Below are 63,757 nucleotides of genomic sequence, written 5' to 3' on the forward strand. Positions count from 1 at the left end.
ATTTACCATATCATATGGAGACAGAAACATAAACCTTTTACCTTATCATAAGTAGACATTATTGCAAATGATTAAATCCTTCCATTAGAAATAAAAAAAAACTATTTACAAATTGAACTTTAATTAAATGAGTTGACTCTTCACATGGGATGATTTCACTGAACAACAAAATAAAGGGAATATTGAATGATCCTCAATGATCCATCGCATCTCCCAAAAACGTTTTCAACATAAATCTGTTAAAATGATAGTCTAGAAACTAAAGCTTTGGTTGTCTTCCTCTCGGGCTTCCATGTCTTCTCCCTGGACCTCCTCAATGTCCACCTCTTGAACATCAGACTCTGAGGCCTCATCTTCACTGTCACTTTCCAACCTTGTTGAGGATGGCTCGTTGTCAGGCTCAAAAAACAAAAAAATTGCCCGGATGGCCACCAATTTTTCAACCCTTGTATTGGCCAGCCTGTTGCGTGCTTTGGTGTGTGTGTTCTCAAACAAGGACCCGTTGCGCTCTGAGGTGGCTGATGTTGGTGGAATTTGGAGGATGATGGAGGCAACAGGGGAAAGAGCCTCAGATCCACAAAGTCCCTTCCACCAGGTGGCTGATGAGATATGATGGCACGACTGCCATATTGCATCTCCATCCCAAAACCCTTGCTTGGAAGTGTACTTCGCCAGACTGCAAAGAACCTTGCCCTCGTCCAGGCCAAGGTGGCGAGACACAGTAGTGATGACACCATAGGCCTTGTTGATCTCTACACCAGACAGGATGCTCTTGCCAGCATACTTGGGGTCCAACATGTACGCTGCGGTGTGTATGGGCTTCAGGCAGAAGTCTTCACACTTTTGATGTATTTCAGAACTGCAGTTTCCTCTGCTTGGAGCAACAGTGAAGTGGGCAGGGCAGTACGGATTTCTTCTCTTACATCTGCAAGCAGAGTCTGAACATCAGACAGGATGGCATTGTCTCCCTCAATCCATGCAATGGCTACTACTATAGGTTTCAGGCTGCTAACCACTCTCCCAAAATACATCATCCAGGAGGATCCTCTTGATGGGGCTGTCCATAACAGCATACTGTGATATAGCCATTTCTTGGTCTCCTTCCCCTCCAGGAGACTGTCAAACATGATGACAACACCACTCTAACGGGTGTTGCTGGGCAGCTTCGGATGTGGTGCTCTTATTCTTCTCACTTTGCTTGGTGAGATAGCAGCACAGCAATCTACAACTTGATGACCCTTCACATACCTAACCATTTCACTGGCTCTCTTGTAGATTGTATCCATTGTTTTCAGTGCCATGATGTCCTTGAGCAGATTCAATGCATGAGCAGCACAGCCAATGGGTGTGATGTGAGGATAGGACTCCTCCACTTTAGACCAAATAGACTTCATGTTCACAGCATTGTCTGTCACCTGTGCAAATACCTTCTGTGGTCTAAGGTCATTGATGACTGCCTTCAGCTCATCTGCAATGTAGAGACCAGTATGTCTGTTGTCCCTTGTGTCTGTACTCTTGTAGAATATTGGTTGAGGGGGGAGATGTAGTTAATTATTCCTTGCCCACGAACTTTCGACCACCCATCAGAGATGATTGCGATTAGTCTGCTTTCTCTATGATTTGTTTAAACACTGCATCCAGCAAATGAGTAGATAAAGCATGGCTGGGTGGAGGGGTGTATGCTCGGCGAAGAACATTCAGAAACCTCTTCTAATACACATTGCCTGTGAGCATCAGAGGTGAACCAGTTGCATATACAGCTCGAGCAAGACATTCATCTTAATTTCTCTGACTACGTTCCTCCATTGAGTCAAAAAAACTTCTGATTCCAGGAGGACCATGAGCTGTTGCTATCGATAAGGTGTCTGATTCATAATTTTCACCTCGAATAGAACTAGAGGGACTTTTGTCAGAGGTTGTGAGGGCGGAGGGAACTTTATGCACTTGTTGCATTCTTCACATATGGTTTGGCACCATATTTGCAAATGTACACAGCTTTTCCTTCTACATTAGCTATAGTGAAATGTCTCCACACATCAGATAGTGCCCGTGGCATTTTCCTGTAAAGATTAGGGAGAAAATGAGTTTTAAAAATATATACAATTCCATGTACAGATAAGCAGTTAGATTAAACAACTCCTTTGTAAGATAAGTGTTTTAAAATGAAACATGTATGAAAATTAATTAACACTCCTAAGTTAGCAGGTTCAAGCAGGCTAAAACCCACATGGTAGCAAAAACTAACTAGCAGAAATTGTTAAGTTAGAAATGATTTAAACACACTTTGCTGTAGGCTACTATTTACTAGTTAAAACTTCTTATGGCTGCAGTCCCGGTAACGTGACCGATATGACAACAGCCAGTCCAAGTGCAGGGCGCCAAATTCAAAAACCAGAAATCTCATAATTAAAATTCCTCAGACATTCATGTGTCTTATATCATTTTAAAGGTAATCTTGTTGTTAATCCGACCAAAGTGTCCGATTTCAAATAGGCTTTTCAGCGAAAGCACTACAAACGATTGTTAGGTCACCACAAAACCACAATAAGTATAGCCATTTTCCCCAGCTAAATATAGTTTCACAAAAACCAGAATAGAGATAAAATGAATCACTAACCTTCGATTATTTTCATCAGATGACACTCATAGGACTTCATGTTACACAATACATGCATGTTTTGTTTGATTAAATTCATATTTATATCAAATAATCTGAGTTTATATTGAGGCGACAAGATTCACTAAATGCAAAAACATCAAGTGACTTTGCATAGCCCATCGTTTCAACAGAAATACTCATCATAAATATATATGATAATACAAGTTATACACATTGAATTATAGATATACCTCTCCTTAATGCAACCGCTAAATGTTTGTTTTGTTCGGAAAAATCCGTTATTTATGTCCAAATACCTTCTTTTGTTAGCGTGTCTGGTTTACATATCCAAAAGCTAATTCTGGTCAGCGTTATATCGGACAAAAACTTCAAAATGTGATACTACCGGTCGAAGAAACATTTCAAACTAAGTACTGAATCAATCATTAGGATATTTTTAACATATAGCTTCAATAAAGTTCCAACCGGAATATTCGTTCTTGTCTGCGTGAGCAATGGAACGTCAGTGGCTTACATGAAGAAAAAGCATGATCAGGAAATGGCTGCTTGATGGACACCTGACTGATTCTGCTCTCATTCTCTCCCACAACATCATAGAAGTCTCATTGAAATTTCTATTGATGGTTGACATCTAGTGGAACCCCTAGGCAGTGCAACATCATTAATAGCTCAAGTGGATTTCTTTAGGGACTCTGGTGAATACACACAGGCTCAGATTTCTGACTTCCTGTTTTGATTTCAACTCAGGATTTTGCCTGCCAATATGAGTTCTGTTAATCTCACAGACATAATTCAAACAGTTTTAGAAACTTTAGAGTGTTTTCTATCCAATACTACTAATAATATGCAAATATTAGGAACTATGACTGAGGAGCAGGCCGTTTGATATGGACACCTTTCATCCAAGCTACTCAATACTGCCCCTTCAGCCATAAGAAGTTAACAAAAAATAATGTATGTCATATAAAATATATTCACCCCACCCAGTATTGTAATCAAAACTTACTAGAAAGCATGTAGTCCTTGGCTCAGAGAGTGTAGTAGTGTGGACTCAATAGCATCTCAATAGTGTGCAAGAACTTGAGAATCAGCTGTACATGTGATGGAAGAATGCACTGTGCATGCAGAGGGTTGCAATTCCATTGAATTGGGGATAGTTTAACCAAAATATGCCACAAGACCTAGAATTGCCATGTGTGTCCCACAAAAAAGGTTCACTGTTATAACATAACTTTTTGATGAATTTAAGCAAAATTCCCGGGCTTACATTTTCCATGGGAAGTTATGTCAAAATTCTGGAAATGTACCGGAAAGTTTTCCGACCCTTTGCAACCCTAACCTTTATGTAACTAGGCAATTCAGAACAATTACTTATTTACAATTGGCATTGTTTACAATGCCGGACGATGCTGGACCAATTGTGTGCCGCCCTATGGGACTCCCAATCACGGCCAGTTGTGATACAGCCTGGAATCTAGCCAGGGTCTGTGGTGACGCCTCTAGCACTGAGATGCAGTGCCTTACACCGCTGCGCCACTCGGGAGCCCAGAGTGACCGGTTGGGTGATGGATAAAAGTATGTTTGATGAATGGAGGCCCTATGTTGCTGCTATCTACCCTTTACCAGAGATGAACAGGCATAATAACTAGTCTCAACTTAAGTATATCACACACAAAAGGCCACCAACGGGGTATACTACAAAGCAGGATCCATCAGCTTACTTTGATAACCAAACATATCTATAGATTTTTTGTTTCTTTAAAGGGGACGTTTTTATATGTGGCCATATTTACACTCTTTCTGTGCTTGTAGTCTGTGCATTCCTTGCCATACGCTACAATGCATTATGAAAATGTGTCTAAGCATGTTATAAAACACTCCAAACCAACTCATATTACATCAGAATCTCCTTCTGGATAATGCCTCTGTACTACATTTTTTAAAGAATGTTCCACTATCCCATAAATCAATATTTTTGTTGTAAAAAGCATAATTCAAACATGGTTGTATGGCACAGTGGGAAAATAAATAAATAATTGAGTGCAGAGACCTCAAGAATGAGATTATAGTGTAATATGAGTTGTTTTGGACTCAGCAAAATGTGACAAACAATTTTCTCTCAATAAAATGAACAAATGTTTGGGGGATCAACTACAAGCACATAAAGAGTAAAAAATAAGGCCACATGTAAAAATGGGTGAACTTCCCGTTTAAGCAAGCTAAACTCATATCTTTTGGGTTTTTGAGTCAAAAAGACAATGGCCATTTGAAGTTCATCTTTCAAAAAAATACAAAAGTGATTTCAGAATATTTTGGCAAGTTAGCTAGCCAACTCCTTGATCCTGCTTGATTGTATACCCCTCTGGGCTACCTCATTCCAAGTCGATCGTTCCCATGCGATCGGCTGATGAAGATGAAATCAAAAGGAAATAAGAAAACGGAGCAACATGAAACATACCATTATCTAACAATAGGGGTATTTATTTTTTATTAAATTACTGTTAATGTGCCGTGTCACTAGATGTTTGACACATGTACTCAATACGAACATAGCTATATTCAACTCACATGTTTTGAAGGTTACTTAGTTTCAAATTATAATGCGTAAGACATTTTTTTTTATTACACAGAAGTTGGTTCAACCCAGCAGCAGGTCAGAGTTCATAATTGCCGCAGTGTGTGCGGCTGTGCGCTGATGTTACTGGGATTTTAATTTGTTGAAAAGTGATTCATCGAATTTTTTTTTGAAAATAGAATGGCCTCTGGTAAGTTTAGTGTGAACTAAGTGTACGTGATTTGTTCAATATGTTTTTGTGTCACGTTTGTTGTAAAATGTTAAATGAAACCGCTGAGACGGATGGTCTCAGTTAGCGAGCTAACGTTAGTTTAGCAAGCTTTCAGGCGCGACCATAAGAATAAACACTAGCCATAGTTTGTTGGCGAGTTTATTACCTCTCTTATCATTATTATTATAACGTATGCCGCTTTCTGTAAACGTACTTTGTTATTTTGACTCACTCATATTTCTTATTGTTTCGTTTCTCTTGTAGTTGAGAATTGACCGCCATTTTTGTCGCGCAGCGTGGTCCTGTTAGTACCGTGCTAACTAGCAAGCTAACGTTGTTAGCTAGTCAACGAGAAACATGTATATTATTGGCTACGGTAGTTAGCCAGCTAGACAACGTTAGCTAGCTATCCAAGGCCTGCTATTTTCACCGTGTATTTATATACATTTCATATTGACTTGCACTGCATTCTTTATGATAACGTAATGTTCCCATCTAACGTTGTCACAGCTTACCATGCTAGCTAAGTTTACTTGATATCAATATAAACTAAAGTAATCCAGCAAGATAAGTTAACTACAGGTTTACGTCCGGGTTGATACGAAAATCTTTGCTAACATTCGTATTATGTGACTTGTTCAATGGCTAACTAACATAGCTCATTGGCTAGCTAGCTAACGTTAGTTGTAACAATTTCGTACCCAATCACCCATATCCTTCTCGTTCACAGATTCGGGCTACGGTCAGCCTGGCGCTCCAAGGTAACGTGACATCACAATGAATACGTTAGTTACTCAATGTTGCTTTCAAGTTGCCATGAAACGTATCTCTTTAGCTACCACTCTTTAGCGATTATACAACTTCTAAACTATCCAATTAGCCACACAATGCTTGATTCACTTCAAATGTCTAATGTATTGTTATGGTTTTGACGGGTTAACTAATTGATTGTAGGCATATCCACAGTTATCCTGGCTTCAGCGCACATCGGAAGTCTATTGGTTGGACTCCGGGAATTGTGAATCGTATTGGTGGGTTGTGACAGAAGGGGGGGGGCTACCAAAATATAGCTTGCTGAACAAAAAAACGGTTTCCTGTCAACAAAGGCATATGTATAATATCTAGGAACTCTACTTACCAGATGAACCCCACCATATTCCTGCTGTCTAGATAGTGGTAGGAAGTCTTGGGTGAAGTGTGTGGTCTAATGGCAGCCCGCTGTCTAAATCTACAGGAATATGGTGCTGTTCGGACAGTAGTTGGATTGACTTTTATTTGATAGCGAGGAACACATTTCACTTTACATCTGGTAAATGGAGTTCCTAGAGATTATACATATGCCATGGTTGACTGGGTATTTTTTGGAGGTGAAGCCGGCTATATTGTGGTAGGGTTATTTTCCATGGCCAGCCACCAGAATGATGCACAACTCCGGGAGTCCGACAAATAGACTCACAATGTGTCCCAAAGTTAAGTTATGGCCGAGTTTGTTGCGATTACGTTTAATCAATTTAACCATAAGTTGACATCTCTGACGTTGTGCTTTAGAAATAAACTTCCAAATCAGTTGTTGGGGCTGTTTACGTTACATTAAAGACATGTTGCGGTACTTTGGTGACTAAAAGCATTTTTTTTTTTACCTCCCACTTTGGGATGGATGCGTCAATGTGTAGTTCATACATGCATGATCTATGAGCAGAATAATTGTCTTACCTCAATTAGCCACGAATTCCCTAGTTTGAAAAACTGTTTTCTTGAAGTTGTGCTGCGCCATTTTCCTACATTTCCCCCCCAAGTGGGCCAGCCCCTTAGCAATTCTAGTTCTAGCCAATCAGCATCAGCCCTTGTCATTTGAGTGGCAGCTAGCAAGAGGCCTGCCCAGCGTTATCCAATGAGGTTGCCGGGCGGGCCCAACGGCTCAGTGGAGACAGCAGAAGGGGGGGAGCAATGTCGTGGTGCACATATGTGACGTAGTACGTACATTTTCGGTCATCACTTTTGACTCGTGAGTGCTACTTTCAGAACTACTGGCTAAAAAGTATACAAAAGTACCGGAGAATGTCTTTAAGATATCTAACTTTCCCTCTCCCTCCCACAGCTATGGAACGTATCCTCCTGCTCAGCAGAGCGGGCAGGTATGTGTGGCACCTCAATTTCTCACTGAGTATTGTTTGAAACTATTTTCTATGTTATTTCATCACAATTTAGTTCATTTGACAGTTCAATGCTTATTGCAGGCCTACGGTCAAGGAAATGGGAGTGGCTCGTATGGTGGACAGAGTCACGCTGGCTATGGACAGTCTGGTAGGTAAAACTTATATAGAGTCGTGGGAAATTATTTGAGTTCTAGAAGTTGCTGTTTTTAATACATAACATTTGTTTTTTGTTTTTCCAGCCGAGAGTTATGGCCAAACAACACAGGCGGCAAGTTATGGCCAGCCTTATGATGGCTTTGGGCAACAAGGCTCGGATTCCGCTGCTGGGTAAGGCCACTGGCACTACATTAAACTAGTATTGCTTGCAGTTACATACTTTGCCTTTCTAGTGGTCTAATATCCTTGCAAATGTTACCTTTTTGATAATTATTAAACTCGTTGTTGGTGTCTCAAGAGAATAATTGTTCTGAGAACTTCTCAAGGTATGGTGGCGCTGACAAGTCATCATACAGTCAGCCAAGTTCCTACGGTGGCGCCGCTGACGGCGGCTCTTATGGACAAGCTCAAGGCGGCTACAGAGGTCGAAGTGAAGGTTAGTTATTGTATCCGTTTATATATTACATGGCACTGATTTTTATTGATCAATTGTCCAGATGGCCTGCAAATCTCTGCATACCTTTTTTCCTGTTTATTTGAGATGGAGGATCAGTGATTCATAGCCATCTTTGGCCAAGACTGGACTGTTTAACTATGGCTGAATGCCTCTAATAATAATAATAATAATAAATAACTTTTCATTGCATAAGGATCTCGTACATATAAAACAAAGTGCCATATAAAACTGGAAATTAAAGAAAGAAATTAAAGAAAGACAACACCACAACTCAAAGGGCTTGTGTGCCTGTGTTTTGCCCCAGGTGAAGGCGGTCAGGGCAGGAGGTATGGTGGAGATGATGGGGGCTCAGACAGGGGCTCTTCTGACGGGTATAGAGGCCGAGGGCGTGGTGGGTACGAGCGTGGGGGATACGACAGGGGTGGAAGAGGCGGCCCTCCATCCGGTATGGGGTAAGTTCCAGAGCGTGACCACCCGCAAGGTACTTCTGCAACACCCATGCCAGGTAGATGTTCCTTCCAACGCAATGCATGATACCACCTCACCATTCTGATCCATCACCCCATACCTCATCCACATGGACTAATACCTCCTCACCCCCCACCCCACCCTGCTATTTTCACCTGGGATGTGCTTAGGGCTGGGCGATATGGCCTAAAAATCATATTAAAATTTTTTCCTAACTGGTCTAGTCACAATATTACTTCTTGATTTTTGAGAAGTTATCTAAATATGCTTTGTTGTGCAATTAAAGGGCAATGCACTGCATTTCAAACAGTCAGGAATAATCTAATGATTCCAGGGCTTGTAAAATTATACCTAGGCTTAATATAAGCCTTCCACAACCATTTTTATTTATTTTTCACCTTCATTTAACCAGGTAGGCCAGTTGAGAACAAGTTCTCACTTACAACTGCGACCTGGCCAAGATAAAGCAAAGCAGTGCGACAAAAACAACAGAGTTACACATGGGATAAGCAAACGTACAGTCAATAACACAGTAGAAAAATGTGTGTGCAAATGTACTAAGGTTAGGGAGGTAAGGCCATAGTGGCGAAATAATTACAATTTAGAATTAACACTGGAGTGATAGATGTGCAAGTAAAGATACTGGGGTGCAAAAGAAGAAAAAAAAATAACAATATCGGGATGGGGTAGTTGGGTGTGCTATTTACAGATGGGCTGTGTACAGGTACAGTGATCGGTAAGCTGCTCTGACAGCTGATGCTTAAAGTTAGTGAGGGAGATGTAAGTCTCTAGCTTCAGTGATTTTTGGCAATTCGTTCCAGTCATTGGCAGCAGAGAACTTGAAGGAAAGGCGGCCAAAGGAGGTCTTGGCTTAGGGGATGACCAGTGAAATATACCTGCTGGAGCGTGTGCTACGGGTGGGTGTTGCTATGGTGACCGGTGAGCTGAGATAAGGCGGGGCTTTACCTAGCAAAGACTTACAGATGACCTGGGGCCAGTGGGTTTGGCAACGAATATGTAGCGAGGACCAGCCAACGAGAGCATACAGGTCAAGGATCGGTAGGATAGTCAGTTTTACGAGGTTATGTTTGGCAGCATGAGTGAAGGAGCTTTACCTAGCAATGACTTATAGATGACCTGGACCCACTATAACCATAAGACCCACTAATTATTTTATCAAAATAGTTTAACCTGCTTTTTGCGCAATAAACACAGATCTGGCTTTAAAGGCTGTCTGAAAAATGTAACTTCTGTTACAAATTTAACAATAACCATGCACATCTACTAATAATGACTAACTTCTTGTAACAGGCATTATAGAAAATAAGCACAGGGTTCAATCTCAAGCACAAGTGCTAGTGAGTAGCCAACTGATCTTTATATTTCCAGTTTAGCCAACTTTGATCTATTTTCTTGCTAACAAGGCACAACAGTTGCACTGTTATGAATCGACACCGCCTGTCCATCTCCAACTGTTGGAACAACAGCCTGCCTGTAAACTTTGTTTAGATATTGAAGTCAAGTGGCCTACCTGAATAAGATGCTTATTTCTCAATTAGAACAAGTTGCCAATTCCTTTATACATTTATTTTTATGCTCATTGCACATTTATGAAACAGACCAGACAGCAACACATGTCTGTGGCTAAAATTATGCTAGCGGTACCGCAGTGCCATGCATGACAAACTGAGCATTTCTTTTCCACAACATGTTCATTCATACTCTCGTTTTAATAGGGTCTGTTCTACATTTTGGGAGTTGAGACATATAAAAAGATAACTTGTCTATTACAGTAAAATTAATGTAAGCTTTTCGGTGTCCATATGACCGGAGACGAGACAAAGAAAGACACAGAACGCTCAAAAACTAACACAAAATGTAAACCTTGAATCTTGCTATACAGGCATTTGGAACATCGCGTTAAAACTAAAGTCGATATCGCCCAGCCCTACATGTGCTATGTTTCACCTTGAGGGTTCACTCATACAATTTGAATTCTATTTATATGGTTTCAATGACCTGTGAGGCAATAACTTGTATTCCATCTCAATCATAAATATGCATGCAATATTCTAGCTGATTATGGCCTTGCTAGCAAATGGCAATAAATGAGAAGCTCAGAAGGCTTGTGGGACAGATGACATGGTGGGGTGTCTGCTACTGACACCTGTGGTGCAAAGAGTTAAGTGGACACTGTTCACCTGACCCCCTTTATGAATTACATAGGGTTTTTGAGGATTAAGTCACTTCACCATCCAAGGATCCTGTAGACCCCAGCTTTTTTACATCTTCATTAACAAGGCTGTTGAACATAGTCAGGACATTCGCTTGCCAGAAATCGGTTCACCTTGCAATCTCTACAGGGGTCAGTTCTGAAAACGTTTTGTATTTGACAAGCAAGTATAGATCTTGGCCAAGTAGCTTTCAGTGTAGAGGACCTTTTAGCCTAACCCAGTATTTTGTCAAGATTACTTTTATCTATGGCTATCATTTTAAATTGAGACATTATTTGTAACTGGTAGCTTTTAACAACCACTTTAGTAGTGGCATTGAATAACGCGTACAGTAGTTCTGCCGCAGTACTGTCACATTCTAAAAATTGCTGACAACCTAGATTTCATTTTACATGGTGCCTGACAAGTAATAGACAGAGGCAGGTTGGATTGCTTCAGCACATGTATATCAAATGTGGCGTCAATCTATCTGCTACGATGCCTGCTGGCTGTTATTATGAGTGCGATTTCCTAATGAAAACCATTCATTGGCTGTTTTTGTGCACAGTTAAGACTATAGTCTAGCTGGTCTCTAGGAGTGAGGATTGTTTTTGCCCCCCCCCCTTGTTGCTTTGAGAACCTCCCCATGAACGGTTTAAACAATGCCCCAGAGTGATCTGTTCTTGAAGTGACCTGATTTTCACAAGTTAAACCCAAGAAACATTGTAAGCTGCTGTACATCAACAGGTTTCATTTAAGTGTTGTATATTTGACATGGAGACATTTGTATTGTGTTAACTTTGGATCTACATTTTATACTACAGGTTTCAGTGAATGAAATAAAACTTGGACCTCAGCTAATGGAGCTCATATAAGCACTCAATGGAAGAACACTCGACTTGTCGAGTGCCGCAACTATTCAAACCATTTCGACCTATTAGTAACTTTTATCAAAAAATGTTAGCCAACTGAATGCTGTAACTAATCTGGTCTTGTAGCAATCTAAATTTACACATTAGCCATCAGAGGCTCTTCACTCATCAGAACCTACTTGTACATAGTGGGAGTTCTGCTTAGTTTTGTCCATTTGATCTTAAAACGTCCAAGAATAACACTTTCCCATGTGAGTGGGAAGACATTTCCACGATAGTCGCACACCATGGCAGGAGTGCATACTGATGGGGATGTAGGGGAGCTTTGAGCTCTGTTGGGACAAAGGAAACCCATCATATCTACAATTTTTCCTCTGCAGAGGTGGTGACCGTGGTGGCTACAAAAATTACGGTGGTAAGTGACGAGCATCAGAACTGTCTCGGTTGGGGAGGAAAAAGGTTGATTAGCAAAGATAAAAACGGGAGTGAGAAAGAAAGCAAAACAAACTGAATGACACCATTTTCTTGTCCAAACCTCAAGGGCCTCCACCTATTGTTCTTAGGGATGGGGTTTTCTCATAAATGCTCTTTAGGTCTTTTAGCACATGACACCTGAAGTTTATACCACATGACACCTGAAGTTTATACATAATGGTATTGTTGCATGAGGACAATGTTGAATGTAAATGACAGAAGATGAGGTGTGCTGTGGCGAAGAAGGAAACTGGCTAGAAACTGGATTTTTATTAATTTTTTTATTTCTTCTAAACTCAAACATTTCTGCCCATGTTGGAAGGTGTTGAGATATATATGATGCAACCGTCTCAACACTGCAGCAGAAAGCTGTAAACTGCCTTATTCGAAATGTTTTAAAGTAGCCTCATGCATACACTGTATTGGTAGAGAGTTGACATTCTTGTTTGTATGGATGTTGTGTACGAAGTGCATATTCTCATGGATTTCCCCACCTTTCCCATTTGTTGTGTTTCAGGTCCTCGAGACTACGGCTCAAGGGATGAACCAAGTGAGTTGCACATGCTTGTTTGCTTCTTGTTGCCCTGAAATTCTATCTAGGGTTTGACTCATCCTGCAATCATGCCAGACTAACACTGACCTCCAGTCTCTCACAAGCAAATGCCACAGAACAACAGGCTGGTTCAAGTGATGCATCTGCTGAGTAGTACCTCGATGTTTGTCCCCAGCTGGAGGTAGCGGTGGTAGCCAAGGTAGCGGCAGCGGTGGGGAACAGGACAACTCTGACAACAACACCATCTTTGTCCAGGGACTGGGAGAAGATGTCACAAGTGATGAAGTGGGGAACTACTTCAAACAGATTGGGATCATTAAGGTATGGGTGTAGGGATTGTTTCTGGATGGGGACTGCTTCTCCCTATTCACTTGCATGGGTACTAGTGGAGGGGGGGTAAATGTTTAGTTAAATATCGCAATATTATTTTGGACCGTATCAGACCTGCCAACCTGCAGACATTTTGAGTACCGTGCACACAATTTGAGGTCAAAATACGCTGGTACAAAAAACGCCCATAAAATGGGCTGCTATTGGCACATTGTGGTTTTTGACCCAGCCGTCTGAAGTTGGCTCCTTAGTTAAGGTGTCATTACGACAAAGGTAGTTAGACAGATTTTAGTCAACTAAGGTAGTAGACGTGAGCGCATTGACGAGAAGGAAACGTGCAGTAGTTCAGTGCACGTCGCTGCGTCAATGGAAACGGACATGGCAGAGAGCTGTTCTGCTAATACCGTCCTTTACATGAAGTTGTTACTAGATTAGTAGGCCTATGTTAATTAATCAGGTATTACATCTACATTTATCTAGAAATATTAGTAATTGAGAACGCTTTCATTTAAGGCAGAACACAAGACTTCATTCAGTGTTGGCTACATGGTTTAAGACCAGATTTCAGGAAATGGCAGTTACGGGTTTTTCAAAAATGCCCCAAGTTTCCTGAGGGGGAGCTAGTGAGCTACTGAATAGCAGCCAATTACCAAGTACCCATAAGTCTATAGCTTACAATTCCTACTGAGGCTGCCAACATCATTATTAGGCACATGAAAAAAGGTGCTTTTGCCTATCATTTGAGCAGTGTGGGTGTCGTATGTGCGCTACATCGCTGACCTGGAATTCATAAAAATTCGAGGTTGGCAGGTCTGCAGTGTTATGTTGATATTTTGACTCGTATCGATTCGTTAAACCAAAAGTTTGTAGAATTTTTTTTAATGTTGTTGCTAGGTAGCCGTAGCTTAGCGATAGTCGGCTGTACCTGCGCCAAAACTATTTTTCATCCTATAGCTTGTTCTCCATAAGTGAGCCAGCATGTTTTCTGCACTGTAAAACAAAATTTGTTTTATTCAAGAGCACATAAATAACATGTTCCATTCATACACAGCATACCTTTGTGGTCTTTACAAAGGAGCATAATTACATTCACATGTAAAGGGTACATTTTTGCTGTATAGAGCACATATTTCAAAAGTCTGAATAAGAATAGAATTTGGATAAAGCTCAGAATACAGAATGAGACCAGTACGGTATGTCAGGAACTCTGACCAGACACCTTCATACCTATGCTGTCAATGTTGCAAGATTGATGTAATTCTCTGTCAGCAAGTTCCCCGCATAGACCTAACCACATCTTTTGAGGTTGCATGTTCATTTTTCCAGCATTTTGTTACACATTTCCTTGCTGCTGCTAAAAGATAATTTATCAATTTAAGTGGAGAGGATTGGAGTGTATTCACAGGAACAATACCTAGGAGATGACATGGGTCTGGTTGAATAATACCTGTGATGTCCTGTATAACATGGGGAATTTCAAACCAAAAAGACTGGATTTTTGGACATTGCCAAAATATATGTGAAAGTACCCATTTGTCCACATTGCCTCCAACACGTAGCGGACATTCCTTTTTTCCTTTTTTAAAGTTTATCAGGGCTCATAAACATGTAGTACTTTGAATTGGAACTCCCTTGTTCGGTTACATGTGGCTTTATATAGTCTTTTCAATATTTCCCCCAACTCATCTGATATCTGCACCTGTATTTCCACCTGCCATAGATTACCTAAAGATAATATTAACATTTTAACGATATTGTGATCCAAATTTGAAACGGCTCCAATGTTTTCCCCTTGATAAAGTAATTAAATCATCTCGTCAATAGGAGTAATCGGCTCAGTCGTTTTGTTGTTGTAACCATCCTTTTTTAACAATACATTTCCTTACTCGCAATAAAATCAGTGTCATCGCAACACATATAGAATTGTGAGAATTGCAATACATAATGTATTGGCGCCTAAGTATCGTGATAATTTATTGTGATGTCCCTGGCAATTCCCAGTCATAATGGCTACCCAGATTTGTGTGTCACCGTGTTAATCTTTGTGTCCTGTTTTGATAGTTGAACAAGAAGACTGGCTTGCCCATGATCAACCTGTACTCTGACAAGGCTACTGGAAGACTGAAGGGAGAGGCCACTGTCTCATTTGATGATCCACCTTCTGCCAAAGCTGCCATTGAATGGTTTGACGGTAAGGGTGTACTCTCTCTTCCCGTGCACGCATGCTGTCTACAGTTCTTCTGTTCCATTCTAATCTATGTCCATTTTCTTCTAGGCAAAGAATTCCAAGGGAAACCCCTCAAAGTGTCTTTTGCCACCCGAAGAGCTGAGTTCACGCAGAGGGGTGGCGGTGCAGGAGGAGGAGGAGGGGGGAGAGGAGGAGGAGGAGGAGGTGGAGGTATGTTTCATTCACTTTTGGTTGACAAGCATTCTAATGTTGCTGCAACTGCCTGTGGGTGAGTTCGCCAACAAACACAAGATTATCTTTGTGCTAAAAATGCCCTTTAAATCCATTGAATCTGGTTTACGATATGAGTGCATCAGTCCGTAGGGACCCCAAATGTAACATGAATCGGGCAGTAAAACTCCAAGGGGTGATAGGTCTATTCCTGATTTTTGCGCATCTTCAGCATTTAAATGCTTGTAGAAATAGATTGCGCAATATTAGGCTTTATTAGTTGAGTGACAACCAGGGCCGTGCTCAGACCTTAGTTCAGGTTCCCCATCAGCAATAGTTTTTTGTTTGTTGTTGCTTTAAACGATAAGTGTCATCATAGTCATTTTTAGATATACACAGTAAAGTTGATAAATTCTATACAAGGACAGCAATCACTTTTGCGACCCGCGCAACATGGTTGACTCGGCCTGGAGGAGAAGAGAACCTCCCTGAAAAAAGCTGATTTTTAAATGTAAATATTGATACATAACTAACTCAAACACTTATTTGCAAAAATGACAAGATAATTAGTTGGTGACGGTGAGTGAAGATCATAAGTGGGGGGTCAAAAGGCATACATTACCACCACCCCATTATGAGGTGTGGTAGATGCCCAGTCTCCCGAAAGAAAAAGAATGTGCACCCTTTGGAATTACCTGAATTTCTGCATAAATTTGATCTGATCTTCATCTTATTCACAACAATAGACAAACGGTGTGCTTAACTTCTTATGGCTGCAGGGGCAGTATTGAGTAGCTTGGATGAAAGGTGCACAGGGGTGCCCAGAGTAAAAGGCCTGCTCCTCAGTCATAGTTGCTAATATTTGCATATTATTATTAGTATTGGATAGAAAACACTCAAGTTTCTAATAACAGAACTCATATGGCAGGTGGCAACCTGAGAAGTTCCACTTCCTGTTTGGATTTTTTCCTGAGGTGGCAGATTTTCAACCAAGCTCTCATTGAAATTACAGCGAGATATCGATGAGTTTTCACTTCCTACGGCTTCCACTAGATGTCAATAGAACTTTGATGACTCTAATGTGAAGGGGGGCTGAAGGAGACAGGAATTAGTCACCACTGCCACGAGCTGACCATGCTTTGACCACGCGCGTTCACGTGATAGGCAGCTCCGTTCCATCGCTCAACTGAAGTCAATCTAATTCTCCGGTTGGAACGTTGTTCAAGATGTATGTTAACAACATTCTAAAGATTGATTCAGTACATCGTTTGACATGTTTCTACTGACTTATGGAACTTTTGGACATTTCGTCACGTGATAGTGGACGCGCTTTGTGACTTTAGAATTGTTTACCAAACGCGCTAACCAAAGTAGCTAATTGGACATAAATAACAGACATTATCGAACAAATCAAGCATTTATTGTGGACCTGGGATTCCTAGGACTGCATTCTGATGAAGTTCATCAAAGGTAAGGAAACATTTTATCATGTATTTTCTGGTTTCTGTTGACTCCAACATGGCGGCTAATTTGGCTATTGTTCTGAGCGCCGTCTCAGATTATTGCATGATTTGCTTTTTCCGTAAAGTTTCTTTGAAATCTGACACAGCGGTTGCATTAAGGAGAGGTATATCTATAATTCCATGTGTATAACTTGTATTATCATCTACATTTATGATGAGTATTTCTGTTGAAACGATGTGGCTATGCAAAATCACTTGATGTTTTTGGAACTAGTGAATGTAACGCGCCAATGTAAACTCCGATTTAAAAAATATATAAATATGAACTTTATCAAACAAAACATGCATGTATTGTGTAACATGAAGTCCTATGAGTGGCATCTGAAGATCATCAAAGGTTAGTGATTCATTTTATCTCTTTCTGCTTTTTGTGACTGCTATATTTCGCTGGAAAAATGGCTGTGCTTATTGTGGTTTGGTGGTGACCTAACATAATTGTTTGTAGTGCTTTCGCTTAAAAGCATATTTGAAATTGGACACTTTGGTGAGATTAACAACAAGATTACCTTTTAAAATGATATAAGACATGTATGTTTGAGGAATTTTAATTATGAGATTTCTGTTAGAATTTGGCGCCCTGCACTTTCACTGGCTGTTGTCATATCGATCCCGTTAGCGGGATGCAGCCATAAGAAGTTAAAGCTAGTGAGGGAGATAAGGTTTTCCAGTTTCAGAGGTTTTTGTAGTTCGTTCCAGTCATTGGCAGCAGAGAACTGGAAGGAAAGACGACCAAAGGAGGAATTGGCTTTGGGGGTGACCAGTGAGATAAACCTGCTGGAGCTTGTGCTACGAGTGGGTGCTACTATGGTGACCAGTGAGCTGAGATAAGGCGGGGCTTTACCTAGCAGAGACTTGTAGATAACCTGTAGCCAGTGGGTTTGGTGACGAGTATGAAGCGAGGGCCAACCAACGAGAGCGTACAGGTTGCAATGGTGGGTAGTGTATGGGGCTTTGGTGACAAAACGGATGGCACTGTGATAGACTGCATCCAGTTTGTTGAGTAGAGTGTTGGAGGCTATTTTATAGATGACATCACTGAAGCCGAGGATCGGTAGGATGGTCAGTTTTACGAGGGTATGTTTGGCAGCATGAGTGAAGGATGCTTTGTTGCGATATAGGAAGCCGATTCTAGATTTAATTTTGGATTGGAGATGCTTAATGTGAGTCTGGAAGGAGAGTTTACAGTCTAACCAGACACCTAGGTATTTGTAGTTGTCCACGTATTCTAAGTCAGAGCCGTCCAGAGTAGTGATGCTGGACGGGCGAGCAGGTGCGGGCAGTGATCGGCTGAATAGCATGCCTTTTAGTTTTACTTGCATTAACTTTTCTGCGCTACGGATACCGAATACGGCTTCACTTTCCTAAACAACCGCTGAATTGCAGGGCGCCAAATTCAAAAATATTACTAAAAATATTTATAATCATGCAATCACAAGTGAAATATACCAAAACACAGCTTAGCTTGTTGTTAATCCACCTATCGTGTCAGATTTTGAAAATATATTTTACAGCGAAAGAAATCCAAGCTTTTGTGAGTGTAGCTTTCAATGCTATAACAGCTTAGCCTTATATTAGCTTGGTCCCGAAAGTAAGAAAAGCAATAAAATGAATCGCTTACCTTTGATAATCTTCGGGTGTTTCCACTCACGAGACTCCCAGTTACACAACAAATGTTATTTTTGTTCGAAAAACGCCATTTGGGTTGCGCATTATTTTGAGAAAACAAAAGTCGTGTTCCGTTCGTCAAATCCCCAAAAGTATCCGAAATGGTCATAGAAACATTTCAAATGTTTTTTATAATCAAACCTCAGGTTGTCTGTAACAAACATAATAGATAATATTTCAACCGGAGCATAACCTATTCATTAACTTCTACTTGGTACTCATCCCGGATCCGGGAGCACCCTCATCAGTAAAAAAGCTGACTAGCATAGCCTAGCATAGCGCCACAAGTAAATACTAGCATCTAAATATCATGAAATCACAAGTCCAAGACACCAGATGAAAGATACACATCTTGTGAATCCAGCCATCATTTCTGATTTTTAAAATGTTTTACAGGGAAGACACAATATGTATTTCTATTAGCTAACCACGATAGCAAAAGACTCAACTTTTTTTTCCCACCATTTTTTACTGCATAGGTAGCTATCACAAATTCGACCAAATAAAGATATAAATAGGCACTAACCAAGAAACAACTTCATCAGATGACAGTCTGATAACATATTTATTGTATAGCATATGTTTTGTTCGAAAAATTAGCATATTTCAGGTATAAATCATAGTTTTACATTGCAGCCACCATCACAAAATCTCACCAAAGCAGCTAGAATAACTACAGAGACCAACGTGAATTACCTAAATACTCATCATAAAACATTTATGAAAAATACACAGCGTACAGCAAATGAAAGACAAACATCTTGTGAATCCAGCCAATATTTCAGATTTTAAGTGTTTTACAGCGAAAACACAATATAGCATTATATTAGCTTACTACAATAGCCAACCACACAGCAGCATTGATTCATGCACGTTAGCGATAGCGAATAAACCAGCAAAATATATAATTGTTTTCACTAACCTTCTCAACTTCATCAGATGACAGTCCTATAACATCATATTACACAATACATATATGGTTTGTTCGAAAATGTGCATATTTAGCGGCACAAATCGTGGTTATACAATGAGAATAGTAGCCAAACTGCAAACAAAATGTCGGGAGAAATCTTGGGAGAGGCGCCTAATCTAATCAGTAACTAATCATAAACTTGACTAAAAAATACAGGTTGGACAGCAAATGAAAGATACATTAGTTCTTAATGCAACCGCTGTGTTAGATTTTTAAAATTAACGTTACTACGACATACAGCGTGCGTTAAAGCGAGACCGCACCGAAATTAATGCCGGAATATTAGTTTAACTTTTTCGACAGAAATTACGAATTAACATCATAAATAGTAATTACTATTTGATGAGCTTCCATCAGAATCTTGTACAAGTTGTCATTTGTCCAGAATAATCGTTGATCGGTTGTAGAAGGTCGTCTTCAACTGTGGAATTAGCATCAAACGTTAGCCATGTGGTGCAGACGTGTCCAACTCAGCATAACGCAGAACAAAGAAAATCCCGAAAATCGCAATATACTGATATAAACTGATATAACTCGGTTTAAAATAACTACATTATGATGTTTTTAACACGTATATCGAATAAAATCAGAGCCGGATATATCTAGCGCCTATAACAACAGCTTTTCAGGACGCAATCCTGAGGTCTGTCTCGCGTCATGACGAACGTAGAAAAGACTGTACCCCCGGTTCCAAGAGCTCTTATACGGCCTCAGATCTACCTAGACACCCCATTCCAATTCTCACTGCTTACTGACATCTAGGGGAAGGCGTATGCAGTGCATGTCGACCCATAGATTACATGCAAATTTATAAACTGACCCTGGAACAGAGCCCCCGATTTCAGATTTTTCAGTTCCTGACAGGAAGTTTGCTGCAAAATGAGTTCTGTTTTACTCACAGATATAATTCAAACGGTTTTAGAAACTAGAGAGTGTTTTCTATCCAATAGTAATAATAATATGCATATTGTACCAGCAAGAATTGAGTACGAGGCAGTTTAATTTGGGAACGAATTTTTACAACGTAGAAATGGCGCCCCCCTATTGAGAAAAGGTTTTAAGAGAAAATAGCTTATGGACGAATTATCTTAATGCAGAAGATTAGATGCACTTTTCCCATGAAGAAAAATAGTGACTTGCTTCAGCTCTTCAACATAATTATTTGGGCAGTGGATAGGATAGCCTGAACATGTGAAAGATGGTTTGGTGTCTCTAGCTTGAACTAGGTTTGGGCGATATACCCGGGTATTTTGAAATGCTCACTGACCAGTTAAAAGCTTTGATCACTTATCCCTCACTTGTTAAATCCAATTTAATCAGTGTTGATGGTGGGGGGAGGGTGGGATTTAAGCCATGAGACATGGATTATTTGTGCCATTCAAGGGTGATTGGTTAAGACAAAATATTAAGTGCCTTTGAACAGGGTATGGTAGTAGGTGCCGGGCGCACCAGTTGGTGCTCAAGTTTCCCGTGTGTATCAAGAATCGTCCACCACCCAAAGGATATCCAGCCATCTTGACATAGCTGTTGGAGTCAACAAGGGCCAGCATCCCTGTGGAATGCTTTTGCTACCTTGTAGAGTCCATGCCCTGACTGTGTAATAATGTTTGATATACTCAGTCTATATCTGTATGTATGCATGTAAACTCATTTTTTTTTTTTTTAAATCAAAGATGATTCGTAAAAATCCAAATAACTTCACAGATCTTCACTAAGCCCAAATAATAACTAGAAGTCAGCTTTTGCAAGCCACAATTACTTGTTTCTGTGAAATTACTCCTAAAGAAAGGTTTTTGTCCGTCTTAATTGACTTTGATGGGACTTTTTTCAGCATTCACTGTAAATGCAATAATGCAACTTGGCACAAATCAGCTACTTTCACAATCTTCCTCTACTGCTCTCCTATTCAAATCGAAACAAGAAAGTATACCGATCAAACAATACAGCTATTTTACTAACCACATCAACATTTCCTCAAATATTTTTTATAAACTGAAATGGACCACTTTCCCAAAAAGTTACAGCGTATGAAGTCTTCATTTACCTCGCTGCTATTCAAATCTGAACAAAACATCTGCTACCAAAACAGTTTTAGTAACCGCGTTACATTTGAAATTGACAACTGTCGCATGACTTTAGACTTAAACTTAGAGGGTATGATATATTGGTCTACTTTTCTACTATTCAAATCAATAATCAGAATAGAATGATCTACTACTAATCAAGTTACCGCTGTTAGCTGGTATTGAGTGACAAAAAGCAGCTAGCTAACATCAGCGAACAGCTCATGTCTCGTCATTGAGCAGGCCAAACCGAGCCATTGCCATAGATACGCATAGGCAGAGGAGCGCATGGGGTAGCACAGGAAAAATGATGAGGGTGATTGAATTTAGAAGAGAGTAATGAGCAAGGGGCTGGAACCCTATTATAATTATTATTTTTTATCTTTGGAGACCTACAGATTTCAAACTTGGCGGGATGGTGTAAAATGATGCACAAATACATTTGGTTGCCCTATGAGCCACCTTGGACTTCAAAAGGTTAGCCCCGCCTCATCGTTCAACCTAGTCTTGGAATTTGGCACATGGGTTCCTCTACTCAAAGAACAAATTTGCCGCATGGACCAATGTCACCGTGATGGATCATCCACCAAACAGTGTTGTACGATGAAGATCTGTAGTTATTTAGATTTTTATGAATTATCTTTGAAAGACAGGGTCCTGAAAAATGGACATTTCTTTTTTGCTGAGTTTAGTTAGTCTTTAGCACGCTACTCTTCTTACACTGTTTAAGCTACAAACGCTGTTCAAACTTTAAAACGTGTAGACAGGTCAGGATTGAGTTGCTTGTATACAACTTGGATATCTTATTTACTTTTGAACAATGAACTGATGTTCTTGGAACCCCTTTGTTGAAGCTAGGCCTTCAGAGGTCCTTTGTCCCTTGCACTTAAGTGGTGTTTGTCGCTCTTTAGGTTTTGGCGGCCGTGGTCGTGGACGTGGGTTTGGAGGAGGAGGAGGAGGAGGAGGAGGTGGTGGTGGTGGTGGACCCAACTTTGACATCAAGGGAGGGGACTGGCCATGTCCTAACAGGTATTTATTGCAATATTTTATTTGAAGCATGACAGATGCAGTTAAAACAATTTGATGGGTCATCCATTGCACATTGTATGTGTCACTGAATTCTGTTCTCATATGGAATGGCTACATCTTTGAATGTGATTGACAATTGTTCCCCTCTCCTTTTCAGTTCTTGTGGCAACATGAACTTTGCGCGTAGATACGAATGCAACAAGTGTGGCACACCGAAACCAGGGGACAGCGGAGGAGGTATGTAAGGATGGCTATGAGCTTGTTGTAGAGAACTGGTGTCAGGTACACTGTAGGGGAACTTGAGTCATTTAACCACATACTATAAACTATTACTGCTCTGTAGGAGAACTTGCTCTAATGGCTGGTTTGTGTTTGCAGATCGTGGTGGTGGAGGCCGAGGGTATGGTGGTGACAGGGGCGGCGGCGGCTACAGAGGCCGTGGGGGATTCCGTGGAGGTGACCGCGGTGGTTATGGCGGAGGTGGATATGGTGGTGACAGGGGCTACAAGATGGGAGGAAGGTAAATTGATCACAGCTTAATTTCCCTCCCATGCAGTTAGATGTTTGACCAGGAGAGGGCATACCTGAGACGTGAAAACTGTAGAATATTGAATAAGTGTTACTTTTTTTGTCTGATTTTTCTCTAATACTAAGATATTTCTATATTAAGCTAGCTTCATGGTACAGTATAATTTACTATGGATCTATTTCCCCTCTTCCCTCAGAGGTGACCATAGAGAAGACAGAAGAGACCGGCCATACTAAGGATTCACATGGACACCATTCCAGAATGCCCAGGGGTTGGGTTGGGTTAGGGGGAAGGGAGTGGGGGGGGGATTGATCTACACTTTAATTTGCATACCTTTCATTACCAATGCATCACATGTATTGCTTCTGATCTGTCTTGTCGAGAGGTCAGGGAAATATGTGCAACTACTGTGAAAGGACTTTTGTGCTGATAAGCAGGGTTGTAGGTGTAGAAGGGGGCAGGGTCAAATGTCATTTTTTTTGTTTTCATTTCCCTGATTCTACTAGGTCCAGGCATCGTGAGGTAGACTTCTAAGACTTCGTATCATTGTTTTGTCAAATTTAAATGAACAGTTTTATTTGGGTTTCTCTTTTTTCCAGATGATATTAAACTGTTCTGATCTTAGTGTCTTCATGTATGTTTTATTTCTAGTTAGTATTTATATAATTTGAGTGCTTCGGTAGTAATTGCTAAGTAGTCAAAACACAAGCAACATAATACTCCAGCACTAAGTAAGCTTGTGGTCAGCTTTCTAAATATCTTTAGGTCAATTAATTTGAGCAATATTGAGGTAGCCTATACAAAGTGCCAAGAGAAGGGACGTTTTGACATTCTAGCCTTTGAGCTGTGGGTGGTACTGTCCCTCCCCTATGTGAGCAAAATGACTAGGACAGGAGTGGCTCGTGTGCCGGTGTTGCCTTCACAACACTGAGATCACAAACATTGATATTGCCCTGGCTGTTGCACATTAGACAAGCAGTACTTGGAAATATCTTATTTGGATTTAAATATATGGTGATGTCTGTGGGGTTAGTCTAAGGATATTTCAAGTGTCATACCATGAGTTTGACTCTTTGGACCACAAAAAATTGTGGCATATTGGCACATGAGTACCAGCGCAGTTATAATCCAAGTCAAAGGTTTGCACGCTAGTGTCAACGGACTGGCGGGTCGAGACCTCTTGAGGCAGAGGTACGTTTTTGTATTTTAAGCTTTTTAGTTCTATGTTTACAACTTTATAACTAACCTATTTTTGTTACAATATATTTTAACACTGGCTGCATTTATACAGGCAGACCAATTCTGATCTTTTTCCCAGTAATTGTTCTTGACGAATCACTGATCTCTTTCAGAGTTGATCTGATTGGTCAAAAGGCCAATTAGTGAGGATAAAGTTAGTATATGCTGTTGTATACAGATGAATGAATAAAGCAATTTGACTCACTTAAATTGAGACAGATATCATATGCGCACAGCAACTGTCAATTTAGAGTCTGGTTGTTTTTAAGATGGATAGGTAGGCTAACTGAGTAAAATCCATTAGAATCTAATGCATTTTGTGCTCAGGGATGGATGAGTTTTGTGGATTATTATTTTGCCTATATGACTTGGGCAAATTCTAGCATGTGTTTGACCTTCCAGCAAGATTCCACAGCCAAATTCTGGCAGGTATAAATACCCAAATGAAAATGAGCATCCTATTCTACTGTGGTTACACTGACTGCCCACAACACCTTCATTACATGTTATTATGTTCAGTATTATAGCCTAACATTTGAAATGTTTTACCCAACTCAATTTGTTATACTGTTAGAGTATTTCCATACACACTGAACAAAAAATATAAATGCAACTATTTCAAAGATTTTACTGAGTTACACTTCATAAAGGAAATCAAATCAATTGAAGTCAATTAATTAGGCCCTAATCTATGGATATCACATGACTGGGAATACAGATATGTATTGGTTGGTCACAGATACCATGAAAAAATGACAAAGGTAGGGGTGTGGATCAGAAAACCAGTCAGTATCTGGTGTGACCACCTTTTACCTAATGCAGTGCAACACATCTCCGCATATAAAAAAGGAGGACCAAGGCACTCTTCATATAATTAATTAAAATGCCTTTATTAGTATGGCATGTTCAATAGAAACAAAGTTGTTTAAAAACCGACGCGTTTCGGCTGCATGGCCTTCGTCAGGGAGTACAGAAAAAGGAGAATACAATGTCCTCTTTTGAAAGGCTTTTCCAATTGGCCCTAATTAGAAGAGGGAGTGGTTACCAAATTGGACACACCTAGTAAGCAATAATATACACATGAAAAGGTGAAATACTGTAGCTATGTTATCATGAGCATACACCTCCAAGCTAGAAGCATCAGAACACCCAGAGAGGCAGTTCCAACCCTAACCATGACTGGGAGAAGTGTCCAGAACAAGAAAGCAATATATTCCACAGTACTCCAGACCACAGCAAAACATGAACAACAGTCCAAACATAGCTAGAGGGCAATTGAGCAAAATGTCCACTAGATGACAGCAAATGGATCCATCACGACCCTACAGGAAGGGTGAGAAATCCATATCTTCATTTAAACCAGGGTACTTAGTGGCCTGTAGTTTGTAAATCCAAAAACTTTCCCTTTGGTTTAACTGTTTAAGACGGTCCCCTTTTCTAATAGAGGCCGGAACATGATCAATACCCATAGCTTGTAGGGAGGCAGGGTTACCATGGTGTAAGGACTTGTAGTGCCTTGCCATGGGGTAGTCTTCATTGCCTACCTAATGTTACCAGTGCAACCATTGCAGTAATATTGCACAGAAAAAGTATTTTGTTGACACAGCTTCTAAAATGGAGTATTACCTCAAGCATTTTATTAACTGCAAAACCACTCATGTCATCTATAGACTGGAATGTCCACAGTGCAAGGTGTTCTACATTGGACGGACAAAGAGACGCCTTCAAGATCGCTTGGCGGAACACAAGTACGCCATACGGGTAGGCAATGAAGACTACCCCATGGCAAGGCACTACAAGTCCTTACACCATGGTAACCCTGCCTCCCTACAAGCTATGGGTATTGATCATGTTCCGGCCTCTATTAGAAAAGGGGACCGTCTTAAACAGTTAAACCAAAGGGAAAGTTTTTGGATTTACAAACTACAGGCCACTAAGTACCCTGGTTTAAATGAAGATATGGATTTCTCACCCTTCCTGTAGGGTCGTGATGGATCCATTTGCTGTCATCTAGTGGACATTTTGCTCAATTGCCCTCTAGCTATGTTTGGACTGTTGTTCATGTTTTGCTGTGGTCTGGAGTACTGTGGAATATATTGCTTTCTTGTTCTGGACACTTCTCCCAGTCATGGTTAGGGTTGGAACTGCCTCTCTGGGTGTTCTGATGCTTCTAGCTTGGAGTTGTATGCTCATGATAACATAGCTACAGTATTTCACCTTTTCATGTGTATATTATTGCTTACTAGGTGTGTCCAATTTGGTAACCACTCCCTCTTCTAATTAGGGCTAATTGGAAAAGCCTTTCAAAAGAGGACATTGTATTCTCCTTTTTCTGTACTCCCTGACGAAGGCCATGCAGCCGAAACGCGTCGGTTTTTAAACAACTTTGTTTCTATTGAACATGCCATACTAATAAAGGCATTTTAATTAATTATATGAAGAGTGCCTTGGTCCTCCTTTCTTTTTGATGACCAATTTACACCTTTTACCAAAGAGCACCTTCTATCTACCAAAATATACTATAGTGTACCTTAGTAGCGCTTCCCTTCCTCCTCTTTCTACATCTCCGCATATAGTTGATTATAGTAGATTGTGAAGTGTTGTCCCACTCTTCAATGGCTGTGTGTAGTCTCAGACTCCTGCAGGTGAAGAAGCTGGATGTGGGGGTCCTGGGCTGGTATTGTTACACATGGTCTGCGGGTGTGAAGACGGTTGGACATACAGCCAAATTCTCTGAAATGATGTTGGAGGTGGCTTATGGTAGAGAAATTAACATTCAATCTCTGGCAGCAGCTCTGGTGGGCATTCCTGCAGTCAGCATGCCAATTTCATGCTCCCTAAACTTGAAATATCTGGTGCATTGCTGTGTGACAAAACTGCACTTTTAGTGTCCTTTTTTTTACCCCCAGCGCAAGTTGCACCTGTGTAATGATCATGTTGTTTAATCAGCTTCTTGATATGCCACACCTGTCAGGTGGATAGATTATCTTGGCAAAGGAGAAATGCTCACTAACAGGAATGTAAAGAAATTTGTACACAACATTTGAGAAAAATAAGGTTTTTGTGAGTATGGAACATTTCTGGGGTCTTCTATTTCACCTGATGAAACATAGGACCAACACTTTACATGTGTTTTATAGTTTTGCTCAGTGTAATTTAATTGCGTAGTACTGAGGCAAAATAGGTGTATGAAACAATCTGTGGTAACTGGTTTCATAAACGGCTAAATTGCTGTGTTGTGCAATTAAACGGGGCAAAGTATTGATTCAGAAGACAACTGATATTGTATTAGACAGGCAAAAGCTAAAGGTGGATCCCAGCATAATAAAAAATGTGGTTTGATTCTGCCAAGATGTTAAGGACAATGGAACTTTTCTCTCCACATTCCCTGTGTGTAAGAAGTCGGACACACAGGATTGTACCGTTCGCCAGCCGAGAGTGTTTAGCACCTCTGAACAGAGTTGTCATCTGTTGATTTAAAAAATATATATTTCTTCTCTAGCACATCTCTAATCATACCTCTTCCTGTTGTTAACATCAAGCCCAGCAGATAGAACCTGATAACTGAGGGTCTCTCTACTATCTCTCTGTTAGATGGGTGGTCCGGAGCCCAGCACCTCTCTCCTCAGTCACCCAGAAGGATGAGGGGGAAGTTACCATGCTACTACTTGACAGTGACTATAACATGAAATGCAAAAAAATTATAATAATATCCAGATGGCTTTTTAAAGACATGTAGAGAGGCCCTAAGGAAAAAGTTGAAGTTTACAAGGCTGTGTTAAATTAGTGTCTGATTTCATAATGTTTAAATACCAAGTAAGTGTGGGAGTCTCATGAAAAATGATGTAACGTTTATTGCAGGGCTTCCTGGAGAAATATGGCTACCTGCACCAGGACGATCACATACACAATGCCGCAGAGGTCAAAACAGCAGTACGGTACGGTACTACTGTCACTCAAATAACTCTGTCATTCTTTTGAATTGTCTCCATCTCCTTCACGCAATACTGTACTGTGTCCAACAAGGTACTGTTTGTCTACCTTACGTTTTTTCTCTCTGTCCCCTTCATGTGTCCCTTTACATTCTCCACTGGCTAAGACTTTGCCACTCTGTCTCTCTCACACTGTACTTCACAGCCTCACCCTCTGATCTCAATTCGACCACGGGGTCATGGAGTAGTCTTTTTCCTCAGAGAGCCTGTTGCCCAGTGGAGCAGAATATTTATGTTGGCCCGAAGACCCAAGTCGTAATCTAATTACTTACGTTGGAATATACACTTATCAAGATCGCTGTTGGCTGATAAGAGTCAGTTCTAGGCTATTAGCCTGGTAGCTGAGTCAGGTTGTGTGGTGTTAAGGGGAGGGCGTAGGTCTGTGTTACAGCCTGAATTCAAAATGGATATATATTTTTTCCTCAGCCATCTACACATAATACCCCATAACGACAGTGTGAAAACATGTTTCCGTACCCATTGGATGCTGTGATCACAATATATATCACAATATATTGGCTATATCCAGGAAAGCCAAAGTTCCACAAGCTGGGCTTAAAATGGTGTATAAGAGATCATACAAAAGATTTTGCTGTGATTTATGTGGATGATGTTTAAAATATTTGTTTGTCTGATGTGATTAATAAGGAGCATCCAGACGCTGCACTTGATACATTTATGAAATTGCTTATTCCAATTATTGATAAACATGCACCTGTTAAGAAATAGACTGTTAGACCTGTTAAGGCTCCATGGATTGATGAGGAATTGAAAAACTGTATGGTTGAAAGAGATGGGGCAAAAGGAGTGGCTAATAAGTCTGGCTTCCTGCAAATTGAGAAATGATGTGACTAAACTCAACAAAAGGAAGAAGAAACTGTATTATGAAGCCAAGATCAATGATGTAAAGAATGATAAAAAAAACTTGAGTACTTTAAATGAAAGTTTGGGCAGAAAGAAAGAATTAACTTTCATCAAATCAGATGGCTTATTCATCACAAAAACATTTGATGTTGCCAATTATTTTAATGATTACTTCATTGGCAAAGTGGAAAAACTTAGGCAGGAAATGCCAATAACGAACAGTGAGCCAATGTACTCATGCTTAAAAAAACACATAATGAAAGAAAAGCATTGTAAGTTAGATTTTTTAAATGAATAAGAAGATTGTGGGAGCTGTACTGTTAGATTTCAGTGGAGCCTTTGATATTATTGACCATAACCTGTTGTTGAGAAAACGTATGTGTTATAGCTTTTCAACCTCTGCCATATCGTGGATTCAGAGATATCTATTTAATAGAACTCAGAGGGTTTTCTGTAATGGAAGCTTCTCTAATGTCAAACATGTTAAGTGCGGTGTGCCGCAGGGCAGCTTTCTAGGCCCTCTACTATTTTCTATTTTTACCAATGATCTGGCAAAAAACGAAGTATGTGTGTCCATGTATGCTGATGATTCAACCATATACACATCAGCAACCACAGCTAATGAAGTCACTGTAACCCTTAACAAAGAGTTGCAGTCTGTTTTGGAATGGGTGGCCAGAAATAAACTGGTCCTGAACATCTCTAAAACTAAGAGCATTGTATTTGGTATAAATCATTCTCTAAGTTCTAGACCTCAGCTGAATCTGGTAATGAATGGTGTGGCTGTTGAGCAAGTGGAGGAGACTAAATTACTCTGTTACCTTAGAATCATAAAACACGGGACGAGATGTAAAAACTGTCCATTGTGCCAATAGATGGTATGCACTCACATGAGATTTGCCGTGATGTTGACAGAGTGGCATGGGAGGTTTATTTCTCAGACTGGGTTAAGATGTCAATTTTGGGACACATCCTCAGTAGTGTGCCTTCGAATCAGTGGGTGTTTCGGCCTTTAATCACTAAACACCCTCATCAAAGGTGGCCAGCTAAAGGGTGATCAAGCCTTAGCTTGTGTCCCATGCCCAATTAAGATTTCCCACGGGACTATGCAAGGCAGGGGCGTCCTCTTCCCTGAGCCAGCCCTACAGCTGACCGCATACCTCATATGCGCTCCTCAAGTTGGAGGGATCTGAATTGGGTTCTCAGGTGGGGGTGGGGGGGTCATGAAGTTATAGCCCAGCAAGGGTCCTTCCGTTTGATCCAGATCCACTGGCTGCCTCTTCAGCTGCTTGAGAAACTGCTCTGACGGTCTGCCGCAGAGCCTGTCCATGGATTCCAAGTTCTTTCAGCAACCTGATGGTGGAAGAAGCCACGAATCCTCTGCATCCCACTTCAACTGGCCAGACTTTTGCATTCCAGCCACGCTGAGTTGCATCTGCTGCCAACTCTGTGTAACGCAGTTTCTTACGCTCGTAGGCCTCTTCAACAGAGTTTTCCCATGGGACTGTGAGCTCTATGATGTACACAGCCTTTCGTGAAGGGGACCAGAGTACCATGTCTGGCCTAAGGTTGGGAGAAGCAGTGGAAAAATGAGTTGCTGGCCAATATCGACAAGCATCTTCCAGTCCCGGGCCATGGCTAGGTGTCCAGTTTCTGGCTTCGTAGGAGGATGCTTGGGCCTTTTCTGTCCCTCCCGGATGAATGTTGTTGTTTTGATGGGATTGCTTGTTTTTGGAGGTAATGAATTGGTTGCACTCCTCTTGGTCTCAAGTGCTGCAGCCAGGCTCTTGAGGACCTGATTGTGCCTCCAGGTGTAGCGGCCTTGTGAGAGGCTGGTCTTGCAACCTGTCATTATATGCCTGAGAGTCGCTGGAGCTGGGCAGAGGGGGCAGGTCGGGTCCTCGCCATACCATTGATGTAGGTTTTTTGGTGATGGAAGCACATCATAAACAGCTCTTATGATGAAGCTGATGTTGCTTGCCTCCATTTGCCAAAGCTCACTCCAGTTGATCTTTCTCCTCTCCAGGCCTTCCCACCGCGTCCATTGCCCTTGTTTAGCAAGAGAGACAGCCTTTGCACTTCTTGCAGTCTCCTCCTGTCTGCGCACCTCCTCGACCACCAGCTTCCTGCGTTCAGATGTTGTTGCCTTATGGAACGTTGGTTTGCTTGCTGCCAGGCCAAAGCCTTAGATTGTAAACTGCAATTGTCAAAACATTTAGATTCAATGGTTGTAAAGGTGGGGACAGGTCTGTCTGTAATAAAGAGTTGCTCTGCTTCTTTGACACCACACTCCACAAAGTAAGTCCTTCAGGCTCGAGTTGTATCTTATCTTGATTATTGTCCAGTCATATGGTCAAGTGCTGAAAGACCTAGTTAAGCTGGTGCTGGCCCAGATCAGAGCCGAGCGTCTTGCTCTTCATTGTAATCAGAGGGCTAATATTATAACTATGCACGTCAGTCTCTCTTGGCTAAGAGTTGAGGAAAGACTGACTGTGTCACTTTTTGTTTTTATAAGAAACAATATGTTGGGAATTACACAGGGCACTGACACACATACTTACCCCACCAGACATGCCACCAGGGGTCTTTTCACAGTCCCCAGGTCCAGATCAAATTCAAGGAAATGTACAGCATTATACAGAGCCATGAGTGCATTGCGCAAGTGAACAGCAAACCTGGTTTCGGGGCACAATGCCTCTCCCCCATGTGACCTACTTGTTGTATGTACTGACATGTACTGTATGTGTAACTGATAGATGCACACACACTCTACATGTTAATGTTTTTTAAATGTATGTAAATTGTAAAGTATTTTGTCTTTTTCATTTTGTGTTGAATCCCAGTAAGACTAGCTGTCACCATTGGCGTTGGCTACAGGGGATTGTAATGAATCAAATAAAACATGGAAAATGTTGCACATTTATTAAAAATGAAATAAAGAAATATCTCATTTACATACAGTACCAGTCAAACATTTGGACACACTTACTCATTCAAGGGTTTTTCTTTATTTGTACTATTTTCTACATTGTAGAATACTAGTGAAGACATCAAAACTGTAAAATAACACATATGGAATCATGTAGTAACCAAAAAAGTGTTAAACAAATCAAAATATATTTTAGATTTTAGATTCTTCAAAGTAGCCACCCTTTGCCTTGATGACAGCTTGTACACTCTTGGCAATCTCTCAACCAGCTTCATAAGGTAGTCACATGGAATGCGTTTCAATTAACAGGTGTACCTTGTTAAAAGTTAATTTGTGGAATTTCTTTCCTTCTTAATGAGTTTGAGCCAATCAGTGTGGCAGGTGTGGTATATACACTGCTCAAAAAAATAAAGGGAACACTTAAACAACACAATGTAACTCCAAGTCAATCACACTTCTGTGAAATCAAACTGTCCACTTAGGAAGCAACACTGATTGACAATAAATTTCACATGCTGTTGTGCAAATGGAATAGACAACAGGTGGAAATTATAGGCAATTAGCAAGACACCCCCAATAAAGGAGTGGTTCTGCAGGTGGTGACCACAGACCACTTCTCAGTTCCTATGCTTCCTGGCTGATGTTTAGGTCACTTTTGAATGCTGGCGGTGCTTTCACTCTAGTGGTAGCATGAGACGGAGTCTACAACCCACACAAGTGGCTCAGGTAGTGCAGCTCATCCAGGATGGCACATCAATGCGAGCTGTGGCAAGAAGGTTTGCTGTGTCTGTCAGCATAGTGTCCAGAGCATGGAGGCGCTACCAGGAGACAGGCCAGTACATCAGGAGACATGGAGGAGGCCCGTAGGAGGGCAACAACCCAGCAGCAGGACCACTACCTCCGCCTTTGTGCAAGGAGGATCAGGAGGAGCACTGCCAGAGCCCTGCAAAATGACCTCCAGCAGGCCACAAATGTGCATGTGTCTGCTCAAACTGTCAGAAACAGACTCCATGAGGGTGATATGAGGGCCCGACGTCCACAGGTGGGGGTTGTGCTTACAGCCCAACACCGTGCAGGACGTTTGGCATTTGGCAGAGAACACCAAATTCGCCACTGGCGCCCTGTGCTCTTCACAGATGAAAGCAGGTTCACACTGAGCAAGTGACAGACGTGACAGAGTCTGGAGACGCCGTGGAGAACGTTCTGCTGCCTGCAACATCCTCCAGCATGACCGGTTTGGCGGTGGGTCAGTCATGGTGTGGGGTGGCATTTCTTTGGGGGGCCGCACAGCCCTCCATGTGCTCGCCAGAGGTAGCCTGACTGCCATTAGGTACCGAGATGAGATCCTCAGACCCCTTGTGAGACCATATGCTGGTGCAGTTGGCCCTGGGTTCCTCCTAATGCAAGACAATGCTAGACCTCATGTGGCTGGAGTGTGTCAGCAGTTCCTGCAAGAGGAAGGCATTGATGCTATGGACTGGCCCGCCCGTTCCCCAGACCTGAATCCAATTGAGCACATCTGGGACATCATGTCTCGCTCCATCCACCAAAGCCACGTTGCACCACAGACTGTCCAGCAGTTGGCGGATGCTTTAGTCAAGGTCTGGGAGGAGATCCCTCAGGAGACCATCCGTCACCTCATCAGGAGCATGCCCAGGCGTTGTAGGGAGGTCATACAGGCATGTGGAGGCCACACACACTACTGAGCCTCATTTTGACTTGTTTTAAGGACATTACATCAAAGTTGGATCAGCCTGTAGTGTGGTTTTCCACTTTAATTTTGAGTGTGACTCCAAATCCAGACCTCCATGGGTTGATAAATTTGAATTCCATTGATAATTTTTGTGTGATTTTGTTGTCAGCCCATTCAACTATGTAAAGAAAAAAGTATTTAATAAGAATATTTCATTCATTCAGATCTAGGATGTGTTATTTTAGTGTTCCCTTTATTTTTTTGAGCAGTGTATAAGATGGCCCTATTTGTTAAAAGACCAAGTCCATATTATGGCAAGAACAGCTTGTATAAGCAAATAGAAACGACAGTCCATCATTACTTTAAGACATGAAGGTCAGTCAACGTGGAACATTTCAAGAACTTTGAAAGTTTCTTCAAATGTAGTCGCAAAAACCATAAAGCGCTATGATGAATATGGATCTCATGAGGACCGCCACAGGAAAGGAAGACCCAGAGTTACCTCTGCTGCAGAGGATAAGTTCCTTAGAGTTAGCAGCCTCAGAAATTGCAGCCCAAATAAATGCTTCACATAGTTCAAGTAACAGACACATCTCAACATCAACTGTTCAGAGGAGACTGTGTGAATCAGGCCTTCATGGTCAATTTGCTGCAAAGAAACCAATACTAAAGGACACCAATAAGAAGAGACTCGCTTCGGCCAAGAAACATGAGCAATGGACATTATACAGTGGAAATCTGTCTTTTGGTCTGATGAGATTGATTGGTGATGATATTTTTGGTTCCAACCACCTTGTCTTTGTGAGACGCAGAGTAGGTAAACAGGTTATCTCCACATGTGTGGTTCCCACCGTGAAGCATGTATGAAGAGGTGTGGGTGTGCTTTGCTGGTGACACTGTCAGTGATTTATATAGAATTCAAGGCACACTCAACCAGCATGACTACCCAATGACCCAACACACCTCCAGTCTGTGATAGGCTGTGTCTCCCGACCCCTCCTGTCTCAGCCTCCAGTATTTATGCTGCAGTAGTTTATGTGTCGGGGGGCTCGGGTCAGTCTGTTATATCTGCAGTATTTCTCCTGTCTTATCCGGTGTCCTGTGTGAATTTAAGTATGCTCTCTCTAATTCTCTCTTTCTTTCCCTCTCGGAGGACCTGAGCCCTAGGACCATGCCTCAGGACTACCTGGCCTGATGACTCCTTGCTGTCCCCAGTCCACCTGGCCGTGCTGCTGCTCCAGTTTCAACTGTTCTGCCTGCGGCTATGGAACCCTGACCTGTTCACCGGACGTGCTACCTGTCCCAGACCTGCTGTTTTCAACTCTCTAGAGACAGCAGGAGCGGTAGAGATACTCTGAATGATCGGCTATGAAAAGCCAACTGACATTTACTCCTGAGGTGCTGACCTGTTGCACCCTCGACATCCACTGTGATTATTATTATTTGACCCTGCTGGTCATCTATGAACATTTGAACATCTTGGCCATGTTCTGTTATAATCTCCAACCGGCACAGCCAGAAGAGGACTGGCCACCCCTCATAGCCTGGTTCCTCTCTAGGTTTCTTCCTAGGTTCTGGCCTTTCTAGGGAGTTTTTCCTAGCCACCGTGCTTCTACACCTGCATTGCTTGCTGTTTGGGGTTTTAGGCTGGGTTTCTTTACAGCACTTTGAGATATCAGCTGATGTAAGGGCTTTATAAATTTGATTTGATTTTGAAATTTGATTTGATAGGGCTATTTGACCAAGAAGGAGATTGATGGAGTGTTTCATCAGATGTCCTGGCCTCCACAATCACCCAACCTCAACCCAATTGAGATGGTTTGGGATGAGTTAGACTGCAGAGTGAAGGAAAAGCAGCCAACAAGTGCTCAGCATATGTGGGAACTCCTTCAAGACTGTTGGAAAAGCATTCCAGGTGAAGCTGGATGAGAGAATGCCAAGCTTGTGCAAAGCTGTCATCTAGGCAAAGGGTGGCTACTTTGGAGAATCTAAAATCTAAAATACTTTTTTAGGTTACTACATAGTAGCATAAGTGTTATTTCATAGTTTGATGTCTTTTTCTACAATGTAGAAAATAGTACAAATAAAGAAAAACCCTTGAATGAGTAGGTGTGTCCAAACCGTTGACTGGTACTGTCCAAGATGGCGTAGCAGTCGGACGTGTCTTTGTCCTTGTCCTGTCCCGTGTAAATAGTCTTCGTATTTTTCGTATACATTTCGTATATATTTTAATTTCACTTTCCATCTAGGAACTGAATATACATTCCTACATTCCGCCTCACCCAATGTGGTACGGACCTGCTATTTTTTTTATACTTTAGAACCGTAACCCCAATCAGAAGCTAGCCAGATAACTAGCTACTAGCTAGTAGTCAGTTAGCCACTGCTGCGGTCTTCACCCTCAACTCGGACACAGCCAGCTTCAATACCGGGCCAATACCTGCCAGTCTGCAAGCGCGATATCAACCCAGAGCATATAGGACTGCTTTTTCTCTACCACATCACCGGATTCCTGACGCAAGCTCTGGACAATTACACCGTATCATCACAGCTAGCTAGCTGCAACCGAGTGGCTACTACTGGCTAACACCTCTGTCCCGAAGCAAGCACCAGTTAGCCTTGAGCTAGCCTCGAGCTAGGCCCATCTGCCGGCTAGCTGAAGAGGTCTACCAGCGAATTCTTGGGCTACAATACCAGCTACAAGCTAATTTAGCCATTTTTTTTTTTTTGCCGCTGCTAGTAGCTTTTACCTTCTGCACAGACACCAGCCCTGTTATTAGCCTGGATATTACTCACCAATTTACCAGCATCGGACTGTCTCTCGACAACAACGCCGGATTCCTGCCGTAATCCCTGAGCCACTACTTCTGATCCTCACAGCTAGCTTGCAGCTAGCGCAGCTAGCGCCACTGCCACGAAGCTAGCACCAGTTAGCAAACACAATTCTACAATTCACAACCTCTCTTTCGCCATCGCCATCTGGCTTGGATTCTCTGTCGACACGACCACGTCTGAGCAGACCCCCTCCGTCTGAGCAGACCACCCCCCGGGCTACTAACTTTAAACGCTGCGTGCTAGCTTAGTGGAGGCCTCCCTGCTCCATCTACGGCTGCCCCCTGGACACTATGATCACTTGGCTACATAGCTGATGCATGCTTGACTGTCCATTAATTCACGGTACTCCATTCTGTTTATTTGTGTTTTATCTGTCGGCTCTGTGCTTTAACTCAGGATCTGTGTGTAGTTAATCCGACCCTCTCTGCCTAGTCGTCGCCATTTTTACCTGTTGTTGCTGTGTTAGACTAGCACCCTGTTATTGCTGCTGTTATCTTACCTGTTGTTTTAGCTAGCTCTCCCAATCAAGACCTGCAATCACTTTATGCCTTATTGTATGTCTCTCTCAAATATCAATATGCCTTGCATACTGTTGTTCAGGCTAGTTATCATTATCATTGTTTTGGTTTGCAATGGACCCTGTAGTTCCACTCTCCGTACCTCTGATACCTCCTTGGTCCCACCCCCCACACATGCGGTGACCTCACCCATTGAGACCAGCATGTCCAGAGATACAACCTCTCTTATCATCACCCAGTGCCTGGGCTTGCCTCCGCTGTACCCACGCCCCACCATACCCCTGTCTGCACATTATGCCCAGAATCTATTCTACCACGCCCATAAATCTGCTCCTTTTATTCTTTGTCCCCAACGCTCTAGGCGACCAGTTTTGATAGCCTTTAGCCGCACCCTCATCCTACTACTCCTCTGTTCCTCGGGTGATGTGGAGGTAAACCCAGGCCCTGCATGTCCCCAGTCACCCTCATTTGTTGACTTCTGTGATCGAAAAAGCCTTGGCCTCATGCATGTCAACATCAGAAGCCTCCTCCCTAAGTTTGCCTTACTCACCGCTTTAGCACACTCTGCCAACCCTGATGTCCTTGCCGTGTCCGAATCCTGGCTTAGGAAGGCCACCAAAAATTCTGAGATTTCCATACCCAACTATAACACTTTCCGTCAAGATAGAACTGCCAAAGGGGGAGGAGTTGCAATCTACTGCAGAGATAGCCTGCAAAGTTCTGTCATACTTTCCAGGTCTATGCCCAAACAGTTCGAACTTCTAATTTTAAAAATTAATCTCTCCAGAAATAAGTCTCTCACTGTTGCCGCCTGCTACCGACCCCCCTCAGCTCCCAGCTGTGCCCTGGACACCATCTGTGAATTGATCGCTCCCCATCTAGCTTCAGAGTTTGTTCTGTTAGGTGACCTAAACTGGGATATGCTTAACACCCCGGCAGTCCTACAATCCAAGCTTGATGCCCTCAATCTCACACAAATCATCAAGGAACCCACCAGGTACAACCCTAAATCCGTAAACATGGGCACCCTAATAGACATTATCCTGACCAACCTGCCCTCCAAATACACCTCTGCTGTCTTCAATCAAGATCTCAGCGATCACTGCCTCATTGCCTGTATCCGCCACGGGTCCGCGGTCAAACGACCACCCCTCATCACTGTCAAACGCTCCCTAAAACACTTCTGCGAGCAGGCCTTTCTAATCGACCTGGCCCGGGTACCCTGGAAGGATATTGACCTCATCCCGTCAGTTGAGGATGCCTGGTCATTCTTTAAATGTTACTTCCTCACCATATTAGACAAGCATGCTCCGTTCAAAAAATGCAGAACCAAGAACAGATATAGCCCTTGGTTCACTCCAGACCTGACTGCCCTCGACCAGCACAAAAACATCCTGTGGCGAACTGCAATAGCATCGAAGAGCCCCCGCGATATGCAACTGTTCAGGGAAGTCAGGAACCAATACACGCAGTCAGTCAGGAAAGCAAAGGCCAGCTTTTTCAAGCAGAAATTTGCATCCTGTAGCTCTAACTCCAAAAATTTCTGGGATACTGTAAAGTCCATGGAGAACAAGAGCACCTCCTCCCAGCTGCCCACTGCACTGAGGCTAGGTAACACGGTCACCACCGATAAATCCGTGATAATCGAAGACTTCAACAAGCATTTCTCAATGGCTGGCCATGCCTTCCTCCTGGCGACTCCAACCTTGGCCAACAGCCCCGCCCCCCCCGCTGCTACTCGCCCAAGCCTCCCCAGCTTCTCCTTTACCCAAATCCAGATAGCAGATGTTCTGAAAGAGCTGGAAAACCTGGACCCATACAAATCAGCTGGGCTTGACAATCTGGACCCCCTATTTCTGAAACTGTCCGCCGCCATTGTCGCACCCCCTATCACCAGCCTGTTCAACCTCTCCTTCGTATCATCTGAGATCCCCAAGGATTGGAAAGCTGCCGCGGTCATCCCCCTCTTCAAAGGGGGAGACACCCTGGACCCAAACTGTTACAGACCTATATCCATCCTGCCCTGCCTATCTAAGGTCTTCGAAAGCCAAGTCAACAAACAGATCACTGACCATCTCGAATCCCACCGTACCTTCTCCGCTGTGCAATCCGGTTTCCGAGCCGGTCATGGGTGCACCTCAGCCACGCTCAAGGTACTACACGATATCATAACCGCCATCGATAAAAGACATTACTGTGCAGCCGTCTTCATCGACCTGGCCAAGGCTTTCGACTCTGTCAATCACCATATTCTTATCGGCAGACTCAGTAGCCTCGGTTTTTCTAATGACTGCCTTGCCTGGTTCACCAACTACTTTGCAGACAGAGTTCAGTGTGTCAAATCGGAGGGCATGTTGTCCGGTCCTCTGGCAGTCTCTATGGGGGTACCACAGGGTTCAATTCTCGGGCCGACTCTTTTCTCTGTATACATCAATGATGTTGCTCTTGCTGCGGGCGATTCCCTGATCCACCTCTACGCAGACGACACCATTCTATATACTTCCGGCCCTTCCTTGGACACTGTGCTATCTAACCTCCAAACGAGCTTCAATGCCATACAACACTCCTTCCGTGGCCTCCAACTGCTCTTAAACGCTAGTAAAACCAAATGCATGCTTTTCAACCGTTCGCTGCCTGCACCCGCACGCCCGACTAGCATCACCACCCTGGACGGTTCCGACCTAGAATATGTGGACATCTATAAGTACCTAGGTGTCTGGCTAGACTGCAAACTCTCCTTCCAGACTCATATCAAACATCTCCAATCCAAAATCAAAGCAAGAATCGGCTTTCTATTCCGCAACAAAGCCTCCTTCACTCACGCCGCCAAACTTACCCTAGTAAAACTGACTATCCTACCGATCCTCGACTTCGGCGATGTCATCTACAAAATAGCTTCCAATACTCTACTCAGCAAACTGGATGCAGTTTATCACAGTGCCATTCGTTTTGTTACTAAAGCACCTTATACGACCCACCACTGCGACCTGTATGCCCTAGTCGGCTGGCCCTCGCTACATGTTCGTCGTCAGACCCACTGGCTCCAGGTCATCTACAAGGCTATGCTAGGTAAAGTGCCGCCTTATCTCAGTTCACTGGTCACGATGGCTACACCCACCCGCAACACGCGCTCCAGCAGGTGTATCTCACTGATCATCCCTAAAGCCAAAACCTCATTTGGACGCCTTTCCTTCCAGTTCTCTGCTGCCTGCGACTGGAACGAATTGCAAAAATCTCTGAAGTTGGAGACTTTTATCTCCCTCAACAACTTTAAAAATCTGCTATCCGAGCAGCTAACCGATCGCTGCAGCTGTACATAGTCCATCTGTAAACTACCCACCCAATTTACCTACCTCACCCCCCATACTGCTTTTATTTATTTACCTTTCTGCTCTTTTGCACACCAGTATCTCTTCTTGCACATGATCATCTGATGATTTATCACTCCAGTGTTAATCTGCTAAATTGTAATTATTCGATTTATTGCCTACCTCATGCCTTTTGCACACATTGTATATAGATTCTCTTTTTTTCTACCATGTTATTGACTTGTTTATTGTTTACTCCATGTGTAACTCTGTGTTGTCTGTTCACACTGCTATGCTTTATCTTGGCCAGGTCGCAGTTGCAAATGAGAACTTGTTCTCAACTAGCCTACCTGGTTAAATAAAGGTGAAATAAAAAAAATAAAAAACTGTAAGTATTCACACACCCCTTTGCTATGACACTCCAAATTGAGCTCAGGTGCATCCAATTTCATTTGATCATCTGTGAGACGTCGCTCCAACATGATTGGAGTCCTCCTGTGCCCAATTCAATTGTTTGGACATGATTTAGAAAGAAGCACAACTGTATATAAGGTCCCACAGTTGACAGTGCATGTCAGAGCAGAAACTATACCATGAAGTCCAACGAATTGGACATAGATCGCTGAGATAGAATTGTGATGAAGCATAAAGGGATAAAACAATTTCTAGAGTGTTGAAAGCTTCCAAGAGCACAGTGGTCTCCATCATTGGGAAATTGACAAAATATGGAACTACCTAGACTGTCTAGAGCTGGCCGTCCGACCAAACTGAACAACCGGGCAAGAAGGACCATGGTCAGAGAGGTGACCAAGACCCCAATGACCACGTTGACAGAACTACAGGATTCCTTGGCTGACATGGGAGTACCTGCCAGAAGGACAAGTCTCTACAGCACTTCACTTATCATGACTCCTGAGAAAAAGGCACATGACAGCATGCCTGGTGTTTGCAAAATGGCACGTGAAAGACTCTGTGGTCTGATGAGACAAAAAAATGTAAAGTGTTTTGGCTGGAGTAAACCAGGCACAGCTCATCGCCCGTCTAACACAATCCATACCATGAAGCATGGTGCTGGCAGCATCATGCTATGAGGATGCTTTTCAGTGAAAGGGACTGGGAGATGGTAAGGATAGAGGGAACAATGAAGCCAGCCAAATACAGGCACATCCTTGATGAGAAACTGCTTCCGAGTGCAAACTACCTAAGACTGGGGGCGAAGATTTACGTTACAACAGGACAATGGCAAGAATTGTGCAAGCTAATAGTGTAGGAGTTATTGTTACATATGGAGGCAGATATCACACTATTAAACAATAGACAGGTGTACATTGGAAAATAGTATGAGAAGGCAGAGATGAGTGCATTTGCCATTCTTGTAAATACAGGAAACCAAAGATTAGCAGATGGCCAAAGCCATACGTGCCTTAAAGTGCATTTATGGAAAGAGCAGGACACTATTATGAAGATAAAATAGAGAGGAAAGGCCATAAGTGCTTAGGGTAAAGGCCATAAGTGCTTAGGGTAAGATAGACATATATTAATTTTAGGAGACAAGAGGGTCCTGCCTCCATTATAATCTAATCAAGAGCGGATACAGGCGTTATTGGGCATAAACAAGCAGGAAGCCTGAAATGAAGGATAATGGTGGCAGATGACCTAAGATAAGTAATTTAATTAATATATGTAATGATCTCATGTGTGTGTATTTGTATAAAGAGAGAGCCAGTGCTCTGGGAAGGTGTGTGATCCGCGGATCACCCCCTTGTGATACATTGTATTAAAAGTCTTTATTGATTTTACAAGTTCTTATACAAGTGTTATATTTCTGAGACGATTATCCACGACAATAGGTGGGCCACAAAAGACAAATAATGGCACAGTACAACAGTGGTGTTCAGAACGGCATCTTGGAACGGACAACTCGGCGATCCTCATTACGGTTGGGCTATTGCAGCAGACGACCACACCGGGTTCCACTCCTATCATCTAAAAACAAGAAGTGGCTCCATTGGGCATGCGATCACCAACGCTGGACAATTGAGGAGTGGAAAAACATTGCCTGGAACATGGCAGAGAGTTCAGTTCACTTCAGTGGCCTGCACAGTCCCCAGACCTCAACCCAATAGAGCATCTTTGGGATGAGCTGGAACAGGCTGTTCGCAGCATGAACGTACTGCTGTCCAGTCTGCAACAACTGCTTGATAACATCGGGTCAGCATGGACCAACATCCCTGTGGAACATTTCCGACACCTTGTAGAATGTACTGAAGAAATCAGGCTGTTCTGGAGGCAAAGGGGGGACCAAACCGGTACTAGATGGGTGTTCCTACTAAACTGGCCGGTGAGTGTATAATACAGTGCATTCAGAAAGTATTCCGACCCCTTGACCTTTTCCACATGTTGTTACATTACAGACTTACATTACAGACTTACCCTCCCCCCTTTCTTCCTCATCAATCTACACACAATACCCCATAATGACAAAGCAAAAACAGGTTTTTAGAATTGTTTGCAAATGTATAAAAAATTATCAAACTGAAACATTACATTTACATAAGTATTCAGACTCTTTACTCAGTACTTTGTTGAAGCATTTTAGACAGCGATTACATCCTCGAGTCCTCTTGGGTATGATGCTACAAGCTTGGCACATCTGTATTTGGGGAGTTAATCCCATTCTTCTCTGCAGATCCTCTCAAGCTCTGTCAGGTTGGATGTGGAGCGTCGCTGCACAGCTATTTACAGGTCTCTCCAGAGATGTTCGATCGGGTTCAAGTCCGGGCTCTGGCTGGGCCACTCAAGGAAATTCAGAGACTTGTCCCGAAGCCACTCCTGCATTGTCTTGCTGTGTGCTTTGGTTGTTTTCCTGTTGTAAGGTGAACCTTTGCCCCCGTCTGAGGTCCTGAGCGCTCTGGAGCAGGTTTTCATCAAGGATCTCTCTGTACATATTTCCCTCAAACCTGACTAATGTCCATGCCGCTGAAAAACATTCCCATAGCATGATGCTGCAACCACCATGCTTCACCGTAGGGATGGTGCCAGGTTTCCTCCAGACATGACGCTTGGCATTCAGGCCAACGAGTTCAATCGTGGTTTCATCAGACCAGAGAATCATGTTTCTCATGGTCTAATAGTCCTTTAGGTGCTTATTGGCAAACTCCAAGCGGGCTGTCAAATGCCTTTTTATTGAGGAGTGGCTTCCATTTGGCCACTCTACCATAAATGCCTGATTGGTGGAGTGCTGCAGAGATGGTTGTCCTTTTGGAAGATTCACCCATCTCCACAGAGGAACTCTGGAGCTCTGTCAGAGTCACCATCGGGTTCTTGGTCACCTTCCTGACCAAGGCCCTTCTCACCGATTGCTCAGTTTGGCCGGGTGGCCAGCTCTAGGAAGAGTCTTGGTGGTTCCGAACTTCTTCCATTTAAGAATGATGGAGGCCACTGTGTTCTTGGGGACCTTCAATGCCGAAGACATTTTTTGCTACCTTTCCCCAGATCTGTGCCTCGACACAATTCTGTCTCGGAGCTCTACGGACAATTCCTTCGACTTCATGGCTTGGTTTTTGCTCTGAAATGCACTGTCAACTGTGGGACCTTATATAAACAGGTGTGTGCCTTTCCAAATCATGTCCAATCAATTGAATTTACCACAGGTGGACTCCAATCAAGTTGTAGAAACATCTTAAAGATTATCGATGGAAACAGGATGCACCTGAGGTGAATTTCGAGTCTCAATGCAAAGGGTCTGAATACTTATGTAAATAATGTATGTTTTTAATTTTTAATAAAATTGCAAACATTTTGAAAAACCTGTATTTGCTTTGTCATTATAGAGTATTGTGTGTACTTTCTGAATGCACTGTATAATCATTAGATATACTCTTTGAGTAATGAGGTTTAAGAAAGTGATTGTCTCTGTGTGAGTTAAATGCAACAGGGACACTGAAATTCTGACGTCAGAATATATTCCTCAGTGTGACTAAGAGTTCATCTCGTGTATTGTTTATCGGTATGCTAGTCTATATTAATAGACAAGCATACCTTCGCAGGACGGTACCACCGTGAAGCATATGGGCATGGCGCAGTGCGGGGTAAAGGATAAGGGCAGCCATCAGGTCTGGGCCCAGAGAGTTAATGCAGTCTTCACAGGCAAGATGGCCTCCAATGGGTCACAACCCCGCAAGAAATGCTATGCTCATTCAGGTGAGGGAATACACTCAAAGGTGTCTGTGTATGTGCCCTGAGCAGGTAGTCGGTGGCGCTCAAAGGTAACAATGGCTTTTGTTTCCATGTTGTTGAGCTCTGTATATCTGCATTTCCATAGTTTTCCAGTGACGCAAACCTCCCAGACGAGCTGAATGCCTTCTATGCTCGCTTTGGGCAAACAACACTGAGCCAGGCATGAGATCCCCTGCTGTCTCGGACGACTGTGTGATCTCGCTCTCCGTGGCCAATGGAAGAATTTTAAACAGGTAAACATTCTTAAGGCCGCTGGGCCAGACGGAATACCAGGGTGTGGTCTCAGAGCATGCACAGACCATCTGGCAACTGTCTTCATGGACATTTTCAACATCTCCTTGTCCCAGTCTGTAATCCCAACATGTTTCAAGCAGACCACCATTGTTCCTATGAACTCAAAAGTAACCTGCCTAAAATAATATTGTCCCATAGCACTCACATCTGTAACCATGAAATGCTTTGAAAGGCTGGTCATAGCACACATCAACACCATCATCCCAGACACCATGGACCAACTCCAATTCGCATACCACCCCAACAGATCCACTGATGATGCAATCTCTATTGCACTCCACACTGCTCTCTCCCACCTGAGCAAGAGGAATACATATGTGAGAATGCTGGAAGGGACCTGACTACAGCTCCAAGCTCAAAACCAACCTTGGGACCCTTGGACTGAACACCTCCTTCTGAAATGGATCCTGAACTTTCTGATATGCTGCCCCCAGGTGGTGAGGGTAGGTAACATCTGCCACTCAACATGGGCGCCCCTCAGTGCTGTGTGCTTAGTCCCTTCCTGTACTCCCTGTTCAAATCAAATCAAATCAAATCAAATTTTATTAGTCACATACACATGGTTAGCAGATGTTAATGCGAGTGTAGCGAAATGCTTGTGCTTCTAGTTCCGACAATGCAGTAATAACCAACAAGTAATCTAACCTAACAATTCCACAACTACTACCTTACACACACACACAAGTGTAAAGGGATAAAGAATATGTACATAAAGATATATGAATGAGTGGTGGTACAGAACGGCATGGCAGATGCAGTAGATGGTATAGAGTACGGTATATACATATGAGATGGGTAATGTAGGGTATGTAAACATTATATTAAGTGGCATAGTTTAAAGTGGCTAGTGGTACATGTATTACATAAAGATGGCAAGATGCAGTAGATGATATAGAGTACAGTATATACATATGAGATGGGTAATGTAGGGTATGTAAACATTATATTAAGTGGCATTGTTTAAAGTGGCTAGTGGTACATTTTTACATAATTTCCATCAATTCCCATTTTTAAAGTGGCTGGAGTTGAGTCAGTATGTTGGCAGCGGCCGCTAAATGTTAGTGGTGGCTGTTTAACAGTCTGATGGCCTTGAGATAGAAGCTGTTTTTCAGTCTCTCGGTCCCTGCTTTGATGCACCTGTACTGACCTCGCCTTCTGGATGATAGCGGGGTGAACAGGCAGTGGCTTGGGTGGTTGTTGTCCTTGATGATCTTTATGGCCTTCCTGTGACATCGGGTGGTGTAGGTGTCCTGGAGGGCAGGTAGTTTGCCCCTGGTGATGCGTTCTGCAGACCTCACTACCCTCTGGAGAGCCTTACGGTTGTGGGCGGAGCAGTTGCCGTACCAGGCGGTGATACAGCCCGACAGGATGCTCTCGATTGTGCATCTGTAGAAGTTTGTGAGTGCTTTATGTGACAAGCCGAATTTCTTCAGCCTCCTGAGGTTGAAGAGGCGCTGCTGCGCCTTCTTCACAACGCTGTCTGTGTGGGTGGACCAATGACCTGCCCTCCAGGACACCTACACCACCCGATGTCACAGGAAGGCCATAAAGATCATCAAGGACAACAACCACCCAAGCCACTGCCTGTTCACCCCGCTATCATCCAGAAGGCGAGGTCAGTACAGGTGCATCAAAGCAGGGACCGAGAGACTGAAAAACAGCTTCTATCTCAAGGCCAATGACTGTGTGGGTTCACCCATGACTGTGTGGCCACGCACAACTCCAACACCACCATCAAGTTTGCTGGCGACACGACGTGGTAGGACTGATCACTGACGACGATGAGACAACCTACAGGGAGGAGGTCAGAGACCTGGCAGTGTGGTGCCAGGACAACAACCTCTCCCTCCAATGTCAGCAAGACAAAGGAGCTGATCGTGGACTACAGGAAGCGGAGGGGCGTGCACGCCCCATCCACATCGACAGGGTTGTAGTGGAACGGGTCGAGAGCTTCAACTTACTCGGTGTCGTCTCAAACCAGCACAGTCGTGAAGAAGGCACAACAATGCCTCTTCCCCCTCAGGAGGTTGAAAAGATTTGTCATGGCCCCTCAGATCCTCAAAAAGTTATACAGCTAAACCATTAAGACTGGTGCATCATGGCTTGGTATGGCAACTGCACCGGCCTCGATCGCAAGGCGCTACAGAGGATGGTGCGGACGGCACACTACAACACTGGGGCAGAGCTCCCTGCCATCTAGGAACTTTATACCAGGCGCTATCAGAGGAAGACCCGGAATATTGTCAAAGATCCCAGCCACCCAAGCCATATACTGTTCACTCTGCTACCGCACGTCAAGCGGTACCGGAGTGCCAAGTCTGGGAACCAAAATGCTCAGTTTCTACTGAACAGCTTCTACCCCCAAGCCATAAGACTGCTGAACAGCTAATCAAATGGCTACCCTGACTATTAGCATTGACCTATTTTTGCACTGACTCTATGCACACTCACTGGACTCTCCAACACACACAAAACACACACACATGCATATTGACGCCACACATACGCTGCACTGGTACTAATTTTATCTATCCTGATTGCCTAGCCACTTTTACCCCTAACTACATGTACATATTACCTCAACTACCTCGTACACCTGCTCGGTACCGGTACCGGCCGAATACAACATGTGTAGACCTTACAGTGAAATGCTTACTTACAGGCTCTAACCAATAGTGCAAAAAAGGTATTAGGTGAACAATGGGTAAGTAAAGAAATAAAACAACAGTAAAAAGACAGGCTATATACAGTAGCGAGGCTACATACAGACACCGGTTAGTCAGGCTAGTTGAGGTCGTATGTACATGTAGGTATGGTTAAAGTGACTATGCATATATGATGAACAAAGAGTAGTAGTAGCGTAAAAGAGGGGTTGGCGGGTGGCGGGTGGTGTCAGGTAGCCCGGTTAGCCAATGTGTGGGAGCACTGGTTGGTCGGCCCAATTGAGGTAGTATGTACGTGAGTGTATAGTTATAGTGACTATGCATATATGTTAAACAGAGAGTAGCAGCAGCGTAAAAAGAAGGGTTGGGGGGGGGGGGGGGGGGGGGGGTTGGACACATTGCAAATAGTCCGGTTAGCCATTTGATTACCTGTTCAGGAGTCTTATGGCTTGGGGTTAAAAACTGTTGAGAAGCCTTTTTGTCCTAGACTTGGCACTCCGGTACCGCTTGCCATGAGGTAGTAGAGAGAACAGTCTATGACTGGGGTGGCTGGGGTCTTTGACAATTTTTAGGGCCTTCCCTAGACACCGCCTGGTGTAGAGGTCCTGGATGGCAGGCAGCTTAGCCCCAGTGATGTACTGGGCCGTACGCACTACCCTCTATAGTGCCTTGCGGTCAGAGGCTGAGCAATTGCCGTACCAGGCAGTGATGCAACCAGTCAGGATGCTCTCGATGTTGCAGCTGTAGAACCTTTTGAGGATCTCAGGACCCATGCCAAATCTTTTTAGTTTCCTGAGAGGGAATAGGTTTTGTCGTGCCCTCTTCACGACTGTCTTGGTGTGTTTGGACCATTCTAGTTTGTTGTTGATGTGGACACCAAGGAACTTGAAGCTCTCAACCTGCTCCACTACAGCCCCGTCGATGAGAATGGGGGCGTGCTCGGTCCTCCTTTTCCTGTAGTCCACAATCATCTCCTTAGTCTTGGGTACGTTGAGGGATAGGTTGTTATTCTGGCACCACCCTATAGGCTGTCTCGTCATTGTCGGTGATCAGGCCTACCACTGTTGTTTTCGTCTGCAAACTTCATGATGGTGTTGGAGTCGTGCCTGGCCATGCAGTCGTGGGTAAACAGGGAGTACAGGAGGGGACTGAGCACTCGTTATTGTTATTTGTGTTACTATTTTCTATTTTTATTTGCAAATGTTCTTACAATCCCTTTCCCAACAATGCAGAGTTAAGTAAGCATTTCACGGTGAAGTCTACACCTGCTGTATTTGGTGACATAAAATTATATTTTGTTTTGATTTGCTTGTGGAGTCTGTGGCTGTGGTAGCTCCAGAGCTCAGAAAGCGTGCACACTGGTCTGGGTGGGTCTCCCGTCATAAAGCCCATGACTAATAGCACCTAGGGCTGTAATTAAGACATAGAAGAGCGTCTGATGTCCCACGCGTCGGCCAGAACAAGCCCTCTGCTGCAGGGGTCTTATTAGCATATTCACTGCACATTCATTGTACCATACATACCCTACTGGTTTAGAACATATATTCTGGATTTTGGTTATGCATAAGGGTAACGTTTCAGTCAATGCAGTAAGGTCTCCTTTTTTCCCTCCTAGGAAGGTATGATTGATAGTTCAAATCATACTACAATTTGACACCAACACCAGTGCAACTCCCGATTCATGTAGCGGTTGACTCTTATACTTGGCCTCTTGAGATGTTTTGACCCTGCACAGATCCTCTGCTTGTGTCTACTGTTTGTTAGACAGTATCTGGTCTCTTTCTACAGTAACTTTAACAGCCTGGTGTTAGTGACCGTGAGGAGGCGACAACCATCCCTCTCGTGTTCCTTCCCCTAGCCTGAACTTTGAACATTCGGCATTCCTCCTGGGTAAATAACATATCTCTGTTTTGAGACCTGAGCCACCGCCTTTGTCATCACCGTCTCAGAAAAATGACTCATACGACAAGCAGGAGTCAGGCATCAGGTGTCCCTCAGGGAAGCCCAGGGTCAGGTTCATTGGGCACCAAATCTGTTTCAAATCATTTGAATGTGCCCTCATGAACACGTCACTGATGTTTCAACTTTTCCCTTGTTATATAATGTAATGAGCACATCTAAATTAATGTGGATGCTACCATGACTACAGATAATCCTGAATGAGTCGTGAATAATGATTAGTGAAAAAGTTAGACGCACAAATATCATACCCCAAGACAACTCTTAATAACCTCTCTTACAATAACAGGGGAGGTTAGCATTTTTGGGGGGGTATGATATTTGTGTATCTAACTTTCTCATTCATTATTCAGTTCTTTCAGGATTACCTGTAATTGTGGTAGCATCCACATTAATGTATAAGTGTTTAGAAACATTATTCTTATTTACAATAAAAGTCACTCCAAAATGACACTACATTATTTATATTGGTCACAAAACAATTTGATACACAGCCAAAACAAACAGCAAATGCATCCAACACATTTGTAGAGTCACAAGCTTGATGTAGTCATTGCATGCTATGAATATGGGACCAAATACTTTACTTTTTACTACTTTGATACACACAAGTGAATTTGTTCCAATACTTTCGATCTCCTAAATTGGACTATGTACAAAAAGTTCTGTAATATTTGAACGGTTTGCCCGATATGGAGTTACCTCTGACGCAAAGGTTCATTAGAGTTAACAGAAGTTGCAGCCCAAATAAAAGTAACAGACACATCTCAACATCAACTGTTCAGAGGAGACTGTGTGAATCAGGCCTTCATGGTCAAATTACTGCAGAGAAACCACTACTAAAGGACACCAATAAGAAAAAGAGACTTGCTTGCTTGAAATCTGTCCTTTGGTCTGATGAGTCCAAATTTGAGATTTGACACAACCGCTGTGTCTTAGTGAGACGCAAAGTAGGCGAACGGATGATCTCCGCATGTGTGGTTACCACAGTGAAGCATGGAAGAGGTGTGATGCTGTGAGGGTGCTTTGCTGGTGACACTGTCTGTAATTTATTTTGAATTCAAGGCACACTTAACCAGCATGGCTACCACAGCATTCTGCAGCGATACGCCATCCCATCTGGTTTGCGCTTAGTGGGACCTATCATTTGTTTTTCAACAGGACAATGACCCAACACACCTCCAGGCTGTGTAAGGGCTATTTGACCAAGAAGGAGAGTGATGGAGTGCTGCATCAGATGACCTGGCCTCCACAACACCCAAGCTCAACCCAATTGAGATGGTTTGGGATGAGTTGGACCGCAGAGTGAAGGAAAATCAGCCAACAAGTGCTCAGCATATGTGGGAACTCCTTCAAGACTGTTGGAAAAGCATTCCAGGTGAAGCTGGTTGAGAGAATGTCAAGAGTGTGCAAAGCTGTCATCAAGGCAAAGGGTGGCTACTTTGTAGAATCTGTCACGGTGCTGACTTTTGCCCGTAGCCTGCAGCAAAAGCCTCTATCCCGTCCTCTGGCTAGGCAGAGTACTTTAGGATTTTAGTTACTTCGGTGTAACAAGGGCCTAGCCGTGCGGCCCTACCAACCCTTCTTATTTATTCGTACTGGCCCTTCGCTTGAGTTGGGTTTGTTCTTTCGGTCACGTTGTCACTCCCTTATTTCCCGGTCTAGTGTGGGGCCTTTGATAGATGAGTACTTTATTACTTTATGTTTATAGATTCTTCCTATACTCCCTTACCTTGTGTCTTCCTCTCTTATATATCAATACCTAATAACTAATTTTCCTTTAGTTATTATGCTCGTCAGCTAGTAGTCACTTGGAAGTATTGTTATATGTTTGACTTTTCCAAAGATATATTATTGTCCACACAATGAAATATTCTTTAGTGCTATCACTTTAACCTATAACCAGGGTCACTTTCCGTTCGGTGAGAGTGGCAAAGGCGTTTGCTCTCCGGGTAGGTTCCCTGGCCTAGTTGTCAAAGTTTCAAGCTTTTATTTAAGTCACTCTGTTTTTTGTCTTATACACGTTATTACAGTTAAATGGTTATACAGTCCTAATACATCAATAATGCTCAATCAATCCTTAATGCGTTATGCTATGCCAGATACTATTGCAAATATAAATCAGCTTAAACACTTCTCATAACTCTTAAACAAAGCAAATAACAATATATTTACCTCAAGCTCTATTCCCTTGGTCCTTCCTGAAACTGGTGTCTATAAGAGTAATTTTGGCAGCCTCTGCTGTGTATAATATTTCAATCTCTTATTGTTTCCAAATATCTTATGGTTACAACTTTCACTGCCTACTGCTTAGATACTGACTCTTTATTAAAGACCTGTTGGCTCTCTACGAGGCTTACTTATCTCTGGGCTTTTTCAATCCTTCAAACTGAAATTGTCTCTGGTACTCCAAAAGATAGAACTTGTTGCTCTCGAGGAGATTTCTCTCCTACACAACCGCGTTCATTTACTCTCTTAAATGGAGTGGCGCTCCAGGGCACAACACAGTTCTCAAGATATACCAGTCAATAAAATTGCTCGTGCCTTAAGGTCAAAGTAGTCAATACAGGCAGAGTATAGCGAAGAGTAATTGACCTTATCTGATGATTCTCTATGATGTCCAAAACATGTAGAGCGAGGATCATGCCCTAGGCACTGACCTCCCTTTCTTTTATACCTCTCTGTAGACGCTCAGTTTGGGGGAAGACACTTAGGAGTGCAATCAATTTCTCACGTTGTGCCCCTACTAGTTTTCTTGTAGCATACTCAAAATGTTTTTTGGTGGGACTCAGTCCAATGTTAAGTCTTTCAGCACCGATGCCCATAAATCTTCTTCCGCTGGGGTGTCAGTTTGGTCGAGCGGTTCATACCACTCTCCCTCAGTCTTCATGCTGATTGGTTCTTGTTTTGTGTCTAGTTTTTTTAGGTCCTGTTCATTTGGCTCCCCCTGCTGGTTGGTTTCCGTTGTGGCAGTTCCCTCCTGCACTCCCCAGTCAATAGGTGGTCCAAGGGCCCATAGGCGTAGTTCTGGATCTGGCCCGATTTCTAGGGGAGGGGTCTGATCTCTTTTACTTTTCGCTTCAAATCTCAAATATATTTTGATTTGTTTAACACTTTTTTGGTTACTACATGTGGTATTTCATAGTTTTGATGTCTTCACTATTATTCCACAATGTAGAAAATGGTAAAAAATAAAGAAAAACCCTTGAATGAGTAGGTGTGTCCAAACTTTTGACTGGTAATACACAGTGGCAAGAAAAAGTACGTGAACCCTCATAAAATTTGATCTGATCTTCATCTAGGTCACAATAGACAAACGCAGTCTGCTTATTAAACTAGGAACACAAACAATACGTTTTCATGTCTTTATCGAACACACCGTGTAAACTATACTTCGACCAATTACGATTTGTTAACACCGATACCAATTATTGGAGGATCAAAAAAAGTCGATACCGATTAATCGGACGATTTTTATATATATATATATGTAATGATTAATCGGACGATTTTTATATATATATATTTGTAATAATGACAATTACAACAATACTGAATGAACACTTTTATTTTAACTTAATATAATACATCAATAAAATCAATTTAATCTCAAATAACTAATGAAACATGTTCAATTTGGTTTAAATAATGCAAAAACAAAGTGTTGGAGAAGAAAGTAAAAGTGCAATATGTGCCATGTAAAAAAGCTAACGTTTAAGTTCCTTGCTCAGAACATGAGAACATATGAAAGCTGGTGGTTCCTTTAAACACGAGTCTTCAATATTCCCAGGTAAGAAGTTTTAGATTGTAGTTATTACAGGACTATTTCTCTCTATACCATTTGCATTTTATATACCTTTGACTATTGGATGTTCTAATAGGTACTTTAGTATTGCCAGCCTAATCTCAGGAGTTGATAGGCTTGAAGTCATAAACAGCACAATGCTTGAAGCATTGCAAAGAGCTGCTGGCAAATGCAGGAAAGTGCTGTTTGAATGAATGCTTACGAGCCTGATGCAAGCCAACCACCGCTCAGTCAGACTACTCTATCAAATCATAGACTAAATTATAATATAATAACACACAGAAATACAAGCCTTAGGTCATTAATATGGTCAAATCCGGAAACTATCATTTCGAAAACAAAACGTTTATTCTTTCAGTGAAATATGGAACCGTTCCGTAATTTATCTAACGGGTGGCATCCATAAGTCTAAATATTGCTGTTACATTGCACAACCTTCAATGTTATGTCATAATTACGTAAAAATCTGGCAAATTAGTTCGCTACGAGCCAGGTGGCCCAAACTGTTGCATATACCCTGACTCTGCGTGCAATGAACGCAAGAGAAGTGACACAATTTCCCTAGTTTAATATTGCCTGCTAACATGAATTTCTTTTAACTAAATATAAAGGTTAAAAAAATAATACTTCTGTGTATTGATTTTAAGAAAGGCATTGATGTTTATGGTTAGGTACATTCGTGCAACGATTGTGCTTTTTTCACAAATGGCAAATGGCTGTTGGCTGTCTTTGTTAGGAAGAAATGGTCTTCACACAGTTCGCAACGAGCCAGGCTGCCCAAACTGCTGCGTATACCCTGACTGTTGCACAGAACGAAAGAGAAGTGACACAATTTCCCTAGTTAAAATAAATTGTTAGCAGGCAATATTAACTAAATATGCAGGTTTAAAAATATATACTTCTGAATTGATTTTAAGAAAGGCGTTGAGGTCAGGTACACATTGGTGCAACGACAGTGCTTTTTTCGCGAATGCGCTTGTTAAATCACCCGTTTGGCGTAGTAGGCTGTGATTCAATGATAAATTGACAGGCATCGATTATATGCAACGCAGGACAAGCTAGATAAACTAGTAATATCATCAACCATGTGTAGTTAACTAGTGTTTATGTTAAGATTGATTGTTTTTTAATAAAATACGTTTAATGCTAGCTAGCACCTTACCTTGGCTCCTTGCTGCACTCGCATTACAGGTAGCCAGCCTGCCACACAGTCTCGTCGTGGAGTGCAATGTAATCGGCCATGATCGTGTCCAAAAATGCTGATTACCGATTGTTATGAAAACTTGAAATCGGCCCTAATTAAATCGGCCATTCCGATTAATTGGTCGACCTCTAAGTGTAAACATTCACAGTGCAGGGTGGGAAAAGTATGTGAAACCTTAGATTTAATAATTGGTTGACCCTCCTTTGGCAGAAATAACCTCAACCAAACGTTTTCTGTAGTTGTGGATCAGACCTCATTGTCCTTTTGCATCGCCCAACTTCTGTTGCGCTTCAATTGGCGGACAGATAGCCTTACATTCTCCTGCAAAATTTCTTGATAAACTTGGGAATTCATTTTTTCCGTTGATGATAGCAAGCTGTCCAGGCCCTGAGGCAGCAAAGCAGACCCAAACCATGATGCTCCCGCCACCATACTTTACAGTTGGGATGAGGTTTTGATGCTGGTGTGCTGTGCCTTTTTTTCTCCACACAGTGTTCTTCCAAACAACTCAACTGGAGTTTCGTCTGTCTACAGAATATTTTGCCAGTAGCGCTGTAAAACATCCAGTTGCACTTTTGTTTAGTGTTTTACATATCGTAGACTCGTCAACAGAGATGTTAGCATGTTCCAGAGAGTTCTGTAAGTCTTTAGCTGACACTCTAGGATTCTTCTTAACCTCATTGAGCATTCTGCTGTGTGCTCTTGCAGTCATCTTTGCAGGACGGCAACTCCTAGGGAAAGTAGCAACAGTGCTGAACTTTCTCCATTTTATAGACAATTTGTCTTAACGTGGACTGATGAACATCAAGGCTTTTAGAGATACTTTTGTAACCATTTCCAGCTTTATGCATGTGCTGACAAACTGCCTGGGAGCTCCTCAGTGGTGAAACTCCTCCTCCTTCAATCAGTGGTGAACCAGGTGGAAAAAATCTTCCAGGCAATCTGGGCATGCCAGCACCTGGCTCTGCTGTTGTCTTTAGACCGCAGTGAAAGGAGCATTTATAACACCACAAGACCAAGGAAACTTCATCTTTGTGATCAAGGTGACTGTGCAAGTCCAAGCCCTCCACAAAACTGTGAAAGACAGCCGGTAAGCGCCATATTAGCCATGCTTGGCTAGACTGACTTAAGCAGTGCACTGCTAATGATACTCTGGAAAACACAGACTCTTAACTCTTAACTTTGATAGGACTTTTGCAGTGGTATTTATAACTTCAAATGTTGTTTGTGGGGTATAAAGGAAAAGTAAGAAGAGCCAAATTCATTGTTGACAAAGAACTTGTTTGAAATGGTTAAAAGTAATTTAAACTTTGTAGAAATCTTAGTAAACCAAGTTCTTAATTCAGTAACAAATGTATAGTAAAAAAAAATCTTTGGCTAAAAAATGTAAGATTTGTCTGCTTAAAACTACTGATTAGAAAATAAATGTAATTTTTTACTACTAAAAATATTTTGAATGTATTTGGCTAAAATGCAAATTTAGAGAAAATATACTGATTCTGCTCATTTGATTAGAAATGGTGGGTTTCTATTTTGGGAAACATTTGCTTAAAAGTGGAAACCTTGTGTTTTATGGTGGCAGAAATGTGTTTATCTGGGGTGAATGTGGATAATTTTGTGTATTTGATTGGGCTGTCAACTCATAGTAACTTGTATTTGTCATCTCTTTTTTTGAGGTTTTTCACCTGTTTACTGCCAACCAAAGAATGGTAAATAAAAGACAAACAACTGATTCCATGGCTGTTTATTGAGTGAAATCCAGTTAAAATCTTCATGTGGAGGGACTGTCCTTTTCAAGTGGGGAATTGCACAAGAAAGAGGTCAAAACTTGACAGTGAAAAACCGTGGTGTCAAGACTGGAAAAGGACCAGAAAAGTGACCACACGTGTCCAGAGAGACAAGTAAAGACTGTTCCCGCCTGCTGCTGTGATTGAAATGGCTGATTCATTACTGGTGGAGCAGCTAAAGACCGCAAGGACATCAGCGAAGCGTCAGTTTTCCCGTCTGGCCAATAATGTGCTACGTATGCATACAATGATGTCAGAAGAGGAGCTCAGAGACAATTTTAGGAAGCTCACTGCAGAAGCTGGCAGAGTCCTGGAAGGCAACGATGATGTAGAGGGGCAATGTATTGAAGAAAACTCTGATGCAGAGGAGTTGAGCGAGCAGCAGAAGTCTGACTTGGTCAAAACAGCCAATGAGTGTGGGAAAAAACTGCAAGAGCTAAAGGACCTCATACAAAAGACATTGTGGGCCAATTTCGGGGAATATGAACTGACACAAGCAATTACAACAGCAGAGTCGCAAGCAGAAAACGTGGGAGCTGTGGACCCAAGTAAAAACCCAGATGCATATCTCTTCATGATCGGACAACTAGAGAAACTTGTGAAGGCTGCGAAGGAGGTGCATAAACATTGGAAGTGCTGTGCCCCCCAGCAGAGCAACAACATTTCCAGAGTCGTATCAAAGACCTTGAAACTATCCTGCCAAATCTCACAATAAGACAAGCAGACTTTACAGGGGCACACGTTAGAGGAGAAACCAGCAGATTGAGTACTACTTCAAACAGTTCTGTGGCCACACCAGCAATTAAATTAAAGCCTGCTGCCCTCCCAAAGTTTTCTGGCATCCGCCGAGAGTTTCACCGGTGGAAAAAAGACTGGGAAGCGCTCCAGATGCAGGGAGAACCTACTGGATCCAGAGAGGTTAAAAAGTTCCAACTTCTCGACAGTGTGGATGAGAAGACCATACGAGACCTTCACCTTACAACTTACACAACTGCTGAGGAGGTTTTCCGGGTCTTGGAGAACCGCTTTGGAAATAAGACAACTATAGCCCTTGAGATAGTAGAAGAGCTCCAAAGACTCCAAGCAGTTAAAGGTAACCAGCCCAGGAGGATTGTTGAGCTCATCCAATCTGTAGAAAAAGCCCTGGTCGATCTGAACGAGCTTGGCAAGACCGGTGCTATAAAGAACCCTCTTGTAACAAAGACAATAGAGAGTAAACTTCCTGATGGCCTGAAGAAGGAATGGCTTCTTCATGTAGCTGGCAAAGGTGATGAAGCTGAAGAAGACAAGCGATTTGACTACCTCCACAAGTTTCTTCAAGGTCAAGAAGCCATCTATGAGAAGCTGGACCAACTGAGAGAGGAGGAACCAAAACCGAAATCTGAACCTCGGCAAGCTCGAACCAGAACCTCCACCCAACTAAGCGACCAGGCTCAAGGATGTGTGGTCTGCGGAGACTGCAAGCATAAGAAAAGGCTATATTTCTGCCAAAAGTTTCGCACGCTTAAGCTGTCAGAGAAAAGAGATGCTGTCAGGAAGCTGAGAGCCTGCAAAAGATGCCTGGAGATTCACAAGGAAGGTGACTATTGTAAATCAGAGTTTCTGTGCAGGAGGCCAGACTGTATAGAACAGCGTGCTGCAGAACACCACTATTACCTCTGCCCGAGAGCTGGTACATCCAAAGGGAATGTCGTCCAGAGGGCCAATAACAGCAAAGTGGGAGGTAACACAAGAGAGCGTTATACCCAAGCCCAAGAAGAGTTCATTAAAAGTCTCTCACCTGAACTTGCAGAGAAGTGTTGCAATGCCTTTTGCAACACTATAGCCAGAACCTCTCTTGTGTCCAACCAACCCAGTCTTCTAGCAGAGAATGGAATAGTGGAGTGGCCAGTCATCATGATGCTCTTAGAGGTCACGGCCAATGCAGGACAAAAAGTTGGGACTTTGATCGACCTGGCATCGGATACAAACTATATAACTCATGATGCAGCTGATCGTTTGAACCTTAGAAGTGAAGCCATAACCCTTGTTGTCCATGGTGTGGGAGGAATGAAAGTTCAAGTCACCACAAAACGGTACCTCCTAAAGATCCGGGTCCGCACAGAGCAAGGCAATGTCAGATCCCACCAACTCCTCTGCTATGGTTTGGACAGCATTGCAGAGATTCACAAACATGTGACAGCCAAAAGACTCCAAAAATTCTTTCCAGATGTCCCCCAAAATGAACTTGTTAGACCAAGACAGATACAGCTTTTGATAAGCCATAAGGAAGGGCGACTGGTCCCACAGAAAATATGCACCGTTGGGGACCTTGTACTATGGGATGGGCCATTGGGAAAGACAATTGCAGGGACACACCCTGGTCTGTTTGAAGAGGCTACAGTTACAGCACACCAGTCCAGAGCGCACTTCGCCAGATCCATGAGAACAGCAGCATTGATGTATGAAGAACATATCTGCGCCAAACCTACCATCAAGTCTTCTTATTCTGCTATTTCCACTCGGGATTTTATTGAGTGGTGGAGATGGGATAGCATTGGCGCCCCCTGCACCCCAAAATGTGGAGGATGTCGCTGCGGCAGTTGTCAACTTGGTGGCAAAGAAATGACTCTGGCTGAAGAAAGGGAGCTGGAAGTTGTTAAGGGTGGCCTGACTTATGTTGGTGCTGATGACCACAGTGATAGTCCACACTGGCATGCAAGGTATCCATGGCTCATTGACCCATCTACATTGCCAAACAACATAAAAGCAGTGGAGGTAACATTTCTCAGAACAGAGAGACAGCTCGCCAAAGAACCGCAGTGGAAAAAAGCCTATGGTGCTCAAGTCCACGAAATGGTTGACCGCCGGGCTGCAAGAAAGCTGACCAAAGAGGATCTAACCAACTGGAATGGACCTGTCTGGTATATTAGTCATCTTATCGCACCCAACCCCCACTCTGTTACAACTCCGGTAAGACTTGTCTGGAACAGCAGTCAGAAGTACAAAGGCCAAAGTCTCAATGACCTTCTGATGAAATGCCCTGACGTTCTCAATCCGATTCGAGCTGTCCTCCTCAAGTTCCGCCAAGGCTCCTACGCCGCTCTAGGAGACGTCAGAAAAATGTACAATTCTGTGTGGCTCGAGGAGAGGGAAGTCATTCTACACCGGTTCTTGTGGCGGGATTCAGAGGGCGATGAGGTGGAACAATACGCCATAACCAGAGTGAATATCGGGGTCAAGCCAGCAGGGTGCATAGCACAACTGGCCATGAGGGAGACGGCTAACCTGCCTCAATTCAGCCACCTCACAGATGAATGCCAAGTATTACATGAGCACAGCTACGTCGATGACATCTTGACATCCCACAACTGCCGTGAAAAACTCGAAGTCATCACAAAGAATGTGGAGCTGATTCTAAAAGCAGGAGGGTTTGCACTGAAGCCTTGGGTCTTCTCAGGCCAAAATAAAGGAGAAAGAGAAAAGGCATCACCAAATGTTGTTGTCCTGCCAAATCAGCTTAAGGAGGAAGACAACAAGGCGCTCGGTCTCGGCTACATTGTGGATGAAGACATGTTGCATGTCATGGTGAGGGTCAACTTCTCGAGGCGGAAGAAAAAGATGAGACTTGGGCAAGACTTACTGCTAGAAGAAGTACGAGCACAGACACCAGACCCGCTGACAAGACGTGAACTGCTGAGTCAAGTTGCTGGTTTGTACGACCCAGTTGGCCTGACAACGCCATCAAAGCAAAGAGGGGCTATCTTGGTCCGAAGGGCATTCCAAGAGGCAAAACCAAAGTGCAGCATGGTCAAGGACACATGGGACCTTCCCCTGTCGGATGAGCTCCGCAAAGATGCAATTGGAATTTTTGAGGAGTACGTCCAGCTAAGCAAAGTAATGTTCCCAAGAGCTCTTACTCCACCAAAGGCAACAACTGAACTAGTCGCTGTCACTTTTTCAGATGGCAGTGAAAGCTCCTATGGTGCTGTCCTCTACCTGCGGTGGAACTGCAACAAACAATTAACAATTCGACTAGTGGAGTCAAAAGCAAAGCTGACACCACTAGACCAGAAGGGGGATGCAGTCAAAGCGGAACTTTGCGGTGCAGTCTTTGCAAGCCGCCTGAAAAAGTACTTTGAACAGCATACCCAGATCCAGATAAAAAGGTGGTACCATTTGTTAGACAGTCAGACTGTTCTTGGAGCTATCCAGCGTGAAAGCTATGGATTTCAGACTTTCTTCGCTAATATAATTGGAGAGATCCAAGAGAGCACACGGCTACAGGACTGGTGGTGGATCCCTGGACCACTCAACATAGCCGACATTATCACTCGAGGAGCTGGGCCAAAGGAACTTGATGCCCATTCAGAGTGGCAGCAAGGGCCAGAGTTTCTATATCTTCCAGAGAGCGAGTGGCCAATTATGTCGTCAAAAGATGTGTCTGTGACAGCTCGAGAGAGCATTAACAATATGCAAAAGAAGTCATTTGTGGCAGCACTCACCAGAGCCCAAGCGAAAAGAAGTCTTCCAAGTCTTGTGGGACGATTTCCTGCTGGTGCAGCTGTCCTAAACTTGGTGGATGAGAGGGGCTTTAGTAGCCTAAAGTGTCTAATCAAGACTGTTGCTTTTATCTGGAGAGCTGCCAAAAAGTTTAGATCTGCAACAAAGTCCATCGAGACCCCAAAGTGGGAGGCGATTCCCACAAAAGGAGTTATCACCGCCACAGGACGTCAAGAGGCAATAAGAGACATCTATCTTGCTGCTCAAGAGGGGGTGACGTTCCCAACTACCACTACGGACCGCTTGGTTGTGTACAGAGAGCCAGAGTCTGGGTTACTAGTCTGCGGTGGGAGAATCCATGGCTTCAGGGAGGATGGCGCTGCAGTTCCCCTTCTGCCTTTCAATGCATGGGTCTCTACTTTATTGGCACGGGAGGCGCACGATGAGGGTCATGAAGGTGTGGCTGCAACCATGCTGAAAATGAGGAGGAAAGCCTGGGTCATCCAAGGAAGAAAAATTTCCCAAAACATAGTGGATAACTGCCTTTTCTGCAAAAAGTCAAGAGCAAGAAGGTGCGAACAGGTGATGGCTGACTTACCTGCTGAAAGAGCCACACCTGCAGCTCCGTTCGAGTTCACTACAGTCGACCTCTTCGGACCGTACCTTGTCAAAGATGACATCAAGAAACGGGTCTCAATGAAAGTGTGGGGTGTCGTCTTCAGCTGTATGGCCAGCAGGGCAATTCATGCAGACCTGGTCAACACAATGTCGACAGAGAGCTTATTGATGGCTTACCAACGCTTTACTGCAATTAGAGGGCACCCAAGAAAGATCTGGTCCGACCCGGGGACAAACTTCATCGGCGCCAAACCTGTCCTAAGAGATCTGTACCAGTTCCTGGATGCGCAGAATAGAACTTCAATAGAAGAGATGTCGGCTCAAAAAGGTACCAAATGGGAGTGGACAATTCACCCTGCTGACTCACCTCACCGCAATGGGGCTGCTGAAGCCGCTGTTCGCATTCTCAAGAAGGCACTGCAGAGCCTGGGCAACAACACTGGCCTTAGCTACAGCGAGCTTCAGACAACACTACAAGTTGCTGCAAACCTTGCCAACGAATGCCCAATAGATGCCAGGGTGCAGAGCCATGAAGAAAGCGTGCAGTATGTGTCACCCAACACACTTCTCCTGGGCCGAGCCTCTCCAAGCGGTGAGATCAGAACATTTAACTTTGCGAACTACCCTTACAAGACACTCAGAGAGATGCAGAACCAGGTCAACAAGTTCTGGAGGTCTTGGAGCCAGCTTGCCGGCCCAAACTTATTTCTGAGAAGTAAATGGCAAACTTCATATCGCAACGTTGCTGTCAGAGATATTGTCTGGTTGTGTGACCAAAATGCAATGAGGGGCCAATTCAAGCTAGGACGGGTGGTGAGCGTTAATCCAGATGCTAAGGGCATTGTTCGAGACGTGAACGTCTAAGTGGTCCAAAGCTCCTGCCTTCCTGTCACAAAACCCGCACTAAACCGGCCATCGGCCAAAGTCCTGAAAGAAGCTACGCAAACCACAGTCCTGCACAGAGATGTTCGACGCCTGGTTGTCTTGCTACCAGTTGAGGATCAAACTGGGAGCTGACCGGCAGTATGTAGGTGCTGATTTACGATCTTTCCATCGGTTCCCGTGGGAAGATTGAGTGGGAGGTGTGCTGACAAACTGCCTGGGAGCTCCTCAGTGGTGAAACTCCTCCTCCTTCAATCAGTGGTGAACCAGGTGGAAAAAATCTTCCAGGCAATCTGGGCATGCCAGCACCTGGCTCTGCTGTTGTCTTTAGACCGCAGTGAAAGGAGCATTTATAACACCACAAGACCAAGGAAACTTCATCTTTGTGATCAAGGTGACTGTGCAAGTCCAAGCCCTCCACAAAACTGTGAAAGACAGCCGGTAAGCGCCATATTAGCCATGCTTGGCTAGACTGACTTAAGCAGTGCACTGCTAATGATACTCTGGAAAACACAGACTCTTAACTCTTAACTTTGATAGGACTTTTGCAGTGGTATTTATAACTTCAAATGTTGTTTGTGGGGTATAAAGGAAAAGTAAGAAGAGCCAAATTCATTGTTGACAAAGAACTTGTTTGAAATGGTTAAAAGTAATTTAAACTTTGTAGAAATCTTAGTAAACCAAGTTCTTAATTCAGTAACAAATGTATAGTAAAAAAAAATCTTTGGCTAAAAAATGTAAGATTTGTCTGCTTAAAACTACTGATTAGAAAATAAATGTAATTTTTTACTACTAAAAATATTTTGAATGTATTTGGCTAAAATGCAAATTTAGAGAAAATATACTGATTCTGCTCATTTGATTAGAAATGGTGGGTTTCTATTTTGGGAAACATTTGCTTAAAAGTGGAAACCTTGTGTTTTATGGTGGCAGAAATGTGTTTATCTGGGGTGAATGTGGATAATTTTGTGTATTTGATTGGGCTGTCAACTCATAGTAACTTGTATTTGTCATCTCTTTTTTTGAGGTTTTTCACCTGTTTACTGCCAACCAAAGAATGGTAAATAAAAGACAAACAACTGATTCCATGGCTGTTTATTGAGTGAAATCCAGTTAAAATCTTCATGTGGAGGGACTGTCCTTTTCAAGTGGGGAATTGCACAAGAAAGAGGTCAAAACTT

General features: G+C 42.9%; 1 protein-coding gene across 4 annotated transcripts; it reads left to right on the forward strand.

The window, feature by feature from the left end:
- Window positions 1-5,269: 5,269 nt before the first annotated feature.
- Window positions 5,270-23,889, forward strand: LOC139549185 (RNA-binding protein FUS-like). 4 transcript variants are annotated; one of them, XM_071359371.1, is made up of 16 exons: window positions 5,270-5,385; window positions 6,137-6,167; window positions 7,505-7,541; window positions 7,644-7,710; window positions 7,802-7,889; window positions 8,045-8,154; window positions 8,480-8,627; window positions 12,109-12,143; window positions 12,720-12,752; window positions 12,931-13,076; window positions 15,147-15,276; window positions 15,361-15,483; window positions 22,619-22,736; window positions 22,894-22,973; window positions 23,115-23,256; window positions 23,462-23,889. In XM_071359371.1, exons 1-16 carry the CDS (start codon window positions 5,376-5,378, stop codon window positions 23,499-23,501), a joined length of 1,338 nt encoding a protein of 445 aa, XP_071215472.1. In that variant the 5' UTR covers window positions 5,270-5,375; the 3' UTR covers window positions 23,502-23,889. The 4 variants fall into 4 exon arrangements, with proteins under 4 accessions (XP_071215472.1, XP_071215474.1, XP_071215476.1 ...); XM_071359373.1 differs by having other exon boundaries at window positions 15,361-15,477; XM_071359374.1 differs by lacking the exon at window positions 12,109-12,143 and having other exon boundaries at window positions 5,280-5,385.
- The last annotated feature ends 39,868 nt before the right edge of the window (window positions 23,890-63,757 follow it).

Source organism: Salvelinus alpinus, chromosome 22 (assembly GCF_045679555.1).
Source record: "Salvelinus alpinus chromosome 22, SLU_Salpinus.1, whole genome shotgun sequence".
NCBI lineage: Eukaryota > Metazoa > Chordata > Actinopteri > Salmoniformes > Salmonidae > Salvelinus > Salvelinus alpinus.

Coding starts and splice junctions, on each gene's coding strand:
- LOC139549185 (XM_071359371.1), top strand. Junction 7,711..7,801: donor CGCTGGCTATGGACAGTCTG/GTAGGTAAAACT, acceptor TTGTTTTTCCAG/CCGAGAGTTATGGCCAAACA. Junction 12,144..12,719: donor TGGCTACAAAAATTACGGTG/GTAAGTGACGAG, acceptor GTTGTGTTTCAG/GTCCTCGAGACTACGGCTCA.